General features: G+C 40.2%; 2 protein-coding genes across 5 annotated transcripts; both read right to left on the bottom strand.

Annotated features, from left to right (window-relative positions):
• Positions 1 to 13,964: 13,964 nt before the first annotated feature.
• Positions 13,965 to 44,184, bottom strand: LOC308688597 (uncharacterized protein). 4 transcript variants are annotated; one of them, XM_081361760.1, is made up of 3 exons: positions 44,008 to 44,184; positions 30,084 to 30,370; positions 13,965 to 15,527 (listed from the first exon to the last, which is right to left on the bottom strand). In XM_081361760.1, exons 2-3 carry the CDS (start codon positions 30,241 to 30,243, stop codon positions 14,230 to 14,232), a joined length of 1,458 nt encoding a protein of 485 aa, XP_081217886.1. In that variant the 5' UTR covers positions 30,244 to 30,370; positions 44,008 to 44,184; the 3' UTR covers positions 13,965 to 14,229. The 4 variants fall into 4 exon arrangements, with proteins under 4 accessions (XP_081217886.1, XP_081217889.1, XP_081217887.1 ...); XM_081361763.1 differs by having other exon boundaries at positions 30,084 to 30,365; positions 44,008 to 44,111; XM_081361761.1 differs by lacking the exon at positions 44,008 to 44,184 and adding an exon at positions 39,326 to 39,701.
• A 17,761-nt stretch (positions 44,185 to 61,945) lies between these two features.
• LOC308695225 (piggyBac transposable element-derived protein 4-like) lies at positions 61,946 to 63,211 on the bottom strand (the record flags this gene model as incomplete). The annotated part of the gene is made up of 1 exon (XM_081373280.1): positions 61,946 to 63,211. The coding sequence occupies one exon, from the start codon at positions 63,209 to 63,211 to the stop codon at positions 61,946 to 61,948; it is 1,266 nt and encodes a 421-aa protein (XP_081229406.1).
• Between the last annotated feature and the right edge of the window lie 3,233 nt (positions 63,212 to 66,444).

The following is a 66,444-nucleotide window of genomic DNA, read 5'->3' as shown; positions in this document are numbered from 1 at the left end:
ATTAACTGATCCAAATATTCATAATTAATTTATAACAAGTTATGATTTATTATTAAATATTTACCATTTGAGCTAATTTGTTACACCTGAATTAATCCTCAAACAAACAGATGCAGAGACTAGACCCACGAACCCACATTTTCATCTTTCCACCTATTTTTTGTCATTTAAGAGCAGGCACCGCCATTTTAAATTTTAATGATCAAGGGTTTCAGTGTCGGGCATCTCCAGTTATTTTAGCTGTGCAAAAATAGTTCATTACTGTTTACGTTGTAAACTGGTATTTATTTTCAAATTATTTTAAAATTATTTTATTTTAAATTATTTGAAAATTTGTATTCACATTTATAACGCTATACTTTGCGTTATATTACATTGGCAGTAAATTACAAAAAATGTATTACCGCTGCTACAAGGTTGTTTCTAATACAACCTCTGAGGGAGTGACTGCAAATTTGACATCTTTCTTTCTTCTGACCAACAGAATCAATCTCTCTATATTTTTTCCCTCTTTTTTTGAAGGTTGTGGAAAGGTTTTTCTTTTACAAAAATTATATTGGCTGTCGTCTCCCATTCACCACTTTAGAAGTTTACCCAACTATGACAACTTCCGCTTCTTGAGAAACCTGGAAATGTGAAAAGGGTCCATAAGCACACTAGTGAAACAGTTTTACCATTTACTGCACATTAAGTCAGTCACACATCAGACGAGAAACGCCACGGTGAGCTGCGGCTTGTGAAAAGGAAGTCTTGTACATACACAGAAAATCTGTTGCTTCCATGCTGTAAAATAAGGGTTTTCTTTTCATCAAAACTGAATTTAAAACACAATTAAAAGCCTTGTATATTGAAACAGATTAGGATAAATATTTCAAAAAGGTTACCAATGGTTGTGTTTAGGGTTGGCTAGGACACTATATCAATGAATTTTACATAATTAAACAACTAAATAATTTCTAAAATTATTATTCAATTTTGTATTTGTATTATTAAGGGCTCTACAACATTATAAACTTCTAGTAGGCCTACATAACAAAAAGTCAGCCAACTGCAACAGGGTTAAAGAGATGTTACTGGAAATGTTATGCCTTTCACAAAAATGAATAATTTAATAATTGTCAGTAATTGTTGTGGCGACATTAGGGGGTCATTCAAATTTTATTGTGAAACCACTCCCCTTCCCCCAGCAGAAGTGCACCTGATCATGTGCTCCAGCAAAAACATATTTTTTTGTAATGTAATACATTAATTTTACAAATAATGTTAAATTGAAAGTTCAGTGATGTTGCGTAACAATATAGTAATTGATTTTTATTGTATGTGACCACCTTTGTGAAGTTAAAAATAAAATATGCCAACTCTGTCGCCAGAGTTTATTTTTGTTGTGTTACAGAAATAAACAATTTCAGTCATTTGACCATTTTATCATTTAACTGTTTTGTTACTGTTTAATTACAGATTATTACGTTTGTATGTAAAAAAGAAAGACTAAAAAATACTGTACAAAAATTTTGTAATTTTAATTTTTCCTGTATAAAAAATTGGAATTACTGTAATTTGTCAGTAATGTCAAAATTCTTAAAATAATGGCTGTTGTTAATTCAGAGATATTTTTTGAAGTTTTACAGAGTTTTGTGTACAATTTAAAAGAAAATTGCATACCGTCTCATTCTAGTGTTTATTGCTGAGACAGGAATTAACATTTCAACTAGTGAAAATGAATGTAACTCTCAATATCAAGCATTTATATAGTAACTACGTATTTATTGCTATCACAAATTATAGATTTACTAGTAAGAAATAAATAACTGATATGTGTACTTGCTGTTTTTACAACACACAAATTTTTGCTAATATTGATATTTCCATTTTTTGAATGAATAATTATTTAAATTCATAATGTTTTGAAGTTGAACTCTTTGATAGAGTATGACAAGTTCTGTGCATGTGAGAATCAAACAGCTGCTGAAGTGAGTCGGCCATCTTGAACATAGCGGCTTATCAGATCTGTTTATGTGACTGTGATTGAAATCATGTAGATAATCATTAGCTCAGCGGGTCATCGGTCAGTGTCTGATCATGTTTATTGAGTGTTGTGCACCAATCAGGCTCCTTCTCTCACAGGTAACACACAGAACAGGTAAACTAACTGTAGGAGGAGCATTTGAAGTGTAAGTACAGCTTAACACTGCTGCTACTATCCTCGACATTTTCTTTTGACTTAATCCTCGACATGTTTCAATTAAAGAGTGCGGTTTATTAACGTTTTGTGCTGTTTTTGTTTTCTAAGAAGCATTACTCTTGTGATCTGTCTGGAGTCGCATTCACTAAAGATTGATCTTCAACTTCAAACAAAGATGGACCTTTCCACCAGCAGTTCGCGATTACCGACATCATAATTTCATTCAGCGGGTGTGAGGCGATGCGAAAAAATACACACAGGGGTGAATCTTCCCATCAGAGGAGGAACACTGGGAAAGGATTTCCCCCACGCCCACCTCCGATGCGTCGACCTTGACGATAAACTGCTTGGAGACATCTGGAGTAGAGAGAATAGGGGCAGACGTAAAGAGAGTCTTTAGGAGATCAAAAGCGGCTTGGGCTGGGTTTCCCGAAACCTTCTTAATGCTATGTTGTTCTTAAGATACACCTTAAGCTGTACCTTATCATTAATACGTGTTTCCTGAAACATTCTTAGTCAAGTATACCTTCTGTAAGTCATACGTTCGGAAGGTTGGTCTGGACCATTCTTAGCTTTACCTTATCACTGTTGCAGGTCTATATGAAAATAATTTTGAAGTTTTAATACACACAGACAGTGTTCATTTAGGCTAATTCAAGTGTTTTCATGCAAAGAATAAGATTGTCAATCACACTGATTGTTGTTAGAATTTTAATTATATTATTATTATATATTATATTATTAATTTTATTAAAAGAGCGCTTTTAAAGGCCAGTGAAAACATAGGCTACTGTCAGTTAAGTTCTATTCAGACGCTAATATTGTTTCTCATGGGCTCGTCCGGTATTTTAAACATTTACAGGGGTAAGTTGGTGATTTTAGTGCCGTCCGAATCCATAATATCAGTGTTTTTTCTCTCCCAATCTGCGTAAAAATCCCTGTCCAAATTAGTACCTACTGTTTTTTGACAAACAGGTCGTGTGGTAATTTAATTGCCGTCTGAATCCACATCTCTGAGTTTACAACAAGAGATTCAAAATTCAGTGTTTAAATCCTTTTTGATCAATGCCGAGCACCGTAAGTAAGATGTAAACTTTTATTACTGAAATGCTGGAAAGTATTTACAAGAACAATATTTAATTGCAGCTCCACCTCAGCGAACAAAAATGGTAAAGAGATGAAAGCACGTAACATTTTTTGAAATGGTTATTGTGGCAGCAATATACAGTGAGGAAAATAAGTATTTGAACAACCTGCTATTTTGCAAGTTCTCCCACTTAGAAATCATGGAGGGGTCTGAAATTGTCATCGTAGGTGCATGTCCACTGTGAGAGACATAATCTAAAAAAAAAAAACTATTAAAAAACAATTTTTAACTATTTATTTGTCTGATACAGCTGCAAATAAGTATTTAAACACCTGAGAAAATCTATGTTAATATTTGGTACAGTAGCCTTTGTTTGCAATTACAGAGGTCAAACATTTCCTGTAGTTTTTCACCAGGTTTGCACACACTGCAGGAGGGATTTTGGCCCACTCCTCCACACAGATCTTCTTTAGATCAGTCAGGTTTCTGGGCTGTCGCTGAGAAACAAGGAGTTTGAGCTCCCTCCACAGATTTTCTATTGGGTTTAGGTCTGGAGACTGGCTAGGCCACGCCAGAACCTTGATATGCTTCTTACAGAGCCACTCCTTGGTAATCCTGGCTGTGTGCTTCGGGTCATTGTCATGTTGAAAGACCCAGCCTCGACCCAACTTCAATGCTCTAACTGAGGGAAGGAGGTTGTTCCCCAAAATCTCGCAATACATGGCCCTGGTCATCCTCTCCTTAACACAGTGCAGTCGCCCTGTCCCATGTGCAGAAAAACACCCCCAAAGCATGATGCTACCACCCCCATGCTTCACAGTAGGGATGGTGTTCTTGGGATGGTACTCATCATTCTTCTTCCTCCAAACACGTTTAGTGGAATTATGACCAAAAAGTTCTATTTTGGTCTCATCTGACCACATGACTTTCTCCCATGACTCCTCTGGATCATCCAAATGGTCATTGGCAAACTTAAGATGGGCCTTGACATGTGCTGGTTTAAGCAGGGGAACCTTCCGTGCCATGCATGATTTCAAACCATGACGTCTTAGTGTATTACCAACAGTAACCTTGGAAACGGTGGTCCCAGCTCTTTTCAGGTCATTGACCAGCTCCTCCCGTGTAGTTCTGGGCTGATTTCTCACCTTTCTTAGGATCATTGAGACCCCACGAGGTGAGATCTTGCATGGAGCCCCAGTCCGAGGGAGATTGACAGTCATGTTTAGCTTCTTCCATTTTCTAATGATTGCTCCAACAGTGGACCTTTTTTCACCAAGCTGCTTGGCAATTTCCCCGTAGCCCTTTCCAGCCTTGTGGAGGTGTACAATTTTGTCTCTAGTGTCTTTGGACAGCTCCTTGGTCTTGGCCATGTTAGTAGTTGGATTCTTACTGATTGTATGGGGTGGACAGGTCTCTTTACGCAGCTAACAACCTCAAACAGGTGCATCTAATTTAGGATAATAAATGGAGTGGAGGTGGACATTTTAAAGGCAGACTAACAGGTCTTTGAGGGTCAGAATTCTAGCTGATAGACAGGTGTTCAAATACTTATTTGCAGCTTTATCATACAAATAAATAGTTAAAAAATCATATATTGTGATTTCTGGATTTTTTTTATATTATCTCTCTCACAGTGGACATGCACCTACGATGAAAATTGCAGACCCCTCCATGATTTCCAAGTGGGAGAACTTGCAAAATAGCAGGGTGTTCAAATACTTATTTTCCTCACTGTATGTTACAATTTTAAAATATGTAGGCTAGGCTATTATAGGCTATTATAGTTTGGATTATTTTTTAATAATATTCAATAGTCTTAAAAAATGTAATTTCAACTATTTCTGAAGTGCTTCTTTTATAAAGAACACCGCTTTTCTAGCATAAAGCAGTGAAACAGCGCCTGGACAAGAGAATAATTGATTCTCGAGCCGTCGATATCAACCAATTCAGCACCATCGCCACGGACAGCACCGGGTAACGTCGCACGTAAGAAGGCATATCTTAAGCAGCTTTATAAGGTATAGTTTTGGAAATACGCCTAGTAATGGTATACCTTTAGTTAAGTTATACCTTATGAGTCTTCGTAGCACGCTAAGAGACAACATTATCGGGAAACCCAGCCCAGAGCGGCCGAGGACCAAACAAAACGGGTCTTGATAGACGTGAGCGCGGTGAGTGGGGCACCGACTTGACTAAAGTTACGGATGAAGCGTCGGAAAAATTTGCGAACCCCAGAAACCGTTGAAGTGCGACGCGAGAATCAGGAATTGGCCAATTAGTAACAGCGTAGACCTTGGAAGAATCCATGCTGATCCCCTCTGCCGAAATGACCAAGCCTAAGAACGTGACCGACTGGGCATGGAATGTACATTTCTCTGCTTTAACAAATAAACAATTCTCCAAAAGACATTGAAGAACGTGCCGAACGTGCTATACATGCACCTGGAGAGAGGTGGATAAAATCAAAAAATCACTGAGATACATAAAAACGAAAATGTTCCTCATGTCTCTTATAAAGTCATCGACTAAAGCCTGAAAGACAGCTGGGGCGTTGACCAAACTGAAAGGTAAAACATGATATTCAAAGTGCCATAAGGGCGTGTTAAACGCCGTCTTCCACTCATCTCCTTCCTTGATACGAATCAAATGATAAGGGTTGCGGAGATCCAACTTGGTGAAAACTTTAGCTCCCTGCAAGACTTCAAAAGCCGACGACATAAGCGGCAAGGGATAACGATTCTTAACCGTTATGTCGTTCAACCCTCGATAGCCTATGCAGGGACCAAAGGAACCATCCTTAATTTTCACAAAGAAGAACCCCGCACCGGCAGGAGAGGAGGAAGGAACAATGGTACCTGCGTCTAGCGATTGGGAGAGGTAATTCTCGAGTGCCTCATGCTCCGGTCCCGACAGAGAGTAAAGCCTCCCGCGAGGGGGAGAGGTCCCAGGAAGAAGGTCGATAGAGCAGTCATAAGGTCGATGGGGAGGGAGAGAAGATGCCTGGGAACGACTGAAGACCGCCCACAAATCGTGATATTTTCTTGGCACTTCAGACAAAACACGTGGCTCTTCCTGAAACACAGACACAGAAGACACAGGAGGAACAGCAGAAACTAAACATTTAACATGACACGATAATTTCCAGGAGAGGATAGTTCCTCTGCACCAATTAATCTGAGGACTGTGTTCAACGAGCCAGGGTTGGCCCAAAACCAAGGGAGTAAAAGGAGAATGAAAAATTAAAAAAGAAATAGTCTCTCGATGATTGCCAGAGATGGTGAGACTCACCGGAATGTTAGCACAGCGAACATTAGCGAGAATGCAACCATCAAGGGCATAAACAGAAGTAGCCTCCTTAAGATTAATGAGAGGGATGACCTGATCGAGAGCCCAGGATTCATCCACGAAACTTACCTCAGCTCCTGAGTCGATCAACGCGTGACAGGAGACAGCAGCACTGGGCCACCGGGTTGACCGGAAAAGTAGTTGTTAGTGCGTGAAGGAGGGGCTAGGACAGATGCACTCACCAGTAACCCTCTCTCTACTGGTGAGCGTTGGCTTTTGACAGGATGAGACAAAGTGATCTAGCGTTCCGCAATACAAACAAAGGCGATTAGTTATACGCCGTTGACGCTCCGTGGTGGTTATGCGAATTCCCCCCAGCTGCATTGGTTCAGAGTCAGAGCTAGCAGAGGGAGAGGAAGTGGAAGCAGGAACAGAAAGGAGTGACTTCTCCAGACTACGAGCTCGGTGGCGTATGTCAAAACGTTTCGAGTATGTCAACGAGTCTCACGGGAGAGTACCTCGTCTTTAATGTCAGCATTCAAACCCTCCAGAAAACCAGTGACCAGAGCGAGTTTGTTCCATTAACAGGAGGTGGCCAGTGTGCGGAATTCAATAGAGAATTCAGCGGCGGACCTCTTCCCTTGGCGGAAAGTATAAAGAAGGTGCAAAGCTTCAGGTCCGTGTGCAGAACGGTCAAACACTCAAATCATCTCCTCCTTGAAGAGAGTGTAATGATCAAGCCAGTCAGCTTCAGCGTTCCACACAGCAGTTCCCCATTCCCGTGCTCGTCCTGTCAGAATGGAGACCACGTAGGCGATTCGGGAGCGATCCTTGGAATAAGTTGAGGGCTGTAGCGAAAACACAACCTCACATTGTGTAAGGAAAGAACGGCACTCGTGGGCTCACCAGCATAGCAGGGAGAATTGTTGACTCTGGGTTCATGAGCGTCGAGAGTTCTTGGTGATGGCGGAGCAGCACGGAGATGATGAAGTTGCGTGGAAAGATCGGTCCCCTGGGTGGCCAAAGCCTCAACTGCTTGACGGGCAGCGGACAACTCCTTTTCGTGTCTGCCCAGCATAGCCCCCTGCATCTCGAGCTGCCCGGTGTACGCTTTCCCTCCAATCTCACTGCAACCACGTCATCAGGAGAATCAGAGAAGCGCGCCACTCTGTGCTCCTCATAGCCCCGCGATGGGAGAACCAAACGTCGTTCCCAGAGCTGATGCGGCTGTCAGACTTAGCCCCATGGCCAAGCTGGCGGTTCGATTTGGCATCCTCATACAGAGCGCTGGTCTCTGCATGCATGGATAATCAACGGATACCCATTGCCCTGCCAGAAGGGGTTGTGAACACGATCATGAAATGATTTTCTCATTTATTCACTGCAAAGGTTTGTATGTTGTTGCACTGCATTGTAGCGTGGCCACATAAAGGAAGGTTATAAATAAGGTTAGTACCACATAACTAAATATGTTGTGGCACTTAATGTATTACCTTGTATGCTTTCCTCTGCACACTGTTTATGCCTCACTATCGTGTATTGGGAACCTTCATATTGTTCACGCGAGATCTGCTCGTGACGTTTCGTCACGTGTGGTCCTGTCATGTAAACAGGAAATGACTATGAGTTTGGCCATAAAAGGAGCTGGTATGCCGGTCGTCGGGAGAAGAGTCTTCTCATCCACTAACCTGTCGGAGTGCATGTGGATTATTCTGTGAGGGTCTGTCCTGGAAGCGCCGGGTCGCCGTTCCTCCGTGGAGTATTTTTAGTTGGCTCGCGGCCAGGATTACTCGATCGGAGGACAGAAGACAGTCATCACGTTCATTGATCACGCTCACGGACTTGACATTCTCACCGGTGAGGCTGATCCTAACATTGTATACACGCTGGACTATATGACTTTTCGCACGCACACACACACTCACACAGTTACAACTGGTTGTATATATTGGTGTTGTATATGGTATTATGGTATGTGTTGTTTATATTCTGTGAAGTTGTAAATACAAGGAGGTTGTTGGCTAAACATATCTCTTGGTGTTATTTGTTGTCTCTTGCTGATACGTAATTGGTATACTGAACAGACAACGGGAACAGGCGGTCTTAATTATTTTGTAAACTCAGCTGTATTGTATAGTGTGAGTGTTACAGCATTTCTAAGCATTTCTCTGCTTCCATGCATTTTGGGTTTTCTCTCTCTTTTAAGAAATATTCACTTCCATGTGGCAAATATAAATATATAAAACTATTAATTGATTGAATTTACAGAAAAGAAACTATATTGTTATTTAATATTGTTATCAGGATATGAGATTTTGGTTAAGTGTTCACGGAAGAGATGAGTTTTCAGTTGCCTTTTGAATGTTGTCAGGGATTCTGCATTATGGATGAGGGTGGGAAGATCATTTCACCTGCATGTAACCGTGAATGAGAGTGTTCTAGAGAGTAATTATGTGGCTCTCTGTGATGGTGTCACAAACAGTTGTTCTTTGACTTATTGTAGGCTTCTGGCCTTGTAGAAGACTTTTAGGAGCGAGTGAAAGTAGGAAGAAGCTGAGCCTGTGGTAGATATGTAAACAAGCGTCAATGCCTTGAACTTTATAAGAGCAGCAATTGGTAGCCAGTGCAGACAGATGAACAGAGGAGTGACGTGAGCAGTTTTGGGATCGTTGAAGACAAGACGAGCTGCAGCATTCTTAATCATTTGTAGAGGTTCAGCTGCACATGATGGAAGTCTAGCCAGAAGAGCATTTTATCGTAATCAAGCCTAGAAATGACCAGGGCCTCAGTTAGGAAAGGCCTGATCTTCCTGATCAGTAGTTGTCGTCCGATTCCTAGATTAAGGCTGAATCCCAATTCTCTGTCTTACCCCTTCCCCTACCCCTACCCCTTCGTCTTACCCCTAGCCCTTGTCCCTCGAAACCGAGTGGTAATCATACATCATACTCTGGCGTCCCTGTGTAATACAGGACAGCATATTGTAACGAGTGGAAATAAGTATGGCCCCTTTAAGAGCTGCGCGCTCTCTGTTGAACGGGCTGTAATGGTATTGTGCCGTGCGACTCGAACAACCCCATGTATGTGGGTCATTTCTGTGTTGATGCTCATTATTCTTGCTTTGTTTTATTGAGTGACGCTGTGGAAGGCAAGGTGGAGCGTGTGGCAGACAGTTGCAGGAGTCTGATTTGTCAATAAATTGCGAGTGAATCGCCTCCGTGAGTTTGTCTGACCTAATACTTTAGCTGCGAGCTATCCTTATTTTGTTTCCCTCCTAACACAACGCGTTACAATATGTAAAGCACGTATCTTTTTCCTGGACATGTCGCCTGGATTTCGGGATCACCCAAAATGTCCGGGATTCGGCTTTTGCTTTCTGCCGTCGCTATTCATTATGCACAGAGTGTTGTTTCAATCGGACTGAATTCATTCAAATCGGTGAATCTGAATGTAGTGTTTAACGTACATGAACGCTAAACAAGTGAAACAAGTGATCAGTTTATGTGCGTTTTAACATTGCTTAAATTCATGTGTTTTCGTATCAGTCGGGATCCGTTTGAAGCTGAATACATGACCTGCAAAGCTGGCACATACGTGTCAGTGTCAAATAATGAAACGTTACACATAATGAATGGCGACTGTAGAAAACAAAAGCCGAATCCCGGACATTAGTCAGAGAAATGCGAGACTGATTGTGCAAACCAGCAATGTATCGTTAGCATAGCCTAGCGTAGCAGACCAGCGATTTTTAAAAACGTTTAAAAACGTTTCAGTTAACAACATGGTTGCAAATATATATGTACATGACTGTGTAGAGCACAAAACACGACTGTCATAATTTTTCAATCAATCATTTAAGCCGAAAATTAGACTTTCTTGATGGTATGCCCGCCTTTGTTGCCGGTTGCGCAGTGCATTCTGGGTACCCCTTCGTTTCAAGTAAGCTCGCGAAAATTCTTGGTTTTAAGGGGTATCTACCCCTTCCCCTTAGCCCTACCCCTTGATCAAAATGAGAATTGGGATAGCCCTTACTCTCACGTGAACGTGCAAAACTAAGGGGAAGGGGTAAGGGGAAGGGGTAAGACAGAGAATTGGGATTCAGCCTTAGTCCTGTGGTGACCTCAGAGGTTGTGGAAAGGTGTCTTTGATGTTGCATACCTATGCTCCTATACAGGACCTGCATAGAACATCCAATGCACACAGAAGCACTAAGGAATCGCAGTTTCTCAAAGGTTGAAGAGGGCCTGAGCATGAAAGAGGTACAATTCTGTAAATCAGGTGAAGTCACGTATAGTTGGACCCCTGTAACCTTAACTCGTCAGCTAGAAACATATAGACAACACATGTTGAGGTTTACATCAGAATGTACCCTAAAGCAGCTGGTTAACACTCACAGTAAACATATGATTAAAAGTATATTTGAATTACTCATTGAATATAGAAATAATTTATTTAGAAATGCTTATCCTTGATTATTAAACACTCATTACATATACATTGAAGCAGCAGTGGATTCAATCCAACCACTTCAAAGGGTACTGTTGGTAGTGGAAACACTGGCCGGATCAGGGTTTACCGTCCTGCTTCGTACTGTACTGTACAGTCCCATACCATTTGGTGGAAACGAGCCATAAATATAAATAGCCTGTCTTGTTGGCAAATGCTATTTACACTAACGCCACCCACAAATCTGACTGGACCACACAATATTCAAAAATACATGTGTAAATTCAGTATCTACAGTGGCGTAGGCTGTAGGGAGTGTGGCGTAGGGAAGTACCTTTTGCCAAACTCGTTTGTCTCTGTTTTCTCATCACATATGGCGCATGGCTTTACACGATGACGATCGCTATGATTGATTACACCCCTTTGGAAATTAGTTATTAATGAAGCTTTGCCAGACCATAACTCAGTTACTACTGAGAATGGTCTGGTTTTAACCAGGCTACTGCCCATATCTTGCGTTTTTTTATTTACATTTACATTTATGCATTTGGCAGACGCTTTTATCCAAAGCGACTTACATTGCATTTCCAGGTACACATTTACATTCTTATCAGTTCTTGCTGTCTCAAGTGCCAATGCTCTACTGTTTGAGCTATAAGAAAGCCACAGGGAAAGCCAAGTTTAGTTTGCTTATAGAGAGAGCCGGCACTGTTCTAGAAACATTATTATCCAAATTATTTTGCTTTTTAGAATGCACATCAGCTTTCCTTTCTCTTATGACTGTATTCACCTTTTAATGTATTTAATAATTGTTGATTTTCAATGTACTGAACTGAGAGTATGAAGGTAATAGGATGCCATAAAGAATCGCATGTGCAGGGTAAGATTTGTGAAAGTGTATAATTTTGCAAGCGTAAATTAAATATGCAGAGGAGATCACACCACACACAACAGTCGCCAGAACACATCTTTATCTTTACTTGGCTCAGGAACGCTCTCATTGCCGAAATGGTACTTTCAATGCACACATGTACATGTTAAATAAATAAATAAATAAATAAATAAATAATCTGAATGATCTGAATAAATCTGGCGACTGGATTTTTTATTGAACAATCATTGTTTATAATCAACAATTAGTAAAAAAAATTACTAATTGTTTATTGTATAACATTTTTGTATAATTTATTGTATAATACATTATACATTATATTATTGTATAATACAAATTTATTGTATAAAAAAAAAGTTTATTAGTAACAATCATTTATCAATCAGATAAGAGTAAATTGAGAAATTTGAACAACTGTAATCCTTGTTCCTTGAGAAAAGGATCGAGAACTGCGTCGAATGACACAGGGGGAACGCCCCTCAGCATAGCGATTCTGAAGCATGTATGAAACTAAGCCTATCTTGATTGGTGTTGCATCATGACGTAACGTGTGACGGCATATGCGGAAGCTAAAAAAAGGACGCCGGCGCTCACAGGCAGGGGAAGGCGTGGTGAAGGGACGTAGTTCTTGTTCCCTCTCTCACGGAACAAGGGTTACAGGGTAACCCGAGATGTTCCCTTTCGAGGGAACTCAAACTGCGTCGAATGACACTATTGGGGAATGAGTACCCAATATGCCACAACGAGCCCTGCTTGTCCGAGTGTGAAGCTGCGCACAGGCACACTCACACACACAGGTGCACAGGCACACACAAGGGTGCCAGGCATAGATGGAATGTCCAGGCTATAAAATCTAATAAAACTGTAAGGGGTGGCCCATTCTGCTGCATTGCAGACTTCTTGGATCGGGGCCCCAAAGGAGAGGTCTCTAGAGGACACCATGCCTCAGTTTGAATGAGCCCTCACGACACAAGGTGAAGGCAAACTGCACAACTGGTAGGCCATAGATATAGCTTGAATGATCCAGCTAATAATGGTCTGCTTGGAGGCGGGAAGCCCTTTCTTGGGCGACCCAAAACACACTAGCAACTGGTCTGACTTCCGCCATGAAGAGGACCTCTGAATATATACTTGGGGCGCTCTGACAGGGCAGAGCCGATGAAGTCTCTCCTCATCCGCCGTCACGTGAGGTGGAGGATGAAAAGCCTGCAGAACCGTAGGCCATACCACATTTGATGGCACCATAGGCAAATATCCCGGCCTGGGATGTATGATGGCTTTAATGTCACCTGGAGCAAACTCCAGGCAACCATGACATGTAGAGAGTGCTACATGAAGATCTCCTACCCTCCTCAAAGAAGTAATGGCCAACAAAAAAGCCACACTTTTAGGGAAAGGTTCTTGGCCTCAGTCGACTCCAGAATCTCAAAGGGGGCCTCAACCAACCCTTTGAGGAACAACTGCCAGGTCCCATGTTGGAATCCTGAGTAGGGTTATAAAATTCTGCGGATTTTCTAAGATGGAAACTTTCCATGGGAATTAAAGGGAATTTACAGGAATTTATGTGAATAAACTGGGAATATTCAAATTTGAAGGTTGGCTCTTTATAGGGAACTTAAATATAGTTGAGGAAAGTATATTTTAGCATAATCTTGACTAAAACAAACAGATGCCATTCAAATACACTTGAATATCCATGCCATTCCTCAATCACATGAACATAGCACATGCTTACTGCATGGCTATTGAGACCACACCCCCTACTGGCCCTGTGCATGCCTCCATCACATGTGCAGAAGCCCAAAGCACAAGACTCTCAACAGTTTATTTTTTACACAAATGTTGGTTCTAAGGGATGAATCTGTTTTGCAGATCCTGGTCTGTTGTTTTCGATTGCAAATTGCTGTTCACAGGCCTGAAATGCTTTTTTTTTTATAAAAAATATTTCATTTAAAAGAAGAGAATTTAAGCTATATGCCCGTGTGTCTGTATACCTGTGGGACTGAGTATTCACCGAGTTACAGTTCATTTTCAGACGCATTTTAGAATGGACTTCACTGACAGAGAGAAGGCAGAACTTGCATTGTGTTTATTTTTCTGTATTTGGCAAAAAGCACAACAATTTGTTTTTATTGTGAGTATACACAAAAAATAGACACTTAACAGGATCGAATGATGTATAACACTTATGTAAGATCAAAATCAACAGAGTATTTTGAGTCTCTTTAGCACTGATAAGAAAAAAAGTAGCAGATCACGCTGACCCCAGGGTGTTAAAAGTAAAAAAATCTTCCCAACTAGAGTCCCCCCAGTGAATCTCAGCCATTTCCAGTCCTGGATCTAACAGATCTTCATGTGTATCTTCAGGTGACTTTTAAAAGTGAAGCTCTTTCCACACTGATCACACATGTGCGGCTTCTTTCTGCTGTGGATCCTCTCGTGTGTTTTCAGATTTGATGACTGACTGAATCTCTGTTCACAGTGTGAACACTTGTAATGCTTTTCTCCAGTGTGGATCCTCTCATGTGTTTTCAGATGTGAAAACGTACTGAATCTCTTGTCACAGTGTGAACACTTGAAAGGTTTTTCTCCAGTGTGGACCATCTCATGTGATTTCAGATATGATGAATAATCGAATCTCTTGTCACAGTGTGAACACTTGTAAGGTTTTTCTCCGCTGTGGATCTTCTCATGTTTTTTCAGATTTGATGACTGACTGAATCTCTGGTCACAGTGTGAACACTTGTAAGGTTTTTCTCCAGTGTGGATCCTCTCATGTGATTTCAAAACTGATGACTGACTGAATCTCTTGTCACAGTGTGAACACTTGTAAGGTTTTTCTCCAGTGTAGAACTTCTCATGTGTTTTCAGTTGTGATAACACACTGAATCTCTTGTCACAGTGTGAACACTTGTAAGGTTTTTCTCCAGTGTGAATTCTCTGGTGCAGTTTTAAATGTTGAGCTGTTATAAAAGTCTTCTCACACTCACAGCACATGTACTCTCTCACACCAGTGTGAGTTTTCTGATGTCTATGTAAAGAGTGCAGCACTGAAAAACTCTTTCCACACTCAGAACATGAATATGGCTTCTCCTTCGTATGAACTGTCAGGTGTGTCTTCAGGTGTGATGCACTAAGAAATGTTTTTCTGCACTGATCACATGTGAACGGCTTCTCTCCAGTGTGGATTCTCATGTGCATCTTAAGACTTGATTTTAGTATGAAACTCTTCCCACACTGATCACATGTGAACGGCTTCTCTCCAGTGTGAACACTCCTATGTGCATCAAGATGATGTTTGTATGTGAAACTCTTCCCACATTGATCACATGTGAACGGCTTCTCTCCAGTGTGAACTCTCATGTGACGCTCTAAACTATGTTTGGTTGTGTAACTCCTTCCACACTGAGTGCAGGTGAAAGATTTATTGGCTCTTCTTTTATTTAAAAATGTCTTTGAGCGACTCAAATGTTTTTCTCCAGGTTTGACATGATGTTTCTCCTCCACTACACTCTGTTCTTCACTCTCCTCCTTCACTTCACTCAGTTCTTCACTCTCCTCCTTAACTTTCATCAGTTCTTCACTTTCCTCCTTCACTTCCATCAGTTCTTCACTCTCCTCCTTCACTTCCATCAGGTCTGAAATGAAAGGAAAAATAATTTCATTTTTAGTACATCAAAATATTGAAATGTGAAAAGAGAAATATGCAGTGAAAGGACATAAAAGTGAGCCCTAAAATATTGTAATCATTTAGAAGTATAAATCTACATGAATAAGGTACAATGTTAATAATTGGATAAATGAAACTTAACTAGAATAATATTATATATCAAATATTAAATATCTATCTATCTAAACTACTAAACTAAGAATCTTAGCTATTTCAAACTACTTACTTTTCTAGTTGTTTAAAAAATAAAGATGCACAGAGTGTGACGTCAATTCATGACAAATGCAGAACTTTGCTTGCTGTCTAGACTGACAGCAGCTTTAACTGGTTTTAAATTAACAATTTTATTAGCAATTTTATTATCTGTGTCCTACATGTTTCATTAAAACCTGTTACTTCTGACATGATTTTCCTGGTTCCTTAAATTCAAAGCATTTCTTATAAATATAAATCCTTTGAGAAATACAACTTTATCAGCAACTATAATGCAGAGTTTGCTTAAAGGGGGGGTGAATTACTGTTTCATGCATACTGAGTTTTTTACACTGTTAAAGAGTTGGATTCCCATGCTAAACATGGTCAAAGTTTCAAAAGTTAAGTTGTACGTTTGAAGGAGTATTTTTGTTCCAAAAATTGTCCTTCCGGTTTGTCACAAGTTTCGGAAAGTTTTTTTCGAGTATGGCTCTGTCTTACGTAAGAGAGGGCGGAATTTCCTTATATGGGTCCTAAGGGCACTTCTCCGGTAAGATCGCGGGCGCGCGCGCACTCGTAAAACAGAGCAAGAGAGTGAAAGCAGTTCGCCATCAAAGCGCCCTGCCCGGCTTTTGGGAAGTCAATGTCACCAAAGAAGTGTGTTTTTGGTTGCCAGGGCAAGACAACCCTGCACAGATTCCCAAAGAACCCAGCGTTAAGGCACCCGTGGATGGAGTTTGTTTTCCTGAGCATAAACGGAGTTGTGATAGACTGTTGTTCCCTGCATTTCGACGATGATTGTTTTATAAACAAAGCCCAGATCGATGGATTTGCAGATCTAATGCTTAAGGATCGAGCAGTCACAATGATAAAGGTTCGCGGTCGTGCGTTGGAACGGTGAGTAAAACTGTTGAACAAATGTCTCTGTGTGTTGTTAGCTCGGCGCGTTAGCACGGCTTTAGCTTTGCCCAGACGGCCCGCCCCCAGCCGCTCGTTTTTTTCCGGAAAGACTCGGTACAGCCAATCTTTCAATTAAAAATATAATAAAACAAAAGACTTTTTGGAGATATGAAGGATGCAATATTACTCTATAGGTACTCAAGATTAACAGGAGATTGAGTGAAAATGAGCATTTCACCTCCCCTTTAAGTTATGATTACAGTCCTGTCAGCCATTCTGAAAAGATAATTTACTTGATACAGTTTAATGTTTATTGCTTAAAAAACAATGTTGTAAACTATGTTGAGAAATGTCCAACATTTTGTTAACATGGTAGAAAAAAAAGAAAAAAATTGTGAACCAGAGCTAAAATTATACTTAGTTTGACGATGTTGACAATCAATTAGAGAGTTTCTCAATCCTCTCTTTACTAAACATTTGTTGAAAATTCAGTACCTATTTCAGAGTGTAACTGGGTCAATGACGTGACGGGTCATTTTTTTGTCCAAAGGCCTTAATAATAATAATAATAATAATAATAATAATAATAAATATATATATATATATATATATATATATATATATATATATATATATATATATATATATATATATATAACATCCAAAGTATGCAGGTAGTACAACATGATCTCTTTTACTGAATCCAAAAGTTTTTAATTAAGCTATATTTTACTACATATAAAGGTATTTTAAAGATTTTGAAGTGTCAAAAGGTCATTCGGTTTAACTGTCCGAAGGCCAATACAGCAATTTCATGTGATTAAAATATCTTAAAATGTAATAATTTTATTTAAAGCTACACTGTGTGGGATTTACTCCCGTCTAGCGGTGAAATTGTATATGACTACCAACTGAATATTACTTTCTAGCTCCTCACATTCCAAAGGCGTTTTAACTCCTACGGTGGCTGTATTATTTCAAATCTGCCGGCAGTCGCGAGTGATCTCTCTCTCACATTTGTCACTGTGCCACTGCGTGTAAAAACGCAAAAGGCGAAGCTTGTATGTCCCTCTTTGGCCAATGTAGTTTCAAGATGGAGGGGCAACATGGCGACCGGCATTTGAACCCCTTACCCGTATGTACTTTCAATGGCAGATTATAAAACTTACGAGAATACTTTATTACTTGAAAGAAGTAATTATACATTAATGAGCATATATATTTTTGAAAGAACTAAGTGTTTTTTGCTAAGAATCAACAAAAAAATTACACAGTGTAGCTTTAATTTTTTTATTCTGGCATGATTTTATAACATTATATATCAACATAGTGCAAAATGGTATTAAAATTATGCATAGAAGTCGTTGCTTTGTTATGAGAATGAATGTCTATGTGACATCATTCCGACACCTGCAAAGGACCACATGGTTGTGAAGCAAATTAATTAACTCTCTCTTAACTATTAGAAAAAAATCATGTTTTCACTTGCTCATACACATGTCCCCAAATATCAGGTCATTCGGTACAACCGCTATAAAACATGTATAATGTTGTAATATTTTAAAAACTTTTACTAAATATAAAATGTTTGATTGTCCTTTTGGTAGCTAGATAACTAACTAACAAGCTAGGCAGCTAGATATCAGCCTGTTAGCATTGAATGAAGATTTTGTCATTCGTTATAACCAAGAGTCATTCAGTTAAAGGGCACCTATTATGCTCCTTTTTAGAAGATGTAATATTGGTCTTGGGTGTCCCCAGAATGCATTTGTGAAGTTTCAGCACAAAATACCCCACAGTTAATTTATTATAACCATTTGAAAATGTCATTTTTGGGGCCTGTTTTAAAAAGAGCCGTTTTGTGTGTACCACTTTAAATGTAAATGAGCTGCATATCCCCGCCCTGCTGGACCCAGATGATGAAGAGAGTCTGGCACAAAATAAACACGAATGAGAATAGACTAAACGTCTCGGAATGGTTATTTGATACATTTATGTACTTACAAAGTTTTAATCGCGTCCCCTTTGCCATTATGGATGTGCAACACACACACACACACACACACGAACTTTGATAACGTTTGCGCAATTTTTTTAAACTACACACACACACACACACACACACACACACACACACACACACTACTGTGATAACGTTTGCTAAGTACTAACGATTTATTTATTTATTTCTTAAGGGGAGGGAGATAGACGTTTATATTGCCTACTGTCTATGGAGATAGAGCAGACCTCAATTTATTTACATTTGTAAATGCTGCAAAAAAAATGCCTACGTGACATAAAACTGTCTGACGTTGTTTGAGACATCCTATGACAACGAAAATAAATAGCTTTAGACGCATTTGTTGTTGAACTGGCTGACATTGATTGAAATGACTATTTGCTCAAAAATCATAAAATACACTTACTTTTTCTGGAGGTGACGTTGGATCGCGAACAGTAGGTAACGATCCACACTTGAGGATTAACTTTGACACTCGTTAACTAAACGGTCAGTCAGAACATGATTCTTGTATTTAGGAAGTTTAAGTGGTGCCTTTTCTTCATAAATAAAATCCATCCGCTGCGTTTTCAGTGGCTCTGATGTCAGTGAAGACTAGTATGTCCATTCTTACATCCCACAACAGAACACCTACACTTCTTAGGTGACATTACCGGCTGTCGTTGAAACAATGGAGGATGCAGATCACCGAGGGCGGGGTCTATGCCAAAACCAGCTGTCAATCAAATCACGTCGGTGGGGCTTAGCTCATTTCTACGTCACAATGAGGAAAATCTAGAACAGGGTGTTCTGAGACAGTGCTTATGATTTATTGAGATAGTAAAAAAACTACTGGGTGGATTTTTATCATTCTAGGGTGGTTTTGCTCACACACTGCCAACACACATTTATGTTCAAACACCATGTAAAAGTGAATTTTGTATAATAGGTGCCCTTTAAACCAAAATTTTGGTTATAACGAATGACTTACTGGTTGTATTGAATGACAGCAATGTATGTTGGTCATATTTGTACATATCTGGAATAAATAAATAAATACAACATTTTACTAATAGAAAATGTGCAGAGTATGTGCAAAGTATATTATTACAATTTAAAATAGAATTTTGACTGAATTTGTACCTTTTTATAGATTTATAATTATATCACTTCTGGGCAAGGATCAGTGCTGATCCTGTTAAAAAAGAAAAGATGCTTGCCAAAAGAAGGGAAAGGTATCATTTGTTTTTATTATTTATATTATTATATCCAATAATATAGGTGTCTGAAAGTACCCCATAGACATACTATGGTGAAGGGAATGGCCGACAAAAAACTGGATTGTGCATGTTTATCCTACTATGGTAAATTGCATAGGGATTTTGTATTGAACATGATTTTGCAGCACAGTGTCATAGAGACAAGGGGGTGGGCTCATTTTACTCAGGCAATCAATCAGTCTTTCAAGATCATCATGAAGCCATTAAGCCACACCCTAGCGACCATTAAGAGCACCCTAGCAACTGTTTACATTAGTGGTGCAACGGATCATCATTGATCCGTGATCCGTTCGGATCAATATCTTCGGTTCGGCACACACGTGATCCGCGGATTGATTTATGAAAAAAAAAAGTTGTGCGCATGTTCAGTCCACACACAGCGTGGTCATGGCGAGAGTTATGAACCGCAGAGAGCGTGACGCCTCATTCGCGCCGCAAAACCTCCAGACGCGCGTAAACGCGTCTTTACATTGAGTTAACATTGAAATCACTCGCGCCAGACACCCTTTTCGCGTTTGGTGTGAACGCAGCATGGGTAACGGCGAGAGAGAGAGAGAGAAAGAGTGCCTGCGAGTGCGAGCGAGCGAGAGTGAGGTCTGCGGTCTTGGCCATTAGTTGATTTACTTGTTTTTGTGTAGGTAATACATTGTCAAATATGTTTAAACTTAAATAAACTACCCATACAAGTAGTTATGTCTCTGTATTAATTTGTCCTGTTATTGACGTATTGCGCGTCATTTACAAAAATGCGCAACCAGATGTTTGAATAATTCGAATAGGCTATGTGTTTTTTAGAGGGAATATTCGAACGTCATTTTTGAGCAATTTTGACAGCCCTATATGACAGTGGAAACAAATCAAGCATTGGTCCACGTTTAAAGGAAGGAGATGCCTTTTTATGTTGCACTTTAAGTTGTTTTTCATTAATTATGTTAAAAAGAAGATATTATGCCTTGTGCATTTTAAGTTGATTTTTTATATTTTAATTGAATAATTTAAAAGTGTTAATAAATAAATAAATATTTTTTTTTTGCTGATCCGAAAAATGATCCGATCCGTGACTCTGATCCGAGAAACGATCCGAACCGTGAGTTTTTTGATCCGTTGCACCCCTAGTTTACATAGACTGCCATTATAAAAGGCCCAGAAGGATATCTTTGCAGCACATTGTCATAGAGACAAGGAGGTGGGCTCATTTTACTCAGGCAACCAATCAGTCTCTCAGGATCATTGAGAAGTTATCAGGCCATGCCCTAGCTAGGGCGGTAGTAATGGACCCAAAAACCGGCGGTGTTGCGGTGTTTGTTTTGAAAAAAAAAAAAAAAAAAAAAAAAAACACACTAAAGCCTGTAAAGCATTGAAATAAATATCAGATACTTGTAACTTATAATATAATAAAGTTGAATCTATTTTTTTTTTTTTTTCGTTTAATATTTCCACACAAAGCACGTGTGATAAAGCCTACCACTCTGCGCTTTGAGAGGGATGAGGGACACGAGCAGGAAAGATACCATCGATCTCTTTTCTGATATCTTCATGTTTTCTACTTGTAAAAGGTATGAAGAGCGAATTTATCTTCTACAAGGGCAAGGCATTTAAGCTGTTTGCGCGCTGCCAGAGAAAGCAAAACTAAAATCCCCTGCGCGTGTGAAACGCGCTTTACAAAATGAACTTGACGCGCCTTACCAATTACCATATGTCTAATAACAAGCACAAACTGTGTTAAAAAGAATTTGACGTACAAGTAAAAATGTAGGCTTATCTGACCTACAGCGTTTTTCTAGGCTACTTTAGCACAGTAAAGAATACGAAAATAATCAACCTAAAAGCAAAGGAAGAAATGTTTAACGCATCTTTGGGTGAGACGCGAGTGAAAAAGAAAAAAGAGATTCCATGCAGGGATGAGTCGCGATTTTTGAATATTCGATTAGTTGATTTAATTATAGAATATCTAATGTTCTAATGTCTGTTGTGCGATCATTCTCTAAAATAAAATCTCCATGTTCAGGTGCTGATGCGTCGGTGACGCGTTCATGTAACCGGAGGGTGACGCTGCCAATAACACACATAACAGCTGTCACAAAGAACCGGCAAAAGTAATGATTATGAACGTGTCAAATATAGCAAGGAGACATTTGAATTGTTTATAAATAAAGTGTTTTGTGTGTGTGTATGTGTCAGTGTCGAGCTGCAAAGATGAAGTTGACGATGCTCACTCTTCGCAGTGAACGCGAGAGAGAAATGCACACTTCAATAGAAGCATATGCTAGTCGGGTTATTTTCCGTTTTGAATTGTTTTGTTTAAAAGTAGACAATTCAAGCTTTCTATAAGGAATAACTAATGGAATATTTTTAAATTCGCTGATAATCGGGTGACCAGATCGCAAACCAGAATTCAAAGCCGACAAAGCTTAAGTTTATGGGCTCACGTACAACTCTCTCATTCGTCATGAATTAAAACTTTTCCATGGCTTCGATATAACATTTAATTGCTAACCTATTATTTATTTTGTTAACAAAGCTTTGTGTGTCATAATATTAATGTAAAACAGCATTCATATACAAAATTTTTTTTAGGCGAACAACCGCCGGTACTACTCACCCACCGCGGTGGCGCTTTACAACTGCGGTGGTGCGGTTGTCAAGTTTACCGGCACAGCCCTAGCCCTAGCCCTAGCAACCATTAAGAGCACCCTAGCAACCCAAACAGAGAGGGAAATCTTCAAATCCGAACATTTTTCATGAATTTATAGCCCAGCAGCTCATTGTTTAACAATTTAAACACTTGTTCCAAGACCAATTAAAGGGGGGGTGAAATGCTCATTTTCACTCAATCTCCTGTTAATCTTGAGTACCTATAGAGTAATATTGCATCCTTCATATCTCCAAAAAGTCTTTTGTTTTATTATATTTTTAATTGAAAGATTGACTGTACCGAGTCTTTCCGGAAAAAAACGAGCGCCTGGGGGCGGGCCGTGTGGGCGAAAACAAACTCCATCCACGGGTGCCTTAACGCTGGGTTCTTTGTGAATCTGTACAGGGTTGTCTTGCCCTGGCAACCAAAAACACACTTCTTTGGTGACATTGACTTCCCAAAAGCCGGGCAGGGCGCTTTGATGGCGAACTGCTTTCACTCTCTTGCTCTGTTTTACGAGTGCCCGCGATCTTACCGGAGAAGTGCCCTTAGGACCCATATAAGGAAATTCCGCCCTCTCTTACGTAAGACAGAGCCATACTCGAAAAAAACTTTCCGAAACTTGTGACAAACCGGAAGGACAATTTTTGGAACACAAATACTCCTTCAAACGAACAACTTAACCTGTTAAGCTGCAACCCCACTTTTGAAAAATCCCCAGAAATGACATACCCAAACTGAAACAGATACAGTTCATGAACCCTTTGTACTAAAAGCACAAGTATGGTCTCATTTGAAAGCTGACACCTGGCAGTTTATTGTAAATGTAGAATTAATTATTGTCATAATGAGAAAAATTGTTATAAATAGCTTCAAAGTTTTGTAAAGTTATTAGAAATTAATTTTAATGAAACATCCTCATGAAAATAAAATTGAAGTTGGCCCTGTAGCAATCTAGAAATGCACTACAGCTAAAGCCACATGTCTAAACATTTTATGTTTAAAATCTGAAGATAATAAGTCCAAAACTCTGTATTTAGTGAAATGTTTTTCAAGACCATGTCATGTGACTTTGTTTTGATTTGAGGCTAAAATGCTGCTGATGTTTAGTCATCTTTTAAGTCATCCATTCAGTCTTATTGTCTCTATTGTTTTGTGGTGCAAACGATCCCCATTCAGTCTCAGTCTCCCCCTACACACATTCACACCTCTCCAGCCTGGTTATGGCTGTAAATATGCATTTCTTTTGTCTGCATTATAGTTACTAACGACTGGCTATTCACAGGCTATTCATTGGGTTTCAATCCCTAAATTCTTTTCTCAAAGTTCACCTCACATTTTAAATAAAGAATAAAGAACATTCTTGAATAAAGAAACTTTCAGTAAGCATTCAAAAAAACATAAAAGTATAACTTCTAGGTTGCAGGTGCACCTAGGGAGCTAGCATGTTAGCTTAGCACACCATCAATACATGACAATTTATGAGATTAAAACCATGTTTGTGCTCCAAACTTACTTTAAAACGTAAGTGGAGTATTTTAAATAATCTTCTGTAATCTAATTTGGCTTCAGATAAAAAAATCAGACAGAAAATATACTATTGTATACTGTTCTGCACAATGATAGTCTATATAGATTAGCATTACATTATAAATATAATCTATTATTATGAAAATACCTGGCATGGCTTGGAAAACACAGGTAACTCAAATATCATTGCAATCATGTTTATTATCTTCAAAACATCTGTATCTGCATTTTACAGCGCGAACTCTGTAGCTTTGTGTGTATCAGTGACGTCCTGGAATGTCACATGATCATGGCTCTTCTTCATGTTCTATATATGGACAATTATTGTGCTTATAGCGCCCTCAGGCTATTGGTATGAATTGAAAACACAGTATCAGAGTATGCAGGCGCTCATAATGATTACATCGACGCATTTGGGTATAAATTCAATAAATATTATTCCTGTCTATAGAAATATGATGTGAATCTACGAGAATATATCAATATTTCTCCAAGTCTGCACATTTTTGAGCTAAAGCCCTGAAGGACGTTGTTTTGTGTATCGCTGTCATGACGACAGCACGGGAGTTTTTTTATGAATGAAAGCGGCTGACGCGCATAATTCATATTAAAGGTATCGACTCATTTTTTCATTTCATAACTCCTGACACAAATTAAGAAATAACTGTCGCAATAAGTTTCTCAGAATACAATAGTGGTCAAATACTGAAACTTGAGTCTTATATCTTTTTAATGATGTATAGTTTGTCGAAGTATAACATTAAATCTGATAGTAACTTTGAGCTATATATAAAAAAAACCGCTTCAGTGCGCCGACTCACTGGTGAGGCTTAACAGGTTAACTTTTGAAACTTTTACCATGTTTAGCATGGGAATCCAACTCTTTAACAGTGTAAAAAACTCAGTATGCATGAAACAGTAATTCACCCCCCCTTTAAATGCTTTAATGTTTTATGGCCCCATCTTGCACCCAGCGCAATTGTCTCTGTACAGCGATGCATGTGTCATTCCTATTTTGCACCCCCACACAGCGGACTTTTCCCTCCATAGACGCACAGCCTTAAATTTGGAAATGAACTTGCGCTCCCGGGGTGGTTCACCGAAAAGAGGAGGCGTGTTCTAGCACAAACGTTCCCTGGTGCTATTTTGCAGGTTTAGAAAACTATTCCGCCACTGACCAGGAAAAACCTAGTCTTAAGTCGCGTTGCGCATGTTAGTCAGATGCTATTTTAAGGGCGCATGCTTGGCCATAATCAATGTAGTGTGTGCTTCTCTCATCTACACACAGACGCAGCAGTTTTCATTTTTACAAATCATACATCATTACAAGGAAAATATTAACACAAGAGGGAAATAATTGTTGTGTCCGTGAAGATGTGAAAAATAGGCATAAATCTAGCTTACACAATTACCCAAATTATTATACGCCTGTTTAACTGAAGGTAATTTGGGTGGGTTTCTCTATCCCCAATGTCACTTCTCTGTGTTTTACGGCCCTGATGAGAAAGTTGGTCTCCTGAGCTGTGAACCGCTCCTGGCAAATCCGCCGTTATAATAGCAATCCGCCATGGAACAAGTGCGCCTGATCTTAAAGGGAATGTGAGATGACGCTCTGATTGGTTTATTTCATATATTGGTTTATGCCCAAACCACACCTAGTAATGAAGCTACTTTAAACCAACACATTTTAGATTTGCGTCGGGTATTACTTTACATTACTTTTTTATTTTACATTAATAGCCTATTAGGCTATATTAACAATATTGTTAATATATATTAACAATAAAATGTGCTTTTGAAGCTATTTGTGTCTGTTTATTGTCTTAAATATTCATAATGTCAAGGGCAGCAGACATGGTCATTCGGTATAACCGGCCTTGGTCATTCGGTAAAACCGATATAGTAAATATTTAAATGAAATAATATTGTTTTAAATAACTAAAGGAACTACAATAATACAAATATAAAGCAGATAGGCTAATGCTTTATTTATTTTTTTTACCCCTTTTCTCTTTTCCCTGTGCAATGTTTTACTTGAATATGTTGGAGTGTTTGCAGTAGAGTAGTCCAATAAATTATTACATTTATGAGATCAGTGATAATTCTATTTAATAGTTCTCTGTGGTATACACTATATCTCAACATCAATGTCAAATCAGTTTTTTTTCATGAATAATTATCTGCAAATTAATAATTTTAGATATATTCATGGATGCCGAATGCCTTTTTTGATGACAAATTTTGTCCATCTTGTAAAAAATGACAAAAAACAGTGTTAATTGATTGTACAAACCACAAAATCTTATTGTTAACACCTAGGTAAACTAAAAAATGGTTTCTAATATAGTTATTAGGCCAGTCACGATTATGAAATTTGGATGACGATTAATTGTCTAAAAAATAATTGCGGTTATGCCGATTAATTGTCAGTTTTAGGGCTTTGACGATTAATTGTCTGTATTAGGGCTTTGGTGATTATGCCGATTAATTGTCTGTTTTAGGGCTTTGTGCTTCATTCATTAAATAATTGTGATGAATTTAATCCTTTGTAAGTTATCATTTTGCAGTGTAAGATTACAGTTAACACCTTTAAATATTAAATAAATATATTCAATAGCTATGACAATTTGTTTATTAAACTTAGTGAGTGTATAAATCAGCAGCAAAAAGTAATTTTTGAAAACATCTGCACAGTAATTTAATAAAATCTAAACATGTTAATAAAAACAAATGTGCACAAACCATGATAATATGATACGCTTCAAAACAGAGCGGAAAAAGGCGTGTATGCGCATTGCGGGTGCATAATGATGTGCTTAATGCAACATGGAGTCACAGTGCGCAGCGCTGCACAAGTGCGCATTTAAAAGTTCACGGCACAAAGTGAAGAAATGTTGAGGGCACAAATCCTAGTGTAGGCTATATCAGTCCAACAGTTTATTGATCATTTGTTTCTTCACAGTTTTGTAAAAACAATGGGTTGTACATTAATATTAATATTAGCTCAAATGATCTATAGGGAATTTTAATAATAAATCATGAATATGATTAATATTTTGTATGTTACAGTTACATTAATTTATCGCAGCTGAACTAGATTGATATATGAACGATTACCATAACGGGTTATGGTTCGTCATTAATACATCAATTGTTCTTATTTCAGCTCGAAGTTATGGGATAACTTTAATGGAATTAATTTAGTTATCAAACAATCTGTTTGTCCAGCGAACAGATTGTACGTAAGATTAACTTAACTCTCAAGGAAAATTATCCTTCTTACAAACACGAGAAAGAGTATCTTTTCCAGGCCTTGAAAAGACAACTTTCTATGTTTGTAAAATTAGCTTACTTAAATCGTAGGCTACCAAGATAAAGCATATAGCTAAGATCGAACATTTCAGGGACTAAGTAACATGGGCAATTAAATCAGAGTCAGTCAAGGGCATATGGAATTTAATAATTGGACTAATACTACATCGAACTAAGGAATACAAGTTCTACAATTTACACGAGTAAATATGTATGTACAGGACACGTTAACAAAATACAAGACTAAACGGATAACAGATGAGAGAGGGAGAGGAAGGGAGAAAGTGAAACTAAAGTTTCAGGACGAGAGAGATCACAGAGATGATCTCAGCATGGCAAAAATCACAGACAGTAACCCGTAAGAGACAACAAAGAAATCACATTGTAAGTTCAATTCAATAATCGATACTTGCATGGCACATGGTTCTCTTTGTATTTGCTGAAGAAGAGCTCCTTTAAGAGCGGGGCGTGTTTCCTCGTGTCTTCGGGGCGCGTAGACTCGCGCGCAGTTTAAAGGTTCACTGAAACGTGAAGTGGCCAGAAACATGATTCAGAGTTCGGTTCCCTTTTTGGAGGGAGTAACGAATATGAAAATAAAACTTAGTAAAGAAAATAAAACGGAGATGAGGACTTCCTAGGTCCCATGGAGCCAGGAATTTCCTCAGACGCAGTGCTCGTGCACGTCCTCAATGAAGAGGAGCGCGCGCCGCGGGATTTTCAACAGAGTCTTTTCCTTTGAGTTGAAGTTGTCGGCTGAAGTTCGAAGACGAAACAAAACTAAAAGACTTAAAGAAAATAAAATATAAAGCCCCCTAAACGGGAGCCATTGATGGTCTCCCTGATGAGGAGGGTTCGAACAAGCAGGAACAAACAAGACGAAAGAAAATACCGAACTCAACTCAGCAGAACGCGGAGTGTAACCGCTTTTCTAGGGCACAGGAATTTCACTCCTCCCTGGGGCTTGAGCCAATTGGAATGCGAAATTCCAGGCGGGAGAAAAGTTCTTTGTCTCACTATGAGTTGGATTTGCATGTTTTATGGCAGTCTTAGGATCATGCCATTTCTACGTTAAACAATTATAACTGCAGTAAAATGCATTTTATCATAATTTGGTATCCATATCTTTCCTACGGGTATATGGAGGTTTAATTCAAGACCAAATTTGGTATGTTTAAAAGCTACGGCCTAGAAGTACCTTCTTACTCTGTAAGATAAGTATTAAAAGTTCGATTAACAAACTGGGAATAAGACTAACCTAAAATGTGATGTGCATTTACAAGTGGGAATGAAAATTGGACTTTTTAAAAAGATCCACATGGCATATCTATGAGTGCAACAGGGTGCACATCTGAAACATTAGCCTATTCCTTTAAGGTTTACAAGAATACAACAACTCATCACAGAGAAGAACAATCGTGGAAAAGAGAAATTACATTCAGGTTTACATATTTCTTCAATGGTTATACATATAGAAAATGTAGGATTTAAGTAGGGTTAAAGATTAACACTGCTCCACTCCTAAAATCTTTGTTGCTGGACATTCCTTTAGGCAATAAAACAGCAAAGTGGGGGGAAGGCAATTGCCAGAGAATATTGTTGAACATTCTCTAACTAAAACACTATTGATTAAAGAATACATTTCAAAACCACACCTCTATTATAAAGCCAAACTAAATCACACATGCCTAATGTAATTGTACATAAATTAAAGTATATTCTATCCTAATTTAAACACAAAGGGATGTTTGTGTGTGTTTGTGTGTGTGTAGAAAGTTTCAAGTTTCGTTATCTCTCTGTGGTCCAGAGAGGGGAAAGGGGGGGTTCGGAATGTCTCTGAGGTGAAATTAGTGTAAAAGTCAATTGGCCGACTAGCTGGAGCCAAAGCCTGATTTGCACTCACGAGTTCAAAGTGCACCAGCTTTTGTATTCAGGAAGAAATGTTTTTAGCAACACAGAGTATTTGAATTTGTTAATTCAAACCAACGACGAATGATTCGATAGCCAATGTTGTTACAGTTTTAAACTCCAGTTATTGTGCGTCTGATGCCAATTCATAGTCTTTGTGCTGTGCAGGCACATGGTAGCAAGCGAGTCATTTAGAAACAGCAAAAAACTCCAGCAAAATAAAGTCATTTTATGCAAATCCACAGCCCTTTATCTACAGATCAAGCATTATAACGTCAATGTCACATTGGAGAAAGTTTTACCGTGTATCCTGTCGTAACCGGACGACGCGCGCTGTTTGAATGCTGAACGGAATGATTGACAGCTGCAGACGAGTTTGTGAACTTTAATTTAAAAATGTAAATATACTACTGTCCCTCACATTAAGCTATGGAATGGCTTCAGATGACTTTGAATATATTGCTCGAAAACGTAATTAGTGCTTGTATATTTATTTTGGTCCATGACTCCCCCTTGTGCCGTAGGCCTATAAAAGAGCGCAATAATCGCGGTTGTCTGAAACAATCGCGGTTAGATCAAATAATCGCAATCAGACGGTTATTTAATTATCGCGACAGGCCTAATAGTTATATCTCCATTCTATTTTTTTTACACTTTTAAAAACCTTATTCGTCAATAACCCAACTGCATATCTAAAAGTGATGAAGTGCTTGAATGTTTCTAACATGAATGTTCTTCAGCATCAGGAATGAATGAAGAATAAACACCAACCTCTTTGTTCTTCAGGATCTTCAGTGTGTTTCATTCTGCAGGGTTCTGGATCACTCATGTTCTCACTGTCCTCTTTAATAAACTCAGTCTTTACAGATTTCAGCTCTTCCTGATGCATTGTGCTTGTCTTCACTTGTATCTGATGGGAATATTCCAGCATTTATTGGAGAATTACTGTGGGAGGAGCTTCACTGATGATGTGAATGATGTGGGAGGAGCTTCAATGATGATGAGACTGATGTGGGAGGAGCTTCACTTATGATGTGATTGCTGTGGAAGGAGCTGATCTGCAAAAAAACAAAGTTATCAGTTACTGAGTTTGTTTTAATACTAAATGACACATCTAAGCATTTATGTATTTATTTCTATATAGAAACCAACAATTACTCGTAGTATATTCACACTAATGAAATGAGCTTCAAGTGTCAATTTACAGGAGATCTGAAGACATCAGCATAATAAATGAATGGCTGAGTAGTACCGGCGGTTGTTCGCCTAAAAAAAATGTTTGTATATGAATGCTGTTTTACATTAATATTATGACACACAAAGCTTTGTTTACAAAAGAAATAATAGGTTAGCAATTAAATGTTATATCGCAGCCATGGAAAATAAAGTGTTTTCAGCAGATCTGTTAATATTGATGATCCTCAGACTATCAACACTCATTCAACACGCCATTCAGGATCATCAGCAGATCGTCTCACTTTATTCTGAGTGTTTGCAGTTAGAAACACATTATTTGAGTCAGGATAGATGATAAAAGCCTGTAAAACTGCTCTATTGAAAGACAATACTGTAATTTCTGTAACATCTGAAACGTATAAAGAAAAATCTGTGACACAAAAACAAACACTAATGACACTCATCTTCAACCATATCTATGAACTGAAACATGGTTTGATTTTATGATAACTATGTTCATTGTATTAAAGGGTAGCAGGATGTATACACACCTGAAGATTCACACAAAGGAAAAGATTCATTAGTAATATTACAGCAGAAAAGATATGCCGTATAGCGTATACCCACTAGAAAAGGCCAAGGAATCGCTAAGGTAATAGTGATTCGAATACCCACTTAAAAAAGCGTGAGGATACATAACAACCTAGTTTTGAGACAGAACTTTCACACTTTCATTCATAAATTCACCCCATCTGTGTTTGCGAAGCGACGGATCGAATCGCGGAATCCATTTTTTAATCCATCCAGGAAGGAATTGATCAAGTTGAAAATTGGGGACTAAAATGCAGATTTAAGTTCTCAGTGGAAAAATCAAAAGTAAAAAGCTTATACAAATAAAAAGGAATAAGGATAAGGAAATTAAGTTGAAAATGTATGGAAGTATATTAGAGAAAGTAGAATGTTTTTGTTTCTTGGGATTTTACTTTGATACAAAACGAGCATGGAGAGAATAGTTAATAATACAGTTAATAAATGTAAAAAAGTGCTAAATGTGATGAGGTGTCTTGCAGGGTTGGAATGGGGAGCAAGTGTTTCAGCTTTATAATATATCGACATTGCTCTAATAAGATCAAAATTATGGGACTATGGGAGTGTTGCAAATGGGTCAGCAGCAAAGGCAACATTAGTTGAATTGGACATCGTGCAAGCGTGTGCTTTAAGATGATTTTCGATCAAAACTTCAGCAAGTATGTGCACTTCAGGTTGAGGGAGGTGAAATGCCATTGTGGCTTCGACAGAAACAATTGTCTGCAAACTACTGGATAAATCTTAGTGGGCACAAGGATAGTCATCCAACAAAAAAAGTATTTACTGAGGTGCTGGGAAAAGGAGAGAAGAAAGAAAGAAAGTTTTGGCTGGACAGGTTATTTAGTTGCAAAAGAAATGGAAGTGTATAATAAAAGATTTGCTAATACTGTGTTATAGCCTGTTAAACCAATTTGGACTTTGGAAATTCCAAACGTTGATCTAGAGTTTTTACCAATTAAAGGATGTAACAGAAATATAGGCTGAGTCCCAATTCGCCTACTTATACTACGACCTAAAAGTATGTACTTTTTTTGTGATGAAAAAGTACATACTTTTGAGTGTGTAGCAAAAAAGTATGCACGTTCTGGGACATACTTCGATGACGTCATGCAACGTGAACTTGAACGTGGTTGCCTAGTTACGCACACCGCGACTGTTAACAAAACATTTAACATTTCATTCATTCTTATATATGCAATATAATTTTATTTACTATTCCCATCTTTTTTTTCCACAATACATTTACAATGTGTTTACCAAATTGAGGAGTAAAGCAGGGCGTCGTCGTAGATCAACCAAACGCAGGTCGTTTGTGAGGCGGCTGGTTCTGACGTTCATGTGCAAATGTGTGTAACGAAAGCTAGCGCTACTTATTTTCTGAGTTAAAATATTTAAAGTTTATAGTGTAACTATTGTTTAACGTATTTTATACTTAATCTTATACTTATGTATAATACTTAAAAATACCCCGATGAAAATGAACCATGCTTTTACTATAGTAAAAGTGTAGTAACCATGTTTCTTTGGTTGGACTGATAAAGTTAACATATTGTAACATCTCTCAAAGAAACCATCAGCACAGTTAACTTGTTTATTCTCCAAAAGCACAACGTGCAGGCATTAGAACACAGCAGGCGTGTCTCGCCCAGAACAGAAAAAGAGCGAACTTCCTCAACTCAAACACTATAACCCCCCGGGCGTCCGCCCCTCTCTCCAGGCTGCCAACCGACAGCGCGCCCGGGGTTACACACAGCTGATTGACAGCTGCACAGCATTTTTCAGTCGCTACATTACCCCGCCTCATCAAAGTTCCTCGACCCTGAGGGAACAACCAATAACACATCACAACAACAACTTTACACAAAGTCTCTCAGGTGGGCCGGCGGCCTTGTCTGCCTCCGGGGCCGTGCAGGCCCTGCAATGTCATGAGCTGGAGAGAGTGGCCCTGGGGGGGTGTGGGTGGTGGAAATGTCTGGGTGTGTGTCTGTGTGCCCGTTTGTGAATGTGTGTAGGGCCCGGTGCCCCTCCGGCTGAGTGAGTGCAGGGTGAGTTGTGTCTGGGTGGGGGTTGTTAGGGGGGGTCTGTGAGGGCCTGTGTGGGAGCTGGGGGGTAGTGTCACCGTGGTAGGGGGCCAATCTGTCTCTATGTATGGCCACTCGTCTGCCACGTGGGGGTAGCTGTACTCTGTATACCACCTCCCCAAGTCGTTCTAACACTCTACAAGGGCCTACCCAGTCACTGTCCAGCTTGGGGCAGCGGCCTTTTTTTCTCTGCGGGCTGTGGACCCAAACCAGCTCTCCCGGTTCCAGGTGGCGGCCTTTGTGATGTAGATCGTAGTTTCTACGTTGTCTCGCCCCTGCGCTCTGCAGCTGCGCACGTGCAAAGTCGTGGGCCGTCTCTAGGCGGTCCTGAAGTCTCCTGGCATACTCTCGTCCTGGGGGCACAGCTGGGGTGTCGGGGGGGAGGCCAAAGGCCATTGCTGGTGGGGTGTGGAGCTCTCTACCCAGCATGAGCAGGGCCGGCGTGCAGGCCGTAGATTCTTGGACAGCGGACCGACAGGCCATCAGCACCAGCGGGAGGTGCTTGTCCCAGTCGCGTTGGTGTTTAGCGGTGATGATGGCCAGCTGCTGGATCAGGGTCCTGTTGAAGCGTTCTACTAAGCCATCGCTCTGCGGGTGTAGGGGGGTGGTGCGAGTTTTGTTTATGCCCAGTCTATGACACAGGTCAGCGAATACTCGCGACTCAAAGTTTCGCCCTTGGTCGCTGTGTATGGTGTGGGGCGTCCCAAAACGGCAGACCATGCCCTCCAGTAGGGCTTCAGCCACTGTCTCTGCCTCCTGGTCAGGGAGGGCATAAGCCTCGGGCCACTTGGTGAAGTAGTCCATGACTGACAGCACATACCTGTTCCCGCTGTCAGTGACCGGAAGTGGACCGACTATATCCACCCCAACTCTTTCCATAGGTGCGCCGACAGGGAACTGTTGGAGTTGGGCGTGGGACTGTTCGGAGGGGCCCTTCTTTGCCGTGCAGCTGTCGCACCGCCTGCAGAAGTCCTCTACGTCCCTCCTGAACTGCCCCCAGTAGAAGCTCTGTCGTAGGCGACGGAGAGTTTTGGTGACCCCGAAGTGACCGGCCCCCGTGGCCCCATGCACTGCCTTCAGCACGGTCAGTCTCTCTGCTCTGGGGACCACCAACTGCCATCTCAGCTCTCCCGTCGCTGGATCCTTCCAGGCCCGCTGTAGCACCCCGTCGGTGAGCCGCAGGGCCTGGAACTTTGCCCACAGCCCTTTTGTCGCTGTGGAGAGTGGTGCCACCTCCTCCCATGGTGGCCGTGTCTGCATTTCCACCCACTGGAGCACTGGCTGTATGTCCGTGTCGGCCTCCTGCTGTTGTCTCCACTGCGTTGCTGAAATCTCAGTAAGCTCGCGGCACACAGCCACCTCGGCCTGGCTGACGATGGCTGCCTCCTGACCCTGTAGTTCTTTGTCTCGTGTCTCCCTCCTTTCGCAGTGGCGGCATCCTTCCTCAGCACAGGGTCTGCGGGACAGGGCGTCGGCGTTGGAGTGGCGGGCTCCTGCTCTATGCACCACTTTAAAGTCATAGGACTGTAGCTCCTCCATCCAGCGTGCTACCTGGCCCTCCGGCTCTTTAAAGGACATGAGCCACTGGAGGGCAGAGTGGTCCGTCCTGACGGTGAACGGTAACCCACAAAGGTAGTATTTGAAATGTCGAATGGATGATAACACAGCTAGGAGTTCTCTGCGTGTGACACAGTAGCGCCGTTCGTGCTTATCAAAAGTCTTACTGTAATACGCTACCACTCTCTCACCCTCTGGGCTTAGCTGTGCTAGCACCCCCCCCACTCCCTGGCCACTCGCGTCACAGTCCAAGATGAACGGGAGAGAGAGGTCAGCCGGAGCCAACACGGGAGCCTCTACCAGTGCCTTCTGTAGCGAGGTGAACGCTGTTTGACACTCACTGGTCCAACCAAAGTCCTGGTCTTTGTGTAGTAGCCTGAACAGCGGTGCCGCCACACAGGAGAACCCCCTCACGAACCTCCGGTAATAGGAGGCTAAGCCCAGGAAGCTTTTCAGCTGTTGCTGGTTCGCTGGTGTGGGCCAGTCTCTGACCGTTCGTACCTTTTCATCCATTGTGCAGATGCCATCTCTGCCCAGCCTGTGCCCCAGGAATGACACCTCTCTCTGCATGAAGTGGCACTTTTCCGGGTGGAGTTTGAGACCCGCTGCTGCTATACGCTCCAAAACATGCCACAGGGACTGGAGAGCTGCCTGGAAAGTGGGGCCGTGGGCGAGAATGTCATCCAGGTACACCACACATTCAGACCGAGGGACACCTGACAGCACTTTGTCCATCAGTCTTTCAAAGGAGGCTGGTGAATTGCAAAGGCCAAATGGGAGAACTTTGAACTGCCAGAGGCCATAGCTTGTACAGAACGCTGTTTTTGGTCTGGCAGAGGGCGAGAGAGGTACCTGCCAGTATCCAGATCTCAAATCCAGCGACGTGAACCAGGCTGACCCCGCTACCTGGTCCAGGGCTTCATCAACCCGTGGCAGGGGGTAGGAGTCCTTCCTTGTCACCCCATTGAGCCGTCTGTAGTCCACGCAGAACCTCCACTGACCGTTCTTTTTTGGGACCATGACAACAGGGGCAGCCCACGGGCTGTCAGACGGCTCCACAATGCCTGCCTGTTGCATCTCCCACAACACCTGGTCTGCTGCTTCCTGGCGTGCCAGTGGGAGGCGACGTGGGCGTAACTTGATAGGCGGGCTGTCGCCCGTATCTATGTCATGCTGCATTAGGTGTGTGCGCCCCACGTCACCTTCTTTAAATGCAAAAATATCCTTGAAATGTAGCAATAGTTGCCACAATTCTTCCCCCTGTTGGGGGTCTAGATGAGAACAGTTCTGTCGCCATATGTCCCGTACTGCCGACACGACACTTCCCTCCTCCATTTGGGGGAGCCGGGCTGTTAATGGGTCAGAGGCCTGGCTCTTAGGGCTCTGTGCAGTGTGTGCCGGCTGTGGCGCAGGTGGAGCGGCTAGGTGAGGTGAGAGGGGTAGTGGGGGTGGCGGCTGGCGTGTTCCGAGCAGCGGGGGCTGTAATGTGCCTCTATTCAGCTGTGAGTGGGGGGGTGGGGGGCTACGGGGATCTCGAGGGGCGGGACTCCTGGTCCCTACGACAGGGTCGCTGTTGGTTTCAGCGGTGTTTGCTGACACAGTGGTTACCTGGGGTGTTGTAGGGTTGAGGCCCTGGGGGGGTGGAGCCATGTTGACTGGACGTTCCCCTGGAAAGCACAGGGTGGCCTCTGCAAGGTCCAGCCGACAGCCCGTGTTCTTCAGGAAGTCCAGTCCGAGGATGCAGGGGTCCTGGACTGACGCCACCCACACCGGGTGGCGCACTGTTTTACCACCCACCACAAATGTCAGTGTCCCTTTGCCTTTCATGGGTGATAGTTCCCCAGTCACCGTCCGCAGGTGGACTGCTGTTGGTTCCAACACCGTTTGCCTGGGGAGCACATCGGGCCGCACTAATGTCACTGTAGAGCCGGTGTCGACCAGCGCCACGCACTTTACCCCCTCCACGGTGACTGGGATGTGGCAAAGGTCCCCAATTGAAGTTCGGCCCACTACCGCCACCTCCATCGGGCCGGCCGTGCCTGAGGGTGTATGTGGGGGGCTGTGGTTCGTGGTCCGCGTCGCCCCCTCTATGCGGACCCGGGGTCGTTTCCCCGGTGTCTGGGTGTTTTTGGGCATGAGCGTACCAAGTGACCGGGTTCCCCACAGCCCCAGCACAGTCTAGTAGTGCGGTCAGAGTACCGTTGGGTGCCCAGGGAAGCTGCCCGCACCAGCTCTGTCAGCTCCGCTGCCCATGCTGGTGTTTGCGGAACCTCCGCTGCTGCTCTGACCTGGGGACTGTTGTGTCCCTGTGTGGGCATTGTGATATAGGCGCGGGCCGTCTCTCTCTCTGACGCCCTCTCCAACGCCTCCTGCAGGGACCGTGGGTGTGTCAGCTGTACCTCCACACGCAGTTCGGGCGGTGAAAGGGCTTGCATGAACCGATCGCGGGCTAACTCACTTTGTACCATCGTCGGCATGCTGCTATATGCTCTGCGGGTAAGGCTCTCAATGTCATTGGCTAATTGCCGTAGCGGCTCGCCGTGTCTTCTGTATCTATTATTCAGTTCATTGCGGAGGAGCTCCACTCCTGTAAAGTTCCCGAACCGTCGCTGGAGAGCCCCCACCAATGCGACATAGTTCTCTCTGTCATCTACATCTAAGAGTAGCAAGCATGCTAAAGCCTCGTCTGTAAGGCACATCGCCAATTGTAACGCTTTAGTCTCTTGTGACCAGTTCTGTGATTTAGCAAGCAGCTCGAATTGTGCATGAAAAGCTTCCCAGCTCACCTTCCCATTGTACTTCGGCGTTTTCACGGAGCTAGCCACTACCGCTGTTATTGTGGACTGGGCGCCGCCATTGTTGTTTACTTCTGAGCTTCCCGCGCCGGAGGTGACGTTGGTGTCTGCGCCCCCCTCTGACTTCGGCTTGCGGATAGCGCGTGCATGTCCTCGTCTGCCAAAGCCAGCCTCAGAGGCCATTGCTTCCATCGTGCCCCTAAGATGTCCTCTGCTGTCCTCCAGCCGTCGCAGTTCCCTTTGTAAGTCACCAAACGTCCATTCCGCGGCTCTAGCTCCTTCTCTGTCACTCATCTCCCCACGCACACTGTGGCGACGCGGTCTCGCTAACGCTAACTTGACTAACTAAATAAACTGGTCCCTAACTAGTAGTGCAGGGTGCACCCTTGGTCTTCCCTAATCGCGTTTCAGATAATTTTTAACTTCTGACACCAGTGTAACATCTCTCAAAGAAACCATCAGCACAGTTAACTTGTTTATTCTCCAAAAGCACAACGTGCAGGCATTAGAACACAGCAGGCGTGTCTCGCCCAGAACAGAAAAAGAGCGAACTTCCTCAACTCAAACACTATAACCCCCCGGGCGTCCGCCCCTCTCTCCAGGCTGCCAACCGACAGCGCGCCCGGGGTTACACACAGCTGATTGACAGCTGCACAGCATTTTTCAGTCGCTACAATATGTACAGCCACAGTATTACTACAAATAAGTCAGACACAAACATAAAAAGAAATACATAAAAAAAGACACTTGCATGACACTGTACTAGAGCCTATTTATTTATTGTTTTGTAGCCTGCAATGAGGCGCTCGGTATCTTCATCGGACCCTACAAGATAAACACGGTACTTTTTTGGCACAACAGAAACCCATTAATATTACGAGACAATAAAATATAACTTTAATTAGGGTTAAACATTTGAATTCTTACACTTAAAAACTGAGGGCGCATCTCCGTTGCTGCATCCGACTGCCAGGTTTACATCACCATCATCACCGCAAAGCTCCTCCCTCCCGCACGCAATGGGTTGTGGGCAATATTAGCCGTTAGAGTGTGCATTGATCTGCACTTCGAATTCTAACCGGAAATAGTAGACCATCCGGGTATCTTTGGAATACTCTTTTCAACATGCTACGATTTGGGACGTACTAATTCTAGTTTCACATACTATTTAGGACGGATAGTATGCGAATTGGGACTCAGCAATAGATATAACCAATGAATATTAGAAATATCAGAACAACAAGTATAAAGACAGATTTTTACAGATGGGTCAAAGGACTTAAAATCAGTGCAACAGGATCTGCGGTATATGAGATATACCCTAAATATGAGATAGGAATTAGCAAAAGAACATCTGACAATCTAAATGTTTATGCTGTTGAATTGTATGTTGTATAGGTATTGCATTAGCATGGATTGAACAATCCAGAGATAACAACATTCTAGTATGTAGTGATTCTGTATCATCTCTCTTATGAGTATGAAGACTGGAAAAGTAGATGTGACCGTTCTTCGTTGAACTCTGCGTTGTGTTTGTAAGATGAAGGAGACCAGGCAACAGAAATAACGCAGGCCGGATTTTATTCTGCACGAATAAAAAGACAAGTGAAAAACAAGCTGGAGTCTTTGGTCTTTTCTCACAGTTCAGCCTCTCTTCAGTCGCATTTACTGCAAACTGCATTTTACTCATTTTACATATATTTCAGTTTCTCAAATAAACAACTCAATACTGTTAAACATATTTCATCAAAAAAAAAAAAAAAGCATTTTACATAAATTAAAAACAATATCAACAGAAACATGAAAGTGAACATACCTGCATGAAAAACAAGCTGGAGTCTGTGACCTTCCCTCACAGTTCAGTCAGTGAAAGGCATTATTTTAGCCAACAGAGCTTGCACACTCATGCTTAAATTAACGAATTATCTCCAAAAATACATGCTATAACTCATAACATCATTCACACAAATTTATAAAGTGCATTTTATAAACAAATTACATGTTGTATTACAATAAACAAAACTCATTTCAAACTTTTTAGACAGAGCGTCAGAACAATCCACCTCTCCTCAGTCGCATTTACCGCGAACTGAAGGAGAGCAAACCGGAACCGGAACATGAGTCTTAAAGGGACCACACACCATATTTAACAAAACTAAATTAACATATAATTATGGAAACATGACATCTCAAATGAAATAAATCAATATTAAAAGAATAAATGTCCAGAATACAAAATAATTATGTAAATATAAAATAATTGATTATTTACAAAGAGAGATTTTGCGTGAAATTAATTAATTATTAAAACATAAATATTACACATATGTGGATACCAGGGGCCTGTTTCAGAAAGGAGGTTAAGTGAAAACTCTGAGTATGTTAACCCTGAAATGAGGGAAACTCTGAGTTTTCTGTTTCAGAATGGGAGGTATGTTAAACCTGAGAAAGCAGAGTAAGTCAAGCCCGTTTCTGAAAGAGAGGTAACTTAAACTCAGAGTCAGTTACCATGGTAACTTACTCTGTGAACCTAACCTGGTCGGGAGCAGGTTTTCTTCGGTAAACCCTGAGTTTCTATCGGTCTCCTCCCCTTTTTTAAAGGGGAAGCGGTGTTTAAACACCTTATTCATTCTTTCAGTAATTTTTTATTAATAAAATTAATATTTTATTAATAAATAAAATATTGCTATTTTTACTGCAGTTTTTTTCTATTCTTTTTTTTTAATAAGATGAAGTCCATATAACTCCTTAACTGGCAACTGAAAATACAGTAGTAGATTAGAGTTACATAATGTAGTTCTAAACAAATTCTACAGAATTAAACTGTGACATTTACTGGAAATCACTGAACTGTGTTCATCTGTGCACCAGAAGTTGATGGACCGTCCTCCTGCTGTTCTTCCACACTCTGGGGGTGGGGGGAGAGATAAGAATACCTGTTTATACTTAGATTTAAACTTAGATTATCCACCAAAAAAATTTGAAAAAATCTGAATAGGTAGATTGTTTGATATGTAGACACATAATATTAACATTACCTCTGTAGGCCTCTCTGTGGCAGCAGAAACTATTTATCCCCATCGTCCTGTGAAGATGAGCATTTGGTCGAGTGCACTTTATAACACTATTTAATTTCTGGTGTATTGAGTAGGCGACTTACAACTGCCTGGGGTTCTGTTGGGACAGGAGGCTCCAAAAGACAGATATTACCATCAGAATCTGTTAGGACCAACCTCAAAGTAAAATAAATGGAAATATCAAAAATAGCCTATATAAAAAAATAACACATATGTATACATTTTATGAGGCCCTTGTATCTTCAGGAGTGACTTGCTCTGAAGTCCCTCCAGGAATTCCCTCAGCTGTAAATGCTGCTACACTGCTAGACACTGGATGCTTTAGTTATTTAATATGTCACATGTTTGTAAAGTCAGGTAGCCTACACCCATAATATGCTCAAACCTTACCTGATTGAATTATGTTTTTATATTTAATTTTCAGCTGCTGCCATGTTCTTTTAATGCCTGCAGGATTGCTCCACATGAAAATTAAAATTAGGTTGAATAGCATAGGCCTACTGTTCTTCCAGTTTCACCTCTGATATTATAACAGTTGGGTAAGTTACTCTAAAATAGTTATCAATGTTATCTTCAACAGTGTAATTAGATTAATGTAATAATTACTCTCTTTAGAAAGTTTTGGTCTACTTATTACTAATTACTAAATCCCATATCAACCTCAACCACTTGAACAATACAAGGAGAGACAAGAAACAGCACTTTTAATGCTTTCAAATAAACAATATACAATTGCATGAACTATTCTTGATTTGACCAAAGTGTGTAGAGGGAGAAGGTTACACAAAAAATATACCTTTTAAAAATGTATGTTAAATCCACTATTGTTTTATACAGAATTGTTCTCTATAGTCTATGCAGTAGCCTATTTAATGTAATTACATCAGATTTTATTTTAAATTACAGAAGAATTAAGAGTTATCCCTTTAATTAAATCACAATATTTAGATTACTTGGTAATTAATTACACCCAACACTGTATAACAGTAATTCCTCTTTTTGTTTGGCGCTGTTGCCATGGTGACTCGTAATATCTGCGCTCCATTGATAATGGCTTTTTATAGTTGTGGTGCACGCGCTTAACTCAGAGTAGGTCAACTCAGAGTTGATTGAACTAACTCATTTCAGCTGTTCTGAAACCGAAAACTCAGAGTTTCCCATCTCAGGGTAAGTCAACTCAGAGTTCAAGTTTTAACTCAGAGTTGGTTGAACCTCCTTATTGAAACGGGCCCCAGCACATGTAGGCATACAGGGAAATGAGAATGTTTATGGATTGGCAAAAGAGGCAACAACAAAAAAAAGAGCATGTTGACATTGAAATTAAATTGTCAAAATCAGAAGGGAAGAGTCTAGTGTGGAAAAGGGGGATGGAATTATGGCAATATCAATGGGATCATGAAAGTAAAGGAAGAAAACTATACATGATTCAAAATAAAGTAGTAATGACAAATAGAAGGAAAGAACAGGTTATAATAACAAGACTTGGGATTGGGCATTGTACATTAAATGGAACTTAGGAAAACATCCCAGAGGTCAATGTGACGAATGTCAAGAGGAGGAATGCCAACAGTCAGTCACATGTGTATGTCATGTAGAAAATGTACACAAGAAAGGCAAGAGTTGAAACATTTACAACACCAAAGAAGAAGAAGAAGAAGAAGAAGAAGAGAGTTCAAACCGGATTCACAAAAAAGCTCGAACTGAAAGATGGAGCAGTTCCCACTTTAAAAGCAGAAGCTGTTGTTTATGGGGCACAACCTGTTAAGTGCGTGCATTTTCTTCATTGATGTGTTTTCCATCACTAGTTTCTATCGTTTTATTCAGCTATATTGTAGCAACGCTGTTTCAAACACATACAAACTTTATTTTAATCCCACCAGCGAACTTTGAATGTTGGTGTGTATTGGAGCTTTTATGTAGTGTAAACTTACTCGCACGCTCGCTTGACTACAGGGACGTTACGTTAAACATGGCTCTATGCAAACTTATTTTTTTTTTTTTTTACTGTGATAAACTATGGTTAGTCTCGTACTCATAGATTTAAACAGATATTTGGCTACATTCGTTTTGTGGAGTGCATACCTGTCAACATTTGGATACCAAAATACGGGAAATCTGAACGCGGGGGGGGGGGGGGGGGTTAGAGGCAGGCTAAATAGACATTAATTGCGCAGATATTAACATAAATAAATACATACATACTATTCAATTAAAATAAACATAAGACTTATTCATGTTTCTTTCTTTATTTTTATCAATTGCAACAATTAACTACATTAATTAATCACGATTAATTGCCATTAAAAAACTTACATTTTATAATGTAATAATTTCACAATTAATCTCCAAATTAATGTAGAAAAACATAAAACAGTATATTTTAAATATTTGTCTAACAGGTAGGAAAAATATACAGCAATTGAAGTTATCAAACAGTTTGCACTGCATACAATTTAAATTGTACATAGATTAATCCTTATTAAAGTAAAAAAAGATCTTTAGTCAAGAGCAGTGAGTGCTTTTCTCTGTTACCTTAACCTTTGTTCTTTGATTAACTTTACTGACAGAAAGCTTTATTGGCTACTGTCTCTTTAAAAACAGCCGCTGACGGATCTCACACGCGTCTCATTCTCTCACAACTCTTTACTTTCATTTACGACTTTTTTTTTTTTTTAACTAATAGACTGCTCAGACTGTTCTTATGAGGATACTCGACAAAACGGACATTTTGACATAATTGCGTGTGTTAATGCCATCTCTCTCATGTTCACCCATCCTCGGATGCTGCTGTTCTTTGCGCGATTTTTCCCCCCAAACTACTTCAGTGGAAATCCCGCCCTGCAGCCGATTCTAAAGATTTTATTGGTCATGTGAATCACAGTACTGATTGCCTACACCAAACACTGACCCCTAAACCTACCCGTCATTGTAACCTTAACCAATGAAATTAGCTGTAGGGCGGGATTTCCGCTTAACTGGTTTGCGCCCTTTGGGATTTTTTTAAAAAAAATTATAGAAAGATTAAAAATACGGGAGAAATACGGGAAATTATTTAAACGGGATGATAGCGGGATAGCAATGTAAAATACGGGAGAATCCCGGGAAAAACGGGAGGGTTGACAGGTATGGGAGTGTGTGAGTGTGTGTGTGTGTGTGTGTGTGTGTGTGTGAGAGAGAGAGAGAGAGAGAGAGAGAGAGAGAGAGAGAGAGAGAGAGAGAGAGAGAGAGAGAGAGAGAGAGAGAGCTGATCAAATAAACCCTTCGAGGATTGTTGTAATATGAGTCAGAACGTTTGTATTAAATGCATGAACTTTTTTTGCCTGTTTTAACATAAACAGTAGCATTAGCATTGGCATTAACTTAGCATTTACAAATAACAAGCGTATATAAAAAAGTATTAGACATCTACAAAATAACATACCTCTCTGAAACGTCCTGAAACAGCCGTTCGTGCTCAAGTTCTGCTCGATTCCTCCACTAATATTCTCTAAATCTGATTCGGGCTGAAAAGATAAGGCAATATTGACGCCTGTGTTTACTATACCCCCGGAACACATGCAACTGCTGTTATGGTAACGGCGTGACGTTCTTCTTCTTCTTCTTTATTGTTTATTGGCGGTTGACAACCAGCTTTTGGTGCATTTCCGCCACCTACTGGGATGGAGTGTGAATACCTAGGATTATGGAACGGAAAACTACTATCTTGCAAAAAAAAAAAAAAAAAAAAAAAAAAAATATATATATATATATATATATATATATATATATATATATATATATATTTGTTTAACCTTATATTCTATGTATCAACCTTGTGTCTCTCAAATATTTAAATAAAATATGGTACACTTTTGGTTGTATCTGTGCACTCTGACATAAATCTTTTAATGCTAGCTGAACTTTCAATTCCTTTAGATCTTCCTCAAGTTGAGCTCGTTCATCATTATATGCTTGACATTTAACAATCACGTGCTCCACTGTTTCTGCCACCCCACAATGGATGCACCCATCTGTCTCACTTTTACCTAACATAAAATGTAAATAATAATTTAATCTGGTGTGCCCAATGCGTATCCTCGAGATAATTGTATCTTCTCTTCTGGATCCATATTTCCTCCTTTCACTCCCCACTGTATCCTCAATACTATACAGATGTCTTCCTTTTAACTCCTTATTCCAGTTGTCTTGCCATATATTTATAACAGCTTTTCTTACAATGCACTTTGCTTCAGCTTTGCTTAATGGAATCTCTATATTGACTTCATCCTTTTTTAATCCTGTCTTTGCCAGTTTGTCCACTATCTCATTTCCCTTAACTCCAACATTAGCTGGTACCCATAAAAATGATATATTTTTGTCTAGTGGATTTATTCTGCACAAAATCTGTATTATATCGTATAAGATATCTTGTCTAGCATCTGACATTCCACTTTTTAAGCTGCACAAAGCTGAGAATGAATCAGAGCATATAGTATGGAAGGTGCTGCTGAACTATATACTATTCCACCATAATCAATAATTGGCCTTATCATAGCACAATAAATTCTCTTTAAAGAATACCGAGTTGCCCCCCAATCTACTCCTGCAAGACACCTCAGAACATTAACTCCCTTTTTACATTTTTCAACCACTTTCCTGATGTGTGATGCAAAAGTAAGTCTAGAATCCATCCAGATCCCAAGGAACCTAATTTCTGAAACCTGTTCTAATACCTTATCATATAACTTAAGTTTAGTACTTGGTAATTTCTTTTTCTTAAAGAAACATATTACTTTTGTTTTTTCAACAGACATTCTAAAGCTCCAGTTATTAGCCCATTTTTCCACTTCTATGATGGCTTGCATACATCTTTCCACATACGTCACATTTCTACCCCGTTTCCACAGTGCACCATCATCTGCATACAGGGATTTTCCAATACCTTGTCCAACTTTGGAAAAGATATCATTAACCATGATATTAAACAGTACTGGACTACACACACTTCCTTGTGGTGTACCATTATCAATTGAAAAAATCCTTGAGTAACTTGCCCCAACCCTAACTTGAATGGTCCTATTTAGCAGAAAATCCATTATCCAATTATACATTTTTCCTTTAATGCCCATCTTTTCTAATTTAATTAAAAGTCCCTCTCTCCATAACATGTCGTAAGCCTTTTCAACATCAAAATATACTCCAACTAATACTTCTTTATTTACCATTGCCTTTCTGATTTCAGATTCTAAACATATAACTGAATCCATAGTATTTCGTCCTTTTCTAAATCCGCTTTGATGTGGGCACAAAAGATTTTCATTTTCTATAACATAATTTAATCTGCCTATTACCATTCTTTCCATTAATTTACACATATTTGATGTTAATGCAATCGGTCTATAACTAGATGCTAACGAATGATTCTTCCCAGGTTTTGCAATTGGAATGATTATACCATGTTTCCATGAAGAGGGAAGTTTACCTATTTCCCATATCTTATTGAAAAGTAGTAAGATAACATTCAGGGACACATCTGAAAGATGTTTTATCATTTCATAACACATATCGTCCTTCCCTGGAGATGTATGCCTGACCCCTTGTAGTACCCGTTTCAACTCATAGATGGTAAACCCTTCATCCATTACATCACCCTCAAGCACTCTTTGAGCCATTGTATTGGGATTTTCACTCATGATTTGCTCTCTATACGTTCTCATTTCATCTGATATGTTACTATCACTGTGAACCTTTACAAAAGCTTCTACTAACTCCTCTGCCTTTTCTTCATTAGATGTAATATATTTATCATCTTTGATTAACGTTGGGACACCTTTATACATTTGAATCCCTCCCATCTTTCTTATCATATTCCACATTTCACTTATATCTGTACTCTCACCTATTTCATCACAAAAAGTCCTCCAATAATTCCTTTTATTCACCCTTATTACTCTTCTTACATCTGCCTGGGCTCTCTTATATGCTATTAAGTCATCAAAAAAATATGTTTTTTTCACTTTTCTTAACGCTTTGTTTCTCCTTTTAATTACTTCCCTACATTAATCCACCAAGGTACTGCCTTTTTTTACCCTGATACCTTTATTTTTTCCTATTACCTCATTAGCTGTATCACAAAGAATATTATTTATTTCCTTATTCAGTTCCTCTATGTCTCCTAAATTTACTTTCATACCTGCCATTTTACTCTCACATATTTCTTTGAACTCTTCCCAATTTGCTTTTCTAAATCTCCACCTTTGAATGTTCTCTTCAAGACATTCCTCTACTTCCATCCCAATACTACATTTAATAGAATAATGGTCACTACCCATACTATTTTGCTCACATACTTCCTATTTACATTTTCTTGCTAATCCACTAGATACAATTGTTAGATCTAATACTGAATGCCTTCCTCTGACTACATCCATCCTTGTAACACTACCATCATTCAGACATACAAGATCATTTTCATCTAAAATTTCTTCTACCACATTCCCATTTGGATCATTATTTGTGCTTCCCCATAAGGTACTATGTGCATTAAAGTCACCACACCAAACTACCCTACAATTCCCATCACCTCCTACATCTTTGTACAACTCTTTATTTAGACTTTTACATGGATTATAGAAATTAATTATCCTAATAATTTGACTTTCAGCTTTCACTTCTACCACCACTGCCTCAAGTTCTTCAATAACATTTACCTCCCGAAAGGCCACATCTTGCTTTATAAAAGTTATCACACCTCCACCATTTCCTTTATTTCTTTACGCACAACAGAATATCCCTGAACCACAAAACTCAAGTTAGGCTTTAACCATGTCTCCTGTACACATATTATATGAGGTTTTACATTAAAGGGGGGGGGTGAAATGCTCATTTTCACTCAATCTCCTGTTAATCTTGAGTACCTATAGAGTAATATTGCATCCTTCATATCTCCAAAAAGTCTTTTGTTTTATTATATTTTTAATTGAAAGATTGGCTGTACCGAGTCTTTCCGGAAAAAAACGAGCGGCTGGGGGCGGGCCGTGTGGGCGAAGCTAAAGCTGTGCTAACGCGCCGATAGCTAACAACACACAGAGACATTTGTTCAACAGTTTTACTCACCGTCCGGTTCCAACGACCGCGAACCTTTATCATTGTGATTGCTCGATCCTTAAGCATTAGACGATCTGCAAATCCATCGATCTGGGCTTTGTTTATAAAACAATCATCGTCGAAATGCAGGGAACAACAACTCCGTTTATGCTCAGGAAAACAAACTCCATCCACGGGTGCCTTAACGCCGGGTTCTTTGGGAATCTGTGCAGGGTTGTCTTGCCCTGGCAACCAAAAACACACTTCTTTGGTGACATTGACTTCCCAAAAGCCGGGCAGGGCGCTTTGATGGCGAACTGCTTTCACTCTCTTGCTCTGTTTTACGAGTGCGTGCGCGCCCGCGATCTTACCGGAGAAGTGCCCTTAGGACCCATATAAGGAAATTCCGCCCTCTCTTACGTCAGACAGAGCCATACTCGAAAAAAACTTTCCGAAACTTGTGACAAACCGGAAGGACAATTTTTGGAACAAAAATACTCCTTCAAACGTACAACTTAACTTTTGAAACTTTGACCATGTTTAGCATGGGAATCCAACTCTTTAACAGTGCAAAAAACTCAGTATGCATGAAACAGTAATTCACCCCCCCTTAAAATCATCAACATGTTTTTTAAATTCCTGTCCATTAGATAAAAGACTTCTTGCATTCCACTGCAAGACAATAATTACCATTAAGCCCCTCCATGCTCTGTCTGTGTGTTAGTAGCATGCACATTTAATTTCTCATATACCTGTTCTACCGTTACCCCATCAATACTTAGTTACTTGTCTGCTGCTCTAATTATGATTTTAATTCTCTCAGTCCTACTTTCTGTCTGTGCCGAACAATTCACTACTTCAGCAATGAAAGTTAGAAAAGCCAGCCTGTCTTCAATTAACACACATTCCTTCTGCTTTCCCACTTTTGTATTCTCTTTCCTTATCTTTGGCAGAACTGATATCTTTTCAACTGCCTTTTCTGTATCCTTAACTCGTTTAATAGCCTCTGCATATGTTATTCCTTCCGCTACCTTTACATTCTGTACCATAGCAGCACTTTTCCTCACTTGACATCCTCCATATCCTGCACTGTGATCTCCCCCACAATTACAGCACTTAGGTTTTACACCTTCTTCACATCCCCCATATTCATGTTCTCCCCCACATCTCGCACAACGTTGCTTACCTCGACACACCGCAGCCACATGCCCATACTTCTGGCATTTAAAACATCTCAACGGAGGAGGAATAAACGGTCTTACCACATAACTCATTGCTCCAAGGAATACTCTACTTGGCATTTTCTCCTCATCAAAACGTAGCATTACCGAAAGGCTATCCAGTCTCTCTTTATTCCGAGTGTATTTCAACCTCCTCGCTTCTAAAACCGTTGCTCCTGAAATGTTTCTCTTTATTACATCCACTGAAATATCGGTGGGAATACCTGTGATTACTCCTCGTATCCATTTCTTTCCTTCGACGACATTGCATGACACTTTTTGCCCAGCTAATGTTTTAATCCCTACAGCAGCCTTCTGTTGCTTACTATCTTTACAAAAAACAATCATTTTTCCATCACGCAAAATTTTAGCACCTTCAATTATACCGATCGTTTCTTTCAGTGCCTTGGTAAGTTTCAATGGATTCAATTGATTCACTGCCTCAGAACTAAATTTCACCAATACCTTGTACTCCTCCTTACTTCTACTTTGACTATCTTCTCCCTCGCTTTCAGTACCTGATGTTTGGCTCCAATCATTCCTCCATTTCCTCTTTTCCACTACAGTCCACTTACTATTTTTGTTTACTTTATTTCTCCCGCCATCAATCTCTTCCTCCATGTCTAGATCACTTCCTGACTCCCCACTTCCTTCCATCCTATCTTCAGTCACAACCCAGTGTTGCCAACCACCCGTCGTAGCGCATATTCCCGCCGTGACGTTCTTCTTCTTCTTTCTTTTAATGGCGGTTGGCAAACAACTTTTAAGTGTGCATTACCGCCACCTGGAGTGTGGATCACAATAGCCTTTTCTCACTACCCTTTAAATAAATAAATAAATACATACATACATAAATAAAACCAATAAATAACTTCATAAATATCTAATAACATTATTAATTTTCATACATTATCATTATTATTAAATAGCCTACAACTTTCTAAGACAACGAAACTCATATTCTTCTACTACGCCCTGTTTTATTCAAAAACACAAATATTGCTCTATACCCTACATGCCCTGAATTCATTTGTAATATTTCCTTCATTTCAAATCTAATTTTTTCTTTTCTAAACCAGTCTTTCAGCCTCATCCTTTCTTCCTTATACCTATGACAATTAATAATTACATGTTCTACTGTTTCGTTAATATAACAGACCTCACACATCCCGGTTTCATGTTTCCCTATTATTTTAAGCGTACTATTTAATCCAGTATGCCCAAATCTCATAATAATGTCCTCTTCCTTTTTATTCCTATTATTTTCTCTCATACCTCCTACCCTCTTCTGGATACTGTAGTGATGTAACATAAACGTGCAACTGAAACAATATTGTGTGAATTTATGCTTATCAATACTTATTATAAATTTGGTATTTACAGCTTACAAAGAGCTCACTTAACCTCAGATCCACTTCAGATGAAAGCAGCATTGACAGCGGAGAGGAATATGTCCCCAATTCAGAGACAGATTCAGAAGAATCTGAGAGTCTTTCTGACAATATTGATAATGCAGACAAAGAATGTTCTCAACTTGGAGATAAGGAGACAACGGCTAATCTAGACAGTAACAGCGGTAGTGGGGTTTCAGTGATGCAATTAAAAAAGACTGCCATATGGCCAAAGAATGTACAACAAAAAGCAGTATTGCTTTTACTGCTCCAAACCATTCTGTAAAATGGCAAGACACTTGGCCCAAGTTCATAAGAACGAAGTGGATGTAGCAAAAGCTCTTCCTTACCCAAAGGAGTCTAAAGAAAGGAGGATCAATCGGGACCTTTTGAGGAACAAAGGGAACCGTGCACACAACACAGATGTTCTTAGATCTGGTAAAGGAGTGTTGATGCCCCGTCAACAATCCAGTGCGAAACAAGTTAATGTGAAGGACGACATGCACTGTTTAACTGCCAAGGGCTGTTTAGGAGAAAAGCACTTTGGAGGCATATGTCAAGGTGCAACTTGGCCAGGAAGTGCCAGGTCACAAAACCAGGTAGATCCAGAGTTCAGGCACTCTGTGCTTATGCTGAGCCTGTCCCTGAAGGAGTAGCAAAAAAAACTATGGAAGCTGATCAGTGACATTAAGCAAGATGAAGTTACATGTGCTGTTAAAAGTGATACGTGCATCATCAAATTTGGAGAACACCTGTGTAACAAGATGGGCAACGACAAAACCAAGCACGAATACATTAGAACTAAGATGCGCAAGGCTGGTAGGTCAGTGCGAGGAAAATGGGAAAGCTGCAGAGTATAAAAGACTTTTTCTTACCTGCAAACTTCCTTCATGTTATCAAGGCCATTAAAGAGACATCAGGATTCAGAGATGAAGATGAGGTCTTTGGAATTCCATCTTTGGCATTAAAACTGGGGCACAACCTAAAGAAAATGTCCGATATTGCAGAATGTGAAGCAATGATCGCAGGAGATGAAAACGATGTAAAAAATGTCAAAATGTTTCAGCACATGTATTCGACAAAATAGAATGAATTGGTGTCTGCCTCAGCCTTGAAGGCGCTTAACGGAGCAAAGTGGAACTCTCCTGAACTTCTCCCTTTTACAGAGGATGTTAAAAAAAATGCACATGTATCTCAGCAATCAAACTGAACTATAAAAAGAAAACCTCAAACTTGAAAAAAGTCAGAAGAACTGATGTAATTGTGTTTAATCGAAGGGGAGCAGGATAAGTTTCGAAAATGAGGCTGAATTCATATCTTCTCCGAAACACATCTGATTTACATTCAGATGTCGCTGATGCTTTATCTGAAGTTGAGCAGAAGCTCTGTCAACATTTCCAGCGCGTCGAAATAAGAGGCAAGCGTGACAGAAAGGTGCCAATACTCCTGACCCCAAGTATGCTGGATTCCATGGAGCTACTTGTGAAGAGTCGTCAAGCCTGTGAGGTACTGGATGGAAATTTCTTTTTTTTTCACTATACCCATGACTGAGACATCATACTACAAAGGCACAGATTGCATCAGAAAGGTTGCCCATCAGTGTGGAGCCAAACATCCAAAGACTTTATCATCCACAAAGCTGCGAAAACACGTAGCAAAAAAAAAATATTGCTCCGCAGATGTAGATATACATTTTGCTCCGTTTCGCTCGGACACATAACGGTGTACACATACACGCGGAATCACTCTGACGTTTAACGGCGTACACATACACGCAGGATCACTCTGACGTTTAACGGCGTACACATACACGCGCGTGGACATACACGCGGATCGCTCAAAATGCGTATAAATAACACGCCACTTGACTTGAAAGTGGCGTGTATGTTTACGCAAAGTCATGATGTCATGTTGTCATGGGACATGATATAAGGGTCCATAGAAAGTTCAAGGGGAAAAACCTTGATGAAATGAACATTGACCCTAATGGTAAGAAAACATGACATTGTTGCTCCTACACATTTTATATTGCCACTGTTTAGTTCCATTACAAAGAAGCATGGAAACAAATGCTTTTCTACATTATTTTCTTTTTTGCAGAGAAAGTGAATGTAGAAACTGAAGCTTCTGAAAGTGAGGATGAAGAAAGTGAGAGTGAAATGCCACCGCCAAAAAAGAGCCATCAGTCCTCTTTAACATCCATAGGTAAGGTCATCTGTGATTTGATGTGAATTCCTTCATTTACCACAAGTGACATATTACGTTTGTGTTTTGGTTGGGTTTAATAATAAGTATTTAGATTTTGCTATTTGTATTATAAAGTATCTGTGGCTGTCCCTGATATGCTTATGTGACCTAAAACATCACATAAGCATCTGTGCATCTGTGCTACAAGGTCAACTTCTGAGTGTATGAATACCCGGCTCATCAAAGCGCTGTGTAAGCTGCCGAGCAGTTGTGTCAAGCATGTTGAAATAGTGGCTTCTGTAGAACGACTCTGCAGAGGGGTGAATATGTGGCTCAGCTGGTCGAGATAATCATTTTGGAGGGCAGCGGATATGGGGCATCTTGATGGGCACCAGATCTAATGATGAGGCAATGTCTTGGGCTTGCATATACAATCCTTTGAAATGCCCTTCTGTTCTTCTGTTCTCCAAATGTCTTTTGACATGCTCCACAGCCAGCATCATACCAGAGATTGTCTGCCGTTTACTCTGAAGGGAGGTATTCAGGGTTTCTAGGGCTGACATGACATCTGCAGCCATCTTAAGCCCCAAGACTGTGTTTCCTTTGAGGAACACCTCATGAAGTCCATTAGCCCTGGATGCAGTCTCCCTCACACTACAGTTCACCATCTCTTCAAGTGATGTGAGCACACTGTCGTACTGACTGAGCACAGACTGGATGGCTGGTGTGCGTACGGTCCATCTAGTGGGACATAATGGCTTCAGGGAGGTAGACCTTACACTATTAGATTTAGCTATTTCACTGAAAATTTATTTAAATTTTCCAGACTGGTTAGAAAAGCTTCCTAATTCATTGACCGCGTTGAGCGAGTTCCTGACAACCGATGAAGCTGAGATAGTCATCTGTGCTACAAGGTTTATGCAGTGTGGACCACAGTGGATATATGAAGCCAGAGGTTGCTCCCTTCTCAAGAGAGCCTGTACTCCCTGTACCTTACCGGACATGTTGGCTGCACCATCGTATGTCTGGCCTCTCAACTATGAGATGGGCAAGTTCAGTCGGAGCATGACGTCAGTGGCAACTTTAGCGATGCTCTCTCCAGTTGTGGAGTTAGTTTCATACAGCCCTACAAACTTTTCTCTAGGATCTAGATCTTCACCTACATACCTTATACATATGCACTCTTGCTCTATCCCAGCAATATCTTGAGTTCCATCAATGATCAAAGAATATTGCACTACAGGCAAATGTTGTACTTCCTGTGCTATTTCTTTGATAATAGAGTTACTTATTATCTGAAGTATTTCATTTTGGATCATCGGACTTGTAAAATTCTGTTTCCTTGCAAGCCAGGAGGCTAGCTAGGGATCCTCCTCTACCTTGTACTGAAGTAGCTGTTTAACCCCCTGAGGTCGGCTATCGCGCCGGCGCGATAGGCTAGTTTTTTTCCCTATCAGTGAAAAAAAATAAAATAAAATAAAAATATTACTTTTTATCTTATATGCTTGTGTTATACATCAATCGATCCTGTTAAGTGTGTATTATTTTTGTGTATACTCACAATAAAAAACAAAGTGTTGTGCTTTTCGCCAAATAAAGAAAAATAAACACGAAGCGAGTTCTGCCTTCTCTCTCTCCGTGTAGTCCATTCTGAAACGCGTCCGAAAATGAACCATAACTCAGCGAATACTTCTCACACAGACACATGAGATATGTCTTTATGAAGCTTGAAATCTCTTCTTGTAAATGAAGTAATTTATATAAAAAACAAATGTTTTCAACTCATGTAATCTGTCTGAAAGCAAGGAGAGGTACCGTTTTTCCTTCTGCCTCATTATCTTTATAATCAGCTGCTGCCGCCCCGCCCCCGGCGCGATTCACATGTTAAATAGTTAGGTGATCTAGTATGCATCGCATATGCCCCCCCGATCAATGCCATAAAAACACAGTCTATTCATGAGACTTACTGATAGTTCATCGAGTTTTGAGTATGGCTCGTTTCTCCGGTGAAGACGCCCTTCAGATGATTCTGGACAGCGAGAAAGAATGCACGATACCGGGTTGTTTCCTCAGAGGAAGATTATAACAGACGACGAACGGCAGCATTTTGAAGAGCGAATTCTGCCGAGGACACAATTTCGGAGTAAGTTTTACTTAAAAGTCTTTTGTCTTTTATTTTTCGTGTTCACATTTATGAGGAAAAAAACTATATAACGTGACAGTTCTCCATTATGGACGCGAGCGCTCTAATGCTGCGTTCACACCAAACGCGAAAATGCGTCTGGCGCGAGTGATTTCAATGTTAAGTCAATGGTAAGACGCGTTTACGCGCGTCTGGAGGTCTTGCGGCGCGAATGAGGCGTTTAGCGCGGCGCGGTAGACGCGAATTCGCCTCATTCGCGCGTCTAGTTCGCGCGAATGACGCGAATTGAGCGTCTGGCGCGTTTCGCGCGTCAAATGCGAATTGTGCTTTTTGTGCATCACGCGTTTGACGCGAATTCGCGTCTGCCGCCCGAGTTGAAAAATCTGAACTTCTGCGTCAATTCGCGCCGCGTTAACCAATCAGGAGCCTGCCTGCTTGCTGCTGTCACGTAGTGAACTGACAGTGTAATGTTATTTTATGTTTGGCCTCAATAAATTATTTTGTAATATGACTAAAATGCACAACAAAGCAAATCTTTCACATAAAACCCGATTTCAATATGAGAGATAGCCTCATTTGTATTGAATGCTATTTATTCCATATCTATTCTAGATTAGCCTATATGAAACTTTATTAATCTAATGTAAAGACACCAAACACAATTAAGTGTATAAAAACTTTTCAAAAAAATCACAGGACAGGTTTCACTTCTGGAGGCTGCCTCCATTTATTATCAAAACAAAAATAAATGACAGATTAGGTGCGGGAGAGGGTAAACCTCGCGCCGGGCTGTACAGCGCGGGCTCGTCATGCAGAGACCACTCGAGGCCGAGGCTTTATACGGCCTACGCTGTCCTCGTCAGCGTCCTCACCGTTAGGTCCACCAAACCTACCTCCTGGAGCAAATTGTGAAACTCCTGAAACCCTCCGGAGGTTTTGGTGGACCCGAGTACAGCGACGATGTCCCCTACGCAGCTGTTTCTGCTCTCCAGAGCATGTAAGAGCGGTGACTCTCTCAATTAATGCTAATGCTAATGCTCGATAAACATCTGAAAAAGATGGCCGCCAACAGCTTTCGAAACTTTCGCCCCTGGGATTCGCCTTTGTCATTTACGCGTGACGCGCGTAAATTTCGCTTCAAACTTTTGATTTTACGCGCGTCAATTTCGGTCTTGACGCGCGAATGCACACAAAGTGGTCACGCGTATAACTAGACGCGGCAGGCGCGAATTTTGACGCATTTTCGCGTTTGGTGTGAACACAGCATTAGCACTAAAAGACTTTCAAACATTCACAGAGACCTCAAAACAGAAAGTACAAATCCTTTCTTTAAAACGAATTTCGTTTTGTATCAATTGTATCTTAATTTTAATAATTTTTTCATTAACAAATTTCCTGGATTTAAAGTAAATATAGGCATTTACAACATAAGGTCTGAACTGGAGATCATCATCAACCCGTAGCCTACTCGCCTCACATGTCTAAAAAAAATTGAAATATATTTACAGAAAGCTGGTTCTAAACAAAACCATCCAAAAAAACTATGTAGCCTAATAAATGTGCATTTCTCCGGGGCGTTTACTGCGAAGATCGCGAGTCAAAAGCCTATCATCAACTTCATCTTTGCCAGAAGTTAAATTTATATCGAGTTTGTGAATGAATGATGTTGTTTTAGCAAACTGTATTGCTAGACTGAGATGAGTAAAAATCGACTGAAATATGTTGAAATAAAATGTAGGCTATTTGTATAAGCAACGTATTAAACGACAAATTAACAATATGCACTAATATTTCATGAAAACAATGTTACAGTCAGGCGAAATATAAAAGACAACATTTTGTTTAGTAGATTTGGGTACAGTTTTTACTGTAGAATATACTGCCTTGTCAAATAAGCTTTTGTTTAGCAATTTCTATATATAAAATAGCCTACTATTTTTGTCAAAAATAAAGTCATCAACTAAGATGTTAGCCGTTGTTGGCTATATTCAATGTAATGAATACATAGATAAAATGTAGGCCTATAATCTTTTTTTTTACAAAGAAAGAGTACACTTTAAATATTGTTGAAATTGTAATTATTGTTGTAATTGTAAACTATTTAATAAAATAGCAAAACATATTTACAAGATAGATGTAAGCAAAATCTTAAATGGTCAATATAAGTCTTCTTCTAAATATATCTTTTGTCCTTGCATTGTGGCTCAGTTAGTTTCACACCTGAATGAATGGCTAATTATGCAGAGTCATTATGCAGAGTGGGTGGGACAATGTAATCTAAGGTGAAAACCACTCCTCGTTCACGCCCCCCTCGCATATTGGCTTTCCAAGCAAAACCTGTTTTACATCAATTTAAATCAATGTATGGTTTTATGTGAACGATAAAGCAAGACTATTTTCACATAATTTTGAAGAAAAAACTATAGGCGACCACATCCATTAGTCAAAAGTCTTATTGCCACATATTAAGTATGTGTTTTATGGCCTTATTTCTGCAACTTTCATTTTATTTTTTTTCCAATAAGAACGCATAAACATTATTCTCTTAAAAATTCAAACATATACATGCATGTTGATCAGATATTTTGGTAGCACTGTTTGTGCTATATAGAGTGAATTTAACCCTCTGGAGTCTAAGCTGTTTTCTCGTGCACGGCTGCCTATGACAGCTGCACGCGAAAATCTCACAACACCCGCCCCTGTCGATGATTGGTTGGAACACTATTTATTTTGGTTTTGAGTGATGTTGATAACAACTGTTTTTGTGTGCAGATCTCAGAGCCTAGGCTACCTAGAGAGACGCGGTTTTTGACAGCATGCTTATGGGGCGGGCAGCTAGCGGATCGTTAGGTAAGATTATATGAATGTAAACATTTATTTTTGGGCCTGAAATCGCTGATACCACCTTTAAGGATTTGATTGATTTTGACTATTTTTGACAAAACATACTATATTTAACATATGAGAAAAATTTTTTAATTTGCAGTTTAATACGTTGCTTATACAAATACATTTTATTTCAACATATTTCAGTAGATTTTTACTCAGTATAGCAATACAGTTTGCTAAAACCGAAACATTCATTCACACACAGAAATGCCTGACTGTAACGTTTTTTTTTTTATTAAATATTAGGGCATATAAATGTTAATTTGCAGTTTAATATGTTGCTTATACAAATAGCCTACATTTTATTTCAACATATTTCAGTCGATTTTTACTCATCTCAGCATAGCAATACATTTTGCTAAAACATCATCATTCATTCACACACACACACACAGAAAGGCGATTTAAATTTTAACTATCTTTTTGCGAGCTGTGATAAACAGCGCGCATCTCTGCGGCTGCCGTTCATTCATTCACACGGAAACGCGATTAACTTGAGAAGAAAAAAAAACGTACTACAGTTTTCCTCACTGAGTCGGATCCTCGCTCCTCGCAATACCCAAACTCTGAGGTAGATTCTCCATTATTATTATTCCTCACAGCGCTGCCAGATGGTGTAAACACGTAGGCTACAAAGATACGATTAAACTTGTGTTTTCTCGAGCTGATATGGGGGCGTTCACAGGTTTGCTTGGATTGCCTCAGTAATTTGCGTTTGAATAGCGTGCGCTCTACGTGGGCGTGTCACATTACCTTTGAATGAGCTCTAATTAGCTCGACTGGAATCGCTCTCTTTTAATACAGATTTCACAAGATGAGAATATTTGTTTTTTATAAAAAATGACCTCATTTAAAAGAAGAGAATTCAAGCTTCATGCCCGTGTGTCTGTAATCCTGTTTGACTGAGTATTCGCTGAGTTACAGTTCATTTTCGGACGCGTTTCAGAATGGACTACACTGACAGAGAGAAGGCAGAACTCGCATCACGTTTATTTTTCTTTATTTGGCAAAAAGTACAACACTTTGTTTTTATTGTGAGTATACACAAAAATAATACACATTTAACAGAATCGATTGATGTATGAAACTTGCTTGTAATATCAAAGTCAACAGAGCAAAATTAATTTCTTTTGAACTGAACTGAAAAAAAGCGAGCCTATCGCGCCGGCGCGATTGTCGACCTCAGGGGGTTAAAGGGTTAGGCCCTAGTTCACCCAAAAATGAAAATTCTGTCAGTAATTACTCACCCTCATGTTGTTCCAACCCTGTAAGACCTTCGTTCATCTTCGGAACACAAATTAAGATATTTTTTATTCAATCTGAGAGCTGGATCACTCCTCCATAGGCTTCTAATACATTATAACTTGCTGGCCCAGAAAATGCATTAAAGACATCGTTAATATAGTCCAAGTGACTACAGTGGCTCAACCACAAGTTTATCAAGCGACGAGAATACTTTTTGTGCACAAAAAGTAAACAAAAATAATGACTTTATTCCACTATTCATTTCCTTCTCTCTGGGCCTCGAGTTTTTTTCACGTAGTATAACTGTGCAGCGCTTCTGTGTTGTACGCCACACGCATCGCACACATGACCAGCATCGCCCAATAGTGAGCCCACGTGTGACGTACAACACAGAAGCGCTGCACTGTTACACTACGTGAAGTCACTCGAGGCCCAGAGAGAAAGAAATGAATAGTGGAATAAAGTCGTTATTTTTGTTGTTTTTTTGCGCACAAAAAGTATTCTCGTCGCTTTATAAACTTAAGATTGAGCCACTGTAGTCACTTGTACCATATTATTAACGATGTCTTTAATAAATTTTTTTCTGGGCCAGCAAGTTATAATGCCTTAGAAGCCTGTGGAGAAGTGATCAGCTCTCAGATTTAATCAAAAATATCTTAATTTGTGTTCCGAAGATGAACGAAGGTCTTACGGGGTTGGACCAACATGAGGGTGAGTAATTACTGACAGAATTTTCATTTTTGGGTGACCTAACCCTTTAAGGGTAGTTCACTTTTTAAATGAAAATTACCCCATGATTTACTTACCTTCAAGACATTCTTTTAGACAAATACAATCTGAGTTATACAAATAAACAACTGACACTTCCAAGCTTAATAGCAGTGGATCAGTTTGAAGCTCAAAAAAGTGCATTTATCCATCATAAAAGTGTTCCACGTGGCTCTGAGGTGTTAAAATAGGCCTCCTGAAGCGAAAAGTTTGCGTAAGAAAAATATCCATATTTAACACGTTACAAAGTAAAATTCTAGCTTACGGCCATACGCAGTCTACTTGCATTCAAAGTGCAACTTGCAAAACTCATGATGTCAGAAGTAGCGTAGTGTAAATATCAGCAGTATGTTGCATTACTCGCATAAGTTGCGCTTTAGAGTAAAATCTGTATGTTATGGTTCTCTTGGCTGGAAGCTAGTTATTTTACTTAATGTAAGAAAAATATTAATATTTGAAACTTTACAAACTCATTGCTTTGCTTCAGAATGCCTTTATTGGGTGGCAGTGGTTCATGTAGGTCAGGGGTGCCCAACCCTGCTCCTGCCGATCGACTGTCGTGCACAGTTTATCTCCAACCCTAATCAAACACACCTGAAGCTACCAATTGACGTCTTCAGGATCGCTTGAAAATTAAAGACAGGTGTGTTTGATTAGGGTTGGAGATGAACTGCGCTGCACAGTCGATCGGCAGGAGCAGGGTTGGGCACCCCTGATGTAGGTTGTCTACAAACCGAAAGGTTGGTGGTTCAATCCCCGGTTCCACCTGACCAAGTGTCGAGGTGTCCATGAGCAAGACACCTAACCCCAGCTGCTCCCGACGAGCCGGATGGCGCCTTGCATGGCTGACACCGCCGTCGGTGTATGAATGAGAGAGTGAATGGGCGAATGTGAGGCTATGTATGTAAGGCGCTTTGGTGGCCATAGGTCTATGAAAGTGCTATATAAATGCAGTCCATTTACCATTTTTATTATCAACCCATCAGAGCTATGTGAAGCACTTTTATGAGGGATAGATGCACTTTTTTGAGCTTCAAATTGATGTTGCAATCCACTGCCATTATAAAGCTCGGAAGCATCAGGGTGTTTATTAATATAACTTTGATTGTAAATATATTGTGAATTTTAACCGTTTCAGGTCAGGATTTCTTTTTCAAATGGTTAAAATGTGTATTAAAAAGGTGGATGGAGACCCAGCTATTACTTTTAAGTGTATGTTCTACCTAGAGATGCTATTCCCATGCAGGACATTTATGTGTAAACAGAAGACGAGTCTGAGTCTGACGGACAGCAGTTTAACATTACAACTTTCATTAATTAATTAAAACATTTTGAAGTGTGGTTAAGGTATTTAGCAGATGCTTTTGTCCAAAGCGTCATTCGATATACAGTGCATACATGCATACAATGACATTATATATTTACAAAAAACAATGTAAAAGCCAATGCAATTCTAAATGTTAAGTTGTTAATATTAAATAAATACATCAAAATCATTTTCGTTTATGAGCAAGTAGGAAAAGGTTACTTTTGTTTTTTACACAGTATTTGTTATTATTTAACAGATATGAAAACTTTAAACTTTATTTCCCTCTCTCTCGGTTTTCAGAACTTTTTTTGGAATCAACTCCCAGACGGGCTGCAAAGCAGAGAAGAGATACGGGTTCAACGAACCTGTTACACCCTCCTAAGAAAATATTTTTTAATAAAAGATTAAGAAGATATCATTGTTGTTTTTAATTGCCTAATATGGATAATTACACCATTGTATTGTAATATTTACAAATAACAGGATACAGTATATTGAATTACAATATAAAATTGTGATTCTGTCCTGTGAAATTACAGGAAATTCCTGGCAACTGAGTTGCAGTAAATATACAATAAATTGAAATAAATTACAGCATTTTACTGTAATAACGCTACTATAATCACAGTAGCACTGCTGTATAAATACAATACTTTAGTGTAATTGTAAACAGTAATAATCCTGTATATTACTTGCTGTAAAATTACTGCAATTAGTTGCCAGGAATTTCCTGTAAAATTACAATAAATTTTTATCAGTGTATACAGTAGGCACTCTGATTCCATGTATGCATGGGGCACATATATATTATTCATATGACACACAAACACAAGTAGACAAGACCTGTTTAGTTCAAAAGCTCACTCGCCACAGCAAGACACAGATCATGAGTGAGATGACGAGACAAGACGAGAGACACTGTTAGTATTTTTTTTTTTTGATTTTTTTTTTTTTTTTTTAGCTGACAAAGAAGCACACATCACAAGGACATGAACACATAAAAAATAACACATATCGTACACTACTAAATGATCAGGGAAATAGACAGTAAATAAACAGTGTAAATAATTACTAATAAATGGCAGACAAAAAATAAATAAAAAATTATGTAGCAGGCCTTTTGCTGTAGAGATAAAGACTCCCTATCCATCCAGGTGACATTTCTTGTAGTGTTTCATGGTGTGGTACCTCTCATTGCAAGGCACAACACAAAGACCCACCCCACACTGCCTGCACATGTATTTTGTCTGACGGCGGCCTTTAGGGCGGGTCCGATCAGAACAAACAACACAATCTGGGTAACCATCAGCCTGGCAGATAAAGTGGCGCTCAGTGAGTCTCTGTGGCAAGTCTCCCAGTGAGGACAACTTTCGGCCTTTGTTGCTCCCTTTCCTGGAGAAGCCTTCCAGTAAAGCAGTGATGACATCCTGCACGAAGACTTTCAGGGGCTTGTGAGGAGCAGCAGCGCAGCGGCAGTAAATGATGTGGGCATTCACCATGCTTACACTGAGAATGGCATTGAAAATCCTGTTGTACCATTTCCTTGACCTATGGGGAAAGAGGTAGGTCTTCATTCTCTGGTCTGCTGTGTCGACACCCCCCATGAACGAATTGTAGTCATCAACACAAACAGGCATATTTATCTCCCTATCAGTGTCTTTGGTCCTGATGCGCTTTCTGACACATGTGTTGGAATGCAGTGTAGAGAGCATTGTGAGGCGCTTTGTATCATGCCACGCACAAACTAGCATTTTCCCCTTCCTCATGAAGACTGGGTCATCTCCCTTGCTCAACGGTAACTGTTCACGGGTGAGGCCCTTTGGCATCCCCTTCCTCTTACTGCTGACAGTCCCACACAAACCCGAATCATTTCTTGCCAGCTCATCTGCTATGGCTGGCGAGGTGTAATAGCTGTCCATGTACACCTCATGCCCTTTCCCTGTGTACGGGGCCATCAGCTGACGGACAATAAGGTGTGTAGCACCGAAATCACTCGCATTAGGCCTACTTTGTCCAGTGTACATGGACCACTGTAGCACATAGCCTGACTTGGCTTCACTCAGAACAAATACTTTGTAGCCATATTTGTCTGGTTTGTTTGGGTTGTACATTTTTAGGGTTGATTTCCCTTTGAACGCAATGGTCATTTCATCCAATGACAGCTGCTTAGATGGACCATACATTGCTGAAAACCGGGGGATGACCAAATTGATGATTGGGCGGATTTTGAATAGCATGTCATATCCTGGCTGACCCCTGTCAACACAGTCCTCATTATTGGTGAAGTGAAGGAAAGACAAAATCATCTCAAATCTGTTCCTGGACATCACCTTGCCAAATCCAGGTGTTGCTGTTGGCCAATATTCGGCCCAATAATCCTCCAACTCTGACTTCTCTACCAGACCCATACTCAAATGCAGAGAAAAGAAGGCTTTCATTTCACTGAGAGTTACGTCAGACCATTGATGAAATCTGGACTGTGGCTGGAGTTGATGGGAGGCTAAAAACTGATGGGCGTAGCGATTTGTCTCATTCACAAGTAAATTCCAGAAATCATCAGAGAGAAAGAGTGATAGAAAATCTAGGGGCGAATTGGCATTGGAGAGTTCTCTTTCCCCCAGATATCCAATTGGCTGATCAAAGGGCGTGATCCAACTTTGGTACTCAACCTCACTAGCCAAGTACTCAAATCCGGCATTCCCATCAGCTTGCGATAGACTATGCATAATAGCCCCCCTGCCCCGTGTCACACCGCCTCTGCTCCTGCTACGAGCAGCGCGGCCAGATCTGCCTCGCAGGCGCACCGAGTGTGCACAGCTCGGACTACTGTCACTGTCATTGCGACTCCCCACCCTGCCTCCACATTGCCCCCCAACTGTCCTATATATACTTCGACCTCGTTTAACATACCCAGTGGCATTAGACATAGTCTCCACCACTATACTGTCGCCGCGATTGCGGAGAGGCACATGGTCAGAAGACAAAGCTACATGGCTAGCGCGGTAAAAATCTCCCGCCTCGTTCCCCACAACACTAACATGCCTGCTAACTTCACGATAAACACTCCGACCCCGGGAAACATTGTTCCCACCACTGACATTGGGCAAAGGATTCACCCTTTGTGCTTGGTGTAGGGCTATACTTTCTCTTTCAGAATCACCGTCATCTTCGGAAGGCAGATATTCCCCTTCAGAATCAGGGTCCGCAAATAGAAGACCAAACACTTCATTGCAGGTAAACTTTATTGATGCCATTAGATAATAATAATAATAATAATAATCTAATGCAAATACTCGCTGATGTTGACAATATTGCTCTAATAAAATGGCTCTGATAAAAGCTCCGCTTTTGTTCGCACTGATTCAATGCGCTCTAGCTCTAAGATTTTGTATAGAAGCATGACTTTTTTTGAGTCGGGGATGAAGTATGACATGTCGGCCATCTAGTGGAGGGGAGGTTGAACGAAATTTGACAAAATCAACCGTTTTATTCAGTGCCGCATCTTGTCGAGTAAACTCAATTGTGGTGCCTAGAGGGTTAATAAAAACTCAGTCTTTACAGATATCAGCTCTTCCTGATGCATTGCTGCTCATCTTCACTTGTAGCTGATGATGGGAATATTCCAGCATTTATTGGAGAATTGCAGTGGGAGGAGCTTCACTGATGATGTTATTGTTGTGGGAGGAGTTTCACTGATGATGAGACTGATGTGGGAGGAGCTTCACTGATGATGTGATTGCAGTGGGAGGAGCTTCACTGATGATGTGATTGCTGTGGGAGCAGCTGTTCTGCAAAAATCAAAGTTATCAGTTACTGAGTTTGTTTTAATACTAAATGACACATCTAAGCATTTATGACTGTATCTCTTATGGCTGCACGATTAATCAAATTTTAATCGCGATAACGATATCTGTCTCCCAGGATTAATTAACCATAATCGTTGCGATATCGCACAAAACAAACATTGTAGGTTTGCAGTGTTCATCTTCCTTATGGGCTGAACTTGCGAGTGTATAGATGATCAACTACGTCACATGTCTCACGTGATGGTGTTTAGATTTCAAGCGCGCTCTCATGGCATAGCAGAAGTTGAAGCTTATAGTCATTCAGCTGAAATAAACAATGACAGAACAACAAGATGAAGGTGAAGAAGTGCGTTTGTTAGTTCCCAAAAAGGGGTCACACTCCATTGCTTGGAAGTATTTTGGGTTCAGTGAAAGTGATGTTGATCAGGTGTGAGCCCTATGCAAACTGTGCTCCTGTGCCATACAGACGTCGCAAGGTTACACAACAAACCTCCTCAACCACCTTAGAAGCCACCATAAAGTACTATATCAAGAATTTCAAAGGTTGAAGGCACAAAAAGCTGCAACCACAAAAAATCCCCAGCCGTCCACAACACAGACAACAATAACGGGGGCATTGCTCAACGCAATACCATATTCGCCTTGCTAGCAAAGACACACGGAAATAACAGAGGCGATCACGTTTCATTTAGCCAATGATATGTGTCCAATAAACACCGTAAGCAATGAAGGGTTTAAAAAAAAATGATTGCCACACTTTACAAAAGATACAGCATACCCTCACGCAACTATTTTTCTAACGTTGCTCTGCCTGGACTGTACGGCAAAACACCGACTGGAAATAGAGAGAGAAATTCTAGGTGCTGAATATTTTGCTACCACAAACGATTGAGCTTGACCATTCATTTTACTGATAGCGAGTTTGAGATGAAAAGCAAGCTTTTGCAAACTTTGTTCCCACAAGATCATACAATCTTGCAATGGGCCTCAAAGAAGCGATTTCTGCATGGGGTTTGCTTGAAGAAAGACTTGTCTGCATTACAACGGGCAACACAGCCAAGACTTCATTTAGCTATTGGTAAGTTGTTTTAACATTTTCCCTTAATATCATAGTGTAACTATTTCACTCAATTTAAAGATACGACACCTAGCGTCATACAGTATATTCAGCATATTCTGCCAAATACAGTGCAATCACAGAGATTTAAAAGATTAAGATTAAGCCAGCGACAAAAATAAAATAATGTTCTATTTGTAGCATTAAAATGCATTAGATATCATGAGCTAATGATAAGTAATAAATCTGGATCAGTGTTCATAATTTCGTTCTTTCTTAGGTCATGTTTTCGTTAAACAACAAAAACATTTTAAATTAACACATTTGGGCCTTTTACTATTTTTACTTGTAGACTTCATATGCTTTTGGCTTGACAATGTTTTTCTGACAATTGTTTTTCTGCAGAGAATGCTATGAAGGATCCAAGAACTGACAGGGTTGTGTGTCTCTGCTAAAAGCTTATGAGCACCTTTTCCTACACTAAGAGGGAGTTTGTAGCAGCACAAAATGAGCTAAAGCTCCCGGAGCACTCACTAAAAACAGAGCTTCCCATTAGGTGGGGATCACATCAGGCCATGATAGAGAGAGTCATTGAGCAGCAGAAGGCCACTGCTCATGTCCTGTCCTCTGACAAGAAGTCCAGGCACCTTATACCAACATGGCAGGACATGGATGTGCTAGAGGTGATCAACAAATCCCTGAAGCCTCTAGTTGAGTTTACAGATGCACTCCGTCCGCTGAGAAGTACATCAGCGTGTCATTTGTAAAGCCAGTTCTT

This window comes from Scardinius erythrophthalmus, assembly GCF_964197995.2.
Source record: "Scardinius erythrophthalmus genome assembly, chromosome: 1".
NCBI lineage: Eukaryota > Metazoa > Chordata > Actinopteri > Cypriniformes > Leuciscidae > Scardinius > Scardinius erythrophthalmus.
The sequence above is the reverse complement of the archived record's forward strand: the minus strand, read 5'-3'. Positions and strand labels throughout refer to the sequence as shown.

Bases quoted from the DNA above. Each gene is read 5' to 3' on its own strand.
- LOC308688597 (XM_081361760.1), bottom strand. From the start codon at position 30,243: ATGCTGGAATATTCCCATCAGATACAAGTGAAGACAAGCACAATGCAT. The intron at 15,528-30,083 runs GTTGGTGTTTAT...CTTTCATTTCAG, and splicing joins AGATCCTGAAGAACAAAGAG to ACCTGATGGAAGTGAAGGAG.